General features: G+C 40.4%; 2 protein-coding genes and 1 pseudogene across 3 annotated transcripts; all 3 read right to left on the reverse strand.

Moving 5' to 3' along the window:
- Nucleotides 1-3191: 3191 nt before the first annotated feature.
- Nucleotides 3192-3905, reverse strand: LOC143271011 (periphilin-1-like). Its single transcript, XM_076562698.1, has 2 exons — nucleotides 3648-3905; nucleotides 3192-3527 (listed from the first exon to the last, which is right to left on the reverse strand). The coding sequence occupies exons 1-2, from the start codon at nucleotides 3903-3905 to the stop codon at nucleotides 3192-3194; spliced, it is 594 nt and encodes a 197-aa protein (XP_076418813.1).
- Nucleotides 3906-35426: 31521 nt separating this feature from the next.
- Nucleotides 35427-36610, reverse strand: LOC143270988 (periphilin-1 pseudogene; annotated as a pseudogene).
- Nucleotides 36611-49813: 13203 nt separating this feature from the next.
- LOC143270841 (periphilin-1-like) lies at nucleotides 49814-50893 on the reverse strand. Of its 2 annotated transcripts, none has more exons than XM_076562005.1 (2): nucleotides 50846-50893; nucleotides 49814-50623 (listed from the first exon to the last, which is right to left on the reverse strand). In XM_076562005.1, the coding sequence occupies exons 1-2, from the start codon at nucleotides 50891-50893 to the stop codon at nucleotides 49814-49816; spliced, it is 858 nt and encodes a 285-aa protein (XP_076418120.1). The 2 variants fall into 2 exon arrangements, with proteins under 2 accessions (XP_076418120.1, XP_076418121.1); XM_076562006.1 differs by lacking the exon at nucleotides 50846-50893 and having other exon boundaries at nucleotides 49814-50149; nucleotides 50270-50527.
- Nucleotides 50894-72089: the final 21196 nt, after the last annotated feature.

Here is a 72089-nt window from a genome sequence, read left to right on the forward strand (position 1 = left end):
CTGCTCCAAGTTGCTGGCTGCTTCTCATCGTGTTGGTGACTGCAGTGATGGCTGCTACCTGGGATGAAAGGTTTACTGCTGCTTGTTCAGAGAAGAATTGCCAGGACCATTGTGTTACAAGAAAGCATCAGCAAAGGTCAGTTTGGAAAAATTTGGCAAGTCAAATGGTGGGGAGAAATGGCTGTGAAGATATTGTCTTCTAGAGTAGAACATTCATGGTTCCGAGAGACAGACATTTATCAGACTGTGATTACTGCAAACCACAGAGACGGCACACACACACAAAAATTATGCAGCGAACCATGACCATACCTAAAAGCAACTTTGAAATCTTCAAAACAATGATGGCACCCCACAACAATGATTCTATATGGACTATGGTAAAGCCATTAAGCTGATTAACACCACAGAAAGATCGACTTTGGACTACAAACTGCTCAGGACAATTTTGAGATGGCTAGCTGAGATGATCCAGCCTGACAGACTACTTGAACAAGGACTTGAAACAAGCCCTGTACTTTTTCATTATGCAGTAACTGGACAAATGATACAGGACTTGACAATTAACCACAAAATTTCTTTTCAGGATTCCCTAAAGATGTCTTCACCCCCCAGAAAGCAGGAAGTAATTTTAACAAAATGATGCCCACATTCCCAAGAGATGGGATGGGAGGTTTTTGGTTGTTTAATGAGTTATGGATATTGTCATTGCTTATGATGGTTGGTTACAAGTTGTTAATTGTTAATGGTCAGGAAAAAAGCTGAACAAGGAGATTAGATTCAGAGTTTTTGTTTAAAAAAGAAGAAAAAAAAGAGAATATAGATATGCGGTAGATCATTTAATCTAGGCTGAAGAAAAAAATAAATAATAGGATAAATGGGTAGATCATTGAATCTACTCTAAAAGGAAAAAGAGAAGATATAAAAATGACAAAAGTAGATTATTGAATTTTTATGAAAATAAAAAAGATCGAATTGGGAAATGATATGGTATAAAGGGCAGTTACTGAATCTACTTTTAAAAAGGAACTACTTGTTTTAAATAGGATAAGTAATGAATTTTTTTGTCTGAATTTGTAAAATATTAATGGACTGGACATTGTTATATATTAATGGAGTTTTTCATTTGAATCTGTCAAATGTTAATGGACTAGATATCGTTAATATAATTCTTGACTGTATATATTGTATAAACTTATTGGATATAGTTTTTCTTGTATTAGTTATAAGCTTTTTTAATTTTATACAAAAAAGGGGGAAATGTGGTAGTATTGTGTTCCCTAAAATATTGTGTACCCTAATAAGCTTATCTGGAGTCAGAAAGCAGAAAAGCCACTAGATATAGAGGCCAGAAAACAATGGCACACACACCTTTACTCCTAGCATTCCAGAGGTAGAAATCCATCTGGATCTCTGTGAGTTCAAGGCCACACTGGAAACAGCCAGGCATGGTGACTCACACCTTAATCCCAGGAAGTAATGGCAGAAAGCAGCTAAGTATATAAGGCATAAAAACCAGGAACTAGAGCTGGTTAAGGTTTTAGGATTTTGAGCTGTGCAGTTCAGCTGAGGTCCATTCGGATGAGGACTCAGTGACTTCCAGTTTGAGGAAACAGGATCAGCTGAGAATTGGCAAGCTGAGGTGGCTGTGGCTTCTGTTTCTCTCATCTTTCAGCATTCACCCTAATACCTAGTCCCGGGTTTCTTTTTTATTAATGAGAACTTTTAAGATTCCTGCTACAATATGGGATATGGACATTGCCCTTGGCTGTGTCACAGAAGTTGGAGGTAAGTCTCTGTTACTGAAAATACCATATACTTCAGACACAGGACTGAAAGGATCCAAGCTTGATCTGATCTGAAAGTCTGCACCCTGAGGACTAGTTTTCATAGTCCTGGGTGCTGTGCAAGCAGCCAAGGGAAGCAAACAACAAATACACCTATCCAGCTGTGACACCAAAGTACCACAATGAAGAACTTAGCAATATACTGCTAAGCATGTATTGTGGAATAATTATTTTGTACACTGTAAAGATGTGTCTTTGCCAAGGCACCTTCTGATTGCTTTAATAAAGAGCCAAATGGCCAATAGCTAGGCAGAAAGAGGTTAGACAGGACTTCCAGGAAGAAAGAGAGCAAGAGAGATGAATCTAGGCGTGTAACAGACACCAGGGGACGTGGAGAGGAAACAGGAGGTGCAAGATGGAAGAGAGGTAAAAAGCCATGAGGCACAACATTGATTGATATAAATGGGTTAATTTAAGTTATAAGAGCTAGTGGGACAAGCATAAGCGATAGGCTGAGCCTATAATTAATAATATGTCTCCATGTCATTTTTTAATTGTAAGCTGGAGGACCAAAGGAAAAAGTGTATGCAACAGCAGCACTTACATCTTGGCTATAACCAACAGAATACTGAAGATGCTGGCACATATTTTTAATCTCAGAATAAAGGAAGCAGAGGCAGGGGGATCTCTGTGAGTTTGAGGCCAGACTACACATGGTTTTCAGTCTAGCTATGTCTAGATGGGAAAACCCTGACTCAAAAAAGAAGATAATAAAATTGGGCAGTAATAAAACCGTGATTTTTAATGTACCTATTGTTACAATTGTATTGTGGCTCAGTGCTATGCTGGGAAGGATCAAGAAGTGAGTGGGATATCCTAATTGTCTCTTCACTTATTCGCTGACTCACTTACAAGGTGAGGGGAGCTAGCTGGCCTTGCTGTCTTCTTCCACGTTTCTTTTATTATTTAAATTTTTATTTATGTTTTTTCATTTTACATATCAAACACTGTTCACCCTCCATCCCCTTGTCTTGCTTCCCCCCAAGCTCCCCTCATCCTCTCCCCTGGCAATGGGACCAGAACTTATGCCGTGTACATGAACTGGCTTTATTTTTTAATTTTTTAATTCATTTGACATACCAACCACAGATCACCCTCACATCCCTCCTCCATCTCCTCGCTCCTTCCCCCCAAGACTCCCCCCATCCCCTCCTCCGAAAGGGTTAGTACTTCCATTGGGGAACAGCAAACCCTCCCCCCATCCCCTCCTCCAAAAGGGTTAGTACTTCCATTCAGTTGAGGCAGGACCAAGCTTCACCCCCATGCATCAAGGGCAAACAAACAATCCAAGGGTAAGAAATCTAGAAGATTTTACACAATTTTTTGAACCAAGCCCTAATTCTGCTAAAAAGGGTCTCCAAAATCTGGAGTAGAATTATCATACTCCATAATGAAATGCTTGAGTTCTTCAACATGTTGCTCACCTATTTCATGCAAACTCTGCTTCATTGCAAACTGTATCGATTTCTCTAAGGAACGATCCTTTTCAACCAGCCTTTCCACCACCATCCCGAAAGTTTCACAGACTTGTCGGTAAACCTTCTCAATCTCAGTGATTTTTGATACAATCGCTTTTGAGCGAATGCTAAGCTGGCTGTCTTCACACAATTCTAGGCCCGCTGTTGTGTTTGACTCGGGTTCTTCTGTCTGGTTGATACGCAATGGTTCCTTGGATCCCATCTCAAACTTGTAAATTTCAGCCATGTTATTTACTTCTGACTTCTTGGGATTTTCATTAGCCCTCTTGCCTGCGGCAGTAGCCTGTGCCTTCTTATTCAGCAGGCTGGGGCTTTTTAACACCTTGGATGAAGAACTTGAGGGCACAGTATCTCTTGATGTTTTCAAAAACTGGATGGCTCTCTCTTTACATCTTTGTCGAGACTGATGGAATGAGCACATCCTGCTTCTACTGCTGAGACTGGATCCAAATCTGCTGTGTAGGGAGTCCTTCCCGCCCACACGTGATTCTCTCAAAAAAGGAGCGCCCTGTTTATGGGGAGAGCGTTGTCTTGAATAATGGGAAGAATAGAAACGTTTTCTTCTAAAGCCGTTTCTCATGGCCCTGTATTGAGGCTGTTGGCTTGTGGAATACTCATCTCTTGACCATCGGTAGCCATAATGGCCTCTTTTGTAGGGTGGGGCTCTTCTTGGATCCTGAGTAAAACAGCGGCCCTTGCCCCATTCTTGGTAATCAACATGACAGTAGTATCTATTGTAGCCTCCTTCCTTGCGTTTGGCTAGCAGAGAAGATCTCTTGTCTCCCAGAGGCGGTCTCTTTGGCACAACATTAATTAATCTATGGTTGCCATCACTGGGATGGTTCCAAGAAGGCGCTTTTTTTCCTGGAAGTCGCTTGTAGTCATACCATCCCTGCGCTTGTTTTCCTGGAAGTCGCTGGTAGTCACACCATCCCTCAGACCACATTTCATCTGTTTTGGAAGCCACTGGACTTCTGCGAACAGAAATGCCTACTTCCCTTCCTGTCCACTTTCAATTTCCAACCACACTCATGGCTCAGCTCAAGAATCTGTTATTGTCTAAAAATTCGTCATCGGAACTCCCCAATAGGTACGTTCCACTGATGCTGCTGAAACCGCACCAACAGCTCTCTAATTAAAATTAGGCCTACTCAACAGCACGGAAATCATGCCAGGTACTTGTAAGCTAGGAAATTAGCTGGGGCTAGTGAGGGCATGTGTGATACAGGAGAATGCAGTACTACCACTTGACTAAATCAGTACAATTTCTAAGTGAATTCCACTTCCTACAAAAAAGTGTAGCTCTCACCCCTCACCAAGAAAAGCTTCTCTTTGCAACAGAGAGAGACCATTGCAGAAAACCACAACCACTCAACGTCAGAGAACAAGTGATTGTGGGGATTTTAGCCCCAAGATACACACACAAAACTCCTGCGCCTAAGGCTCAGGGAGCATCATTAAGAGGAAGAGGAAAGATTGTAGGAACCAGAAATGAAAGTGAAGCTTCACCCATGATATTTCAACAATATGACTGCCTAAACAAGACCTGAATAAGGACAATCCAATGAATATGCTAACTTAAGGGGGAAATCTCATAGGGTTCCAACTCTAAACAAAGAACTACAGACTGCTAAAGAATTAGTCTTCCCCAGGGATCACCCTTTTAACTGGTTATCAGTATCAAGTGGTCAGCTCTGAAATCAAATACATATACAAGCAACACGAAATAGACTGGAAACATTGTATTTATATATTTGTGCATGTGTGTGTGTGTGAGTGTGTGTATGTGTTTGTGTGTGTGTGTGCATGTGATGATCAAGGAAAAGACAACATAAATTTGAGAGGCATCCAGGAGGAGAGGATATGGAAGGGAAAGAAATAGAGAAGGAAAGGATGTGATTTTTTTTCCATTTCTAAAACTTTAAAAATTAAATAAAATGTAGATAAACATTTAAAACATATAAGGCAAAAAATTGAAGCTCATAAAAAATTTATTTAACAGTGAACAAATTTAAAATGAATCAAAATTAATTTACACAATAGCAAAAAATCATAATATTCTAATAAATTTCACTAGTGAAAAATTAAATTACCTTAAACTACAAGCTTATAATATATTTATTTAACATATTGAACAAATGTAAAATTTATTAAAATTGATTTATATAACAGGAAAAATCATAATGTCATAACATTTGGTCTTTTATTTTCATTAACCCTACTATTGAAGTTACCCATACTTGAGTCATAGAACATGGCAGAATCAAGTTGGTAATGATCTAAATGTTTAATTCCTACTTGCTTCTTTTCATGTGCTGTAAGATGCTATGCAGGCTACCAAAGGAGAAAAGTCATCACCAGTCACACCTATCTATGAAACCTTTGAGCTACAACAATGATCATCATAACACTTGGCCATTGGTGTATTAGTAGCTCAAATAGTATTGGTGTAACCAACCACTTTTTGATTGGATTTAAGTTACTTTCCACAAGAGGAAACCCATACTAGCACCATTATCAGACCAAGAACATACAGCTAGCAGTCATAGGCCCTAGGGGAGAACTTATTACTGTTATGTTATACTGTAAATGCACATAGTATTAAACTGACTTATCATTACAGCCGTAGATCAATGTATCTCTTATTCCTCATCTAAGGAGCTCTGAAATGGAGTAAACGGTGGTTAACATAGTGGCCAACAACTGGCCAAGGTGCAGAGAATAAGAGACAGAAGAATGCTCAGCTTTAAAGGGAACCTCATCCTCCCTCACAGGCTTCAGAGATCATTGAAGAAGAGGACAAAGAAAGAGTATAATAATCTGAGGTGGTGGAGGAATACAAGGAACTTCTGGACACAGTAGGGCAGTAGCACATATGAACTCACTCAAAATGCAACATCATGAAAAAGAAAACAAACCTGTGCAAGCCCAAGGCAGACCAAATGCCAGCATGGAAGTGGGAGCTGGGCACACAATCCCGGTCTATGTCTAGTACCTATTGACAAGTGTTATCTGCTGGGAAAGGAAGGGCAATTTCCTTTTAAGAGTGTAGGTCTGGGAAGTTGACATTGCTCCAGCTGAAGAACAAACACCCAAGGATATCTGGCACTACACTTTGGTCTTAAAGAAACGTTTGTTGTTGTTGTTTTAAGAAGACACAAAATTAAGTGGGTAGGAATGTGGGGGAATGAGTTGAGAAATAGTTGACAGGGATAAATATGATCAAACACATAGAAAGAATCTCTCAAAAAACAACTAATGAAAAACAATTAAAGAAAAATCAATAAGACACTTTCTCCAGTGTTGTTAGATTATTTGTTTCAATGAGACCTGAGGTAATTACAGTTCAGAATGAATGGACTGCATCACTACAGGCTTTTCTTAGACCTCCAGTGCCCCCAACCCCAACAGGATGAGTGAAAGAAGCCTATGCAATACTACTTGAGCTAAGGCATCCCAAGTACATCAAGCCATGATCCATACTCTTGTATTAACATGTGGCCAATATTAATGTACGTCAAACATACTTCAAGAAACATGAAACTGGTTGAATATTTGCATGTATCAATTAGTAGGAAAGAGTAATGATCATGGGTGAAAGGCTCCATAGTAGCAGAGTAGGACTTTGGGAGTTCAAATACCACAGCAGTTTGTGAAGTGTGGAGCCTTCTCTCCTGCACTTGTTTTCTCTGAATCCCTGGGGAGAAATGCCATTACAAACCTGTGCTTTCCAGACCCCCCACCCCTTACTGGGGAGCTACTGTGGTTGATGGCTGTTTTCAAAAGACCAAGAAGCAGCTAATTAGCTAAGAATGGTGGATGCCAGAACCAGCACGAGGCATCTGCAGCTGAGATTTGTGGAAAATCAACACAACACAGACACACACAGACACAGACACACACAAAAAAAATATATAAATAAATAAATACATAAATAAAGTAATAAATAAATAAATAAAGCAATCAATTAATTAATAAACTGAGCTAACAAGAAAAACGGTGTAGTTTAAAATATTATTTCTGATGCCAGTAGGGATTGAGAGCCCAAGACGGCCAACCTTGACAAACATTAATGTAAGCCTAGGAACTGTAGCCATGTGGTTGGTCTCTTCAGAAGGGAATGTAAGGTAACTGCTTTTTCAAGAATGTATGAGAACATGTCACTCAGGCACCTTGGAGATTAAAGGGCAACCCTGACATTTGGTAGTATGGTCACTGACCTCCATTTGTTAACAGTACCATGCCAGCAGAGCTTTTTCATGTTTGCCATCCTCTTCACGCTGATGTAGCACCTACCTTTTCAGGAATGGCTTTGTACAACATTTATGGCCCCCTGAAATTCATCTAGCCCCCTTTGAAAGATACCTTAAAATTTGTGAGCTTGAAATGTAACCTTAACGAGACCGTTACTTCTGCTCCTTGTATGCTGTCTCTGTCATTCTTTGTGGTTCTTAGGTGTTCTTTTGCAGAGCTACCAGCTTAAGGCACGCTGGGATGAAGGAAAATGGGCCTTGGTGGTTCATGTTCCTGGAGTTGGGTCCATGCCAGTGGACCATGGCTGTAGACACAGATGGTGCTCACATGCTCCAAAATACAACTTGACTTCACTGCAGCTGTTGCTGCTACTACAGCGATAGCAGCCACTGCTGCTACTGTTTCTGGGATTGCTATTTCACACTTAGTTTCTACAGCTAGTAAAGTGGAGACGCTGGCAGCAAAAGTAGCTACTACAGTTAATTACTCCTTCATTCTACTGGGTATGATAAATTTAATTCAGCAGTAATATGCATTTTGATTGGCTTTAAAAGTTATAAAATTAATAAAACTTGAGTCCACTTCCTTTTTTGATACCATCTTACAAGGGCTCCAATTTGCTGTAAGGCTCGTTAAGGAAGGGAATGGCTCAGTTGCCCTAATGCACTGGCTATGGGTGGGTTAGGACTTTGGTCTTTCCTGTGTCGAACGTACAGATTGGAAGCCCAGCGCCACTTTTATATCTATGGCAGCAGTTAACCCTACAGCTCACACACAGCTGAGCTCCATTACCAATGGCTCCATTACCAATGGCTCCATTAACAAGGGGTCCATTACCAATGAAAACTAGAGAATCAGATATTGGGTCAAAACCTTATAGATCAAAGAAGTGTAGCACGAATCATAAGAGTCTTATTAATAAAATCAAACCTGAGGCCAGTTATTGGGGTGAATGCTGGTAGATCAGATGCAGAACAAGCCACAGCAATCTCACCTTGCCCATCCCTCAGCTGGTCCTGTTTCCTCAGAATGGAAGCCTCTGAGTCCTCATCCAGAATGAATCTCAGCGGAAATGTGCTGCTCCAAAGCCTGAAAGCTTCACCAGCCAAATGCTTCTACTTTCTGGTCCTCATGCCTTATATATCTTTCCTTTCTACCAACACTCCCTGGGATGAAAGGCTCATTTCTTGGGATTAAAGGTATGTGTCATCATGCCTGGCTCTTTCCAATGTGGCCTTGAACTCACAGAGATCCAGAGGGATTTCTACCTCTGGAGTGCTAGGATTAAAGGTGTGTGTGCCACCATTTTCCAGCCTTTGTATCTAGTGGCTGTTCTGTCTCTGACCCCAGATAATTTTATTAGGGTGCACAATATTTTGTTGAACACAATATTACCACAAAGAAGCACAGGAGGAGTGACCAGCTGACCTTCCCTTTCTTACCGGATAGGCAGCCAGCACACCTTCTATCCACATGTCCCAGGTCAAAGATAGTTCTTGATTAACAAGTCCCTCCCTCCTCCTTCCTGTCCAACTTCCCTATCTGTATTCCTGGCTTCTCCATGGCTAATTACATTCAGTTAGCCCCTGGTTCCAAGCCCTCATTCAATGGTACCATTATTGTTTTTTAAATTTTTTTATTTATTTACTTTTTTAAGTTACACTCATCACTCATGATATTCATTACTTACACTCATGATATTAATCACATTTGTGGTATTCATAGATTACATTTGCAGTATTCAATCAATTTTATATATATATATATAATTAATATATATATATATATATATATATTAATTTTAAATGTTAAATGTCATTTCTTGAAGGAGGTAGGAGTTTAAATACAGGCTTACAGCACAATGGGAGGACCCCAGAGGGTAGAAATGCGCTACTGATGTTTTACAATCTTGCACCTAAGCTGTTAACGCCCTTTATTTAGGATACACACACAAGGAACTTCCCTTAAGCAGTCAAGATGGTGGAATCTGGCAGGGAATTCTCACTGGGAGGATATCAAGGTCAAGGTCTGCAAGCAAGGCAACAGTTACCCAAAACGGGGGCCAGGGCCCTGCAGGTCCCCCTTTTATTAAAAAATGAGCTTCTGACTTGGGTTGGGTGGGATGTAAGCTGGTCACCTTACCCATCATGGAGACGCCTGCCCAGGCCACACAGGTGCTCTGTCTTAGGATGTTGAGTGCCCCCCAGGTATTACCCGTCTCTGAATACTCATTATCATACTGGCTCAATCATGTGTGAGCTGCATGGTTAACTGCTGCCAAAGATCTCAAAGTGGCACTGGGCTTGCAATCTGTGTGTTTGATACAGAAAAGACCAACAGAGGTCCTATCTCACCCATAGCCAGTAGGCTAAAGGCAACTGAGCCATTCCCTTCCTTAATGAGAGATACTGTACATTGAAGTCCTTGCAAGATAGTATCCCAAAAGCAACTGGAACTTTTGTTTATAAGTTTATAATTTTCAAAGCCAATTGAGATGTATATAACTAATGAATTAAATTTCTCACGCCCAATACAATGAAAGATTATCTAACTGTGGTAGCTACTTTTGCTGCCAGGGTCTCCACTGTGCTAGCTATAGTAAGCAATTATGAAATGGTAGTCCCAGAAACAGAAGCAGTGGTGTACACCATTGTTATAACAGCAACAGCGCAGCAGCAATGTCAAATTCTCTTCTGGATTGTGTGGACACCCACTGGCATGGATACAATTCCAGGAACACGAACCGCCAAGGCCCGTTTTTCTTGATCCCAGCATGACTTTAGCTGGCAGCTCTTCTGGAGAATCCAATCTCATGGCTACAGTTCCTAGGCTTACATTAATGCTTGCCAAAGCTGGCCATATTGGGCTCTCAATCTCTATTGGCATCAGAAGGGCAGATTTTTTTCATGGAGACACATTAGGTCTCTGTCATGTTGGGCTTCATCAGCAGCCACAAGGCACATTCAGTGCTCAGGAATCCAAAGAGGAACCTCATTGTACTGAGGAAAGACAGAAACCAAACTCCAGGGCCACACCAACACTAGATCGGGTCTCCTCCACGTGCTAGTAGAAAGATCCTTCCATCGCTCCAAAGGGTGATTTGCAACAGGAGCCCTCCAGTGCTTATCTGCATTGGATCCTCGAGCAGAATGCACTGATAAACTCCAGCGGAATCCACTGATAAAAAAATTTAAAATTTATAAAACAAGGGAAAGAGTGGAATGTGGAGAGGAATGATCAGTCCCTAGGTCTCCCTTTTTTGACCTTAGTAAAATATTTGTTTGTTTATTATTTCAAAATTTTTTCTTTTATTTTTTAAATTAATTAATTTTTCTATAATCAGCTTGACAGAGTATGTATTCTTATCTTAATAGTGAGATGTTTCATTGAGGTTTGCTCAGTAATTGAGTAAAACCGAAATTTATTATAGGCCACAGTCATCTTAGGGACCTCCATGCTATATATATAGCCTCCATGGTTCTGTGGGTTGTAGTGTGATTGCACTTTATTTTATATCTAGATCCCACTTATGAGTGAGTACATACCATGACTGTCTTTTTGGGTTTGGGTTACCTCACTCAGTATGATTTTTTCTAGTTCCTTCCTTTTGCCTGCCAATTTCATGCTTTCATTGTTTTTCTCTGCTGAGTAGTACTCCATTGTGTATATGTACCATTTTTTTCATCCATTCTTCAGTTGACGGGCATCTAGGTTGTTTCCAGGTTCTGGCTATGACAAATAGTGCTGCTATGAACATAGCTGAGCATGTATCTTAATGGTATGAATCAGCATTCCTTGGGTATATGCCCAAGAGTGGGATGGCTGGGTCTTGAGGTAGTTTGATTCCTAATTTTCTGAGAAACCGCCATACTGATTTCCACAGTGGTTGTACAAGCTTGCATTCCCACCAACAGTGGAGGAGTGTTCCCTTTGCTCCACATCCTCTCCAACATTGACTGTCATTGGTGTTTTTGATCTTAGCCATTGTGACAGGTGTAAGGTGGTATTTCAGAATCGTTTTGATTTGCATTTCTCTGATGATTAAGGATGTTGAGCATTTCTTTAAATGTCTTTCAGCCAAGGGTGATTCTTGATTTGTGAATTCTGTTTAGCTCATTAGCCCATTTTTTTATTGGACTGTTTAGTATTTTGATGTCTAGTTTCTTGAGTTCTTTATATACTGTGGAGATCAATCCTCTGTCAGATGTGGGGTTGGTGAAGATCATTTTCCCATTCTGTTGGCTGTCTTTTTGTCTTATTGACAGTGTTTTTCTCCCTGCAAAAGCTTCTCAATTTTGAGAGCTCCCATTCATTAATTGTTGTGCTCAGAGTCTGTGCTGTTGGTGTTATTTTTAGGAAATGGTCACCGGTGCCAATGCATTCAAGAGAACTTCCTAATTTCTTTTCTACTAATTTTAGTGTCATTGGATTTATGTTCAGGTCTTTGATCCACTTGGACTTGAGTTTTGTGCATGGTGACAGATATGGATCTATTTGTAATCTTTTACATATTGACATCCAGTTATGCCAGCACCATTTGTTGAAGATACTTTCTTTTTTCCATTGTATAGTTTTGGCTCCTTTGTAAAAGACCAGGTGTTCATATGTGCATGGATTAACGTCAGGGTCTTCAATTCGATTCCCTTGGTCCGTATGTCAGTTTTTATACCAGTACCAAACTGTTTTTAATACTATAGCTCTATAGTAGTGTTTGAGGTCAGGGATGGTGATGCCTCCAAAGGTTGCTTTATCGTATAGTATTCTTTTAGTTATCCTGGGTCTTTTGGTTTTCCATATGAAGCTGAGTATTTTTCTTTCCAAGTCTGTGAAGAATTGTGTTGGGATTTTGATGGGGATTGCATTGAATCTGTAGATTGCTTTTGGTAAGATTGCCATTTTTACTATGTTAATCCTATCTATCCAAGAGCATAGGAGATCCTTCCATTTTCTGATTTCTTCTTCAATTTCCTTCTTTAGAGATTTAAAGTTCTTATCAAAAAGGTCCTTCACTTGTTTAGTTAGTGTTATCCCAAGGTATTTTATATTATTTGTGGCCATTGTAAAGGGTGATGTTCCACTGACTTCTTTCTCAGCCCTTTTATCATTTGTGTATAGGAGGGCTACTGATTTTTTTGAGTTGATCTTGTATCCTGCCACTTTACTGAAGGAGTTTCTCAGCTGTAGGAGTTGCCTGGTAGAGTTTTTGGGGTCACTTATGTATACTATCATATCATCTGCAAATAGTGAAAGTTTGACTTCTTCCTTGTCAATTTGTATCCCTTTGATCTCCTTTTGTTGTCTTATTGCTCTAGCTAGAACTTCTAGTACTATATTGAATAAATATGGGGAGAGTGGACAGCCTTGTCTTGTTCCTGAATTTAGTGGTATCGCTTTGAGTTTCTCTCCATTTAATTTGATGTTTGCTGCTGGCTTGCTATAAATTGCCTTTATTATATTTAGGAATGTTCCTTGTATTCCTGATCTTTCCAAGACCTTTATCATGAAGGGGTGTTGGATTTTGTCAAAGGCTTTTTCAGCATCTAATGAGATGATCATGTGGTTTTTTTCTTTCAGTTTGTTTATATGATGTATTACATTGACACATTTTCATATGATGAACCATCCTTGCATCCCTGAGATGAATCCTACTTGGAAGTGATGGATCATTGTTTTGATGTATTCTTGGATTCGGTTTGTCAATATTTTGTTGAGTATTTTTCCATCAATGTTCATGAGGGAGATTGGTCTGTAGTTCTCATTCTTTGTTGCATCTTTGTGTGGTTTGGGTATCAGGGTCATTGTAGCCTCATAAAAAGAGTTTGGTAGTGTTCCTTCTGTTTCTATTGTGTGGAACACTTGGAAGAGTATTGGTATTAGTTCTTCTTTGAGTGTCTGGTAGAATTCTGCACTGAAACCATCTGGTCCTGGGCTACTTTTTTGCTTGGGAGACTTTTGATGACTGTTTCTATTTCTTTAGTGGTTATTGGTCTATTTAAATGGTTTATCTGGTCTTGATTTAATTTTGGTATGTGGTATTTATCCAGAAAATTGTCCATTTCTCCCTGGTTTTCCATTTTTGTGGAGTACAGGTTTTTGAAGTATGATCTGATGATTCTCTGGATTTCCTCCTTGTCTGTTGTTATGTCTCCTTTTTCATTTCTGATTTTGTTAATTTGGGTGCTCTCTCTTTGCCTTTTGGTTAATTTGGCTAGGGATTTGTCTATCTTGTTGATTTTTTCAAGAACCAACTCTTGTTTCATTGATTTTTTTTGTATTGTTCTCTTGTTTTCTATTTCATTGATTTCAGCCCTGAATTTGATTGTTTCCTGGTGTCTATTTCTCCTAGGTGAGTTTGTTTCTTTTTGTTCTAGAGCTTTCAGTTGTGCTGTTAATTCCTTGGTATGGGATTGCTCCATCTTCTTTAGGTGTGCATTTAGAGCTATGAATTTTCCTCTTAGCACTACTTTCATAGTGTCTCATAAGTTTGGGTATGTTGTACTTTCCTTTTCATTGAATTCTAGGGAATCTTTAATTTCTTTCTTTATTTCTTCCTTGACCCATTGATGTTTCATGTGGGCATTATTCAGTTTTCATGAGTTTGTGGGTTTTCTATAATTTTTGTTGTTGTTGAGGTCTACATTTAAGGCCTGGTGGTCTGATAAGATACAGGAGATTATTTCAATTTTTTTGTGTCTTTTGAGATTTGTTTTGTGGCCAAGCATGTGGTCAATTTTTGAGAAGGTTCCATGGGGTGCTGAGAAGAAGGTATATTCTCTTGTGTTAGGATGGAATGTTCTGTAGATACCTATTAAGTCCATTTGAGTCATAACATCTGTTGGGTCCTTTATTTCTTTGTTAAGTTTCAGTCTGGTAGATCTGTCTTTTGGTGAGAGTGGTGTGTTAAAATCTCCCACTACTAATGTGTGGGGTTTGATGTGCATTTTAAACTGTAGTAGTGTTTCTTTTATGAATGTGTGTGCTTTTGTATTTGGAGCATAACTGTTTGGAATCGAGACTTCATCTTGGTGGATTTTTCCTGTGATCAATATGTAATGTCCATCCTGATCTCTTTTGATTGATTTTAGTTTGAAATCTATTTTATTAGATATTAGGATAGCTACACCAGCTTGTTTCTTAGGTCCATTTGCTTGGAAAGCTTTTTCCCAGCCCTTTACTTGGGGTAGTGTCTGTCTTTGAAGTTAAAGTGTGTTTCTTGTATGCAGCAGATGGATGGGTCCTGTATTCTTATCCATTCTGTTAGCCTGTTTCTTTTTATAGGTGAGGTGAGACCATGGATATTGATGGATATGAATGACCAGTGATTGTTAATTCCTGTTATTTTTTTGTGGTTGTGTTGTGTTGTCCTTCTTTGGTGTATGTTGGTGTGGGATTATCTATTGCTTGGTTTTTCATGGAGATGTTTAGCTTCTTTGGGTTGGAGTTTTCCCTTCTAGTGCTTTCTGTAGGGCTGGGTTTCTGAACAGGTATTGATTAAATCTGGTTTTATCCTGAAATATTTTGTTTACTCCGCCTATGGTGATTGAGAGTTTTGCTGGGTATAATAGTCTGGGTTGGCATCTCTGGTCTTTTAGTGTCTGCATAAGATTTGTCCATGACCTTCTAGCTTTCATAGTCTCTATTGAGAAGTCTGGTGTTATTCTGATGGGTTTGCCTTTATATATTACTTGGTCTTTTTCCTTTGTGGCTCTTAATATTTTTTCTTTGTTCTGTGTGTGTTTAGTGTTTTGATCATTATGTGGCGAGGGGACTTTTTCTTTGGATCCAGTCTATTTGGTGTTCTGTAAGCTTCTTGTATCTTCATAGGTATTTCTTTCTTTAGGTTACGAAAGTTTTCTTCTATGATTTTGTTGAATATATTTTCCGTGCCTTTGACTTGGTATTCTTCTCCTTCTTCTATCCCTATTATTCTTAGTTTTGGTCTATTCACGGTGTCCTAAATTTCTTGGACGTTTTGTGTTACGACTTTTTTGTCTTTAGTGTTTTCTTTGCCTACGAATCTATTTTTTCTATTGTGTCTTCAGGGTCAGAGATTCTCTGTTCCATCTCTTGCAATCGGTTGGTTATGCTTATCTCTGTAGTTCCTGTTTGTATATTCAGGATGTCTATTTCGAGCATTCCCTCAGCATGTGTTTTCTTTATTGTATCAAATTCATTTTTCAGATCATGGAATGTTTCTTTCATCGTTTTAATTGCTTTTTCTTGGCTTTCTTTGATTTCTTCCCATTTTTTTTGTTCGTTTTTTCTTCCATGTCTTTAAGGGAGTTTTTTATTTCCTCTTTAATGGAGTTTTTCATTTCCTCTTTAAGGGAAGTTTTATTTCCTGTTCAATGGAGTTTTTTATTTCCTCTTTAAGGGAATTTTTTTATTTCTTCTTTAAGGGCCTCTATCATCTTCTTAAAGTCATTTTTAAGATTGAATTCTTCTGTTTCTTCTGTCTTGGTATGTTCAGGTCTTGCAGGTATAGAATCACTAGGTTCTGATGTTGCCATATAGGTCTGTATGTTGTTGCCTGTATTTTTGCACTGGCGTCTACTCATCTCTTCCTCTGCTCTGTGCAGGTGGTGTCTGTGTCTGAGAGTGCCTCTCTTGTTCTAATTTTTAGTCTTGGTTCACTAGGAGTTCTTGGTTAAATTGGTGCTATTGGGCTGTTTCTTCAAGAGCAGCTGATCTCAGTCAGTGAAGTATATACTTATGATTCTGGTGATCTGGTTTGGTTGCTGGGCAGCACCTTCTTCTGTGTTCCCAGGTCACATTTTGTTCATTCTTCAACTCCTCAGTTGATCTTGTTTCTTCAGACTTCAAACTGTAGGGATCGGAATCTTCTCCCGGATGGAGTTCAGCTGAGCAGAGTAGTCTCACCAACATCTCCAAGTTGTTGGGTTTTGCAGGATCAGCAGCTGGGCCCTGAGTTGGCCTCAGAAGGAATGTTCAGAATCATTCTGGTTCTGTCCCTCGGAGATAGCTTCTTCCCAGGGTGTTGGGATTAAAGGCACCCCTGTTCCAAGCTCTTGATTAAGAGCTTGTTTTCACCAGCTCTTCAGTGGGTAATAGCTCAGTTTCTGGTCTTTATTGCATCTGTGTTTCAGCTGCCGTGTTCTGGGCCTGCCTGATTGCATTGAATACATAGATTACTTTTAGTAAGATGGACATTTTCATCCTATTAATCTTACTAGACTATGAGCATGAGAGTTCTTTCCAGATTTTGGTTTTGTCTTTCATTTCTTTCTTCAGTGTGTAAAGTTTTCATTGTACAAGTCTTTATCTTCCTTGATTAGATTTATTCCAAGTTATTTTTGATCCTATTGTGAATGGATTGTTTTTATGGTTTCTTGGTATGATTTTCATCTATATACAGGAAAACTAGAGATGTTGTTTTTTTAATTTTGTATCCTATAACATTGCTGTATATATTTTTCAGCTCTATTTGTCCTGTGGAGTCTTTGGGATCTTTTATGTGCAGAATCATATCTTCACATAGGTGTATGAGACTTCTATCTTTACTATATGTATCCCCTTTATCACCTTGTTTAATTACTCCACCAAGGACTTCAAGAATTTATTGAAAAAGAGTAGAAAGAGTGGCCATTCTTGTCTTGTTCTTGATTTTAGCAGAAATGATTTCAGTTTTTCTCCATTTATCATGATGTTTCTTGTGGGCTTGTAGTGTGTGTGTGTGTGTGTGTGTGTGTGTGTGTGTGTGTATGTGTGTTGGTGGGTGTGGGTGTATGCTGCATATGTGAGTTTATTCTTACAAAGTATATTAACAAATAATTTTCCCTTAACCCAGTTGCAACATCTGTATGATTACCACCCTGCATATAATGCCAGTATAATTCTGTAGCTATCAAAGAGGAAAGGCAGAAGTTTTGTACAAAAACCATGACTTTACAAATATAAACTTAACATTCACATAATCTTTGTTTTAATTACAATTGTGACCTCAGACCAGTTGACAGGGGACTTATATATTGTCATTATTAGGTTGAAATATCAACCCTCTATCCCTAGATTCTCGAGGACTTCTGTCATGAAGAGATGTTGGATTTTCTTAAAGGCATTTTAGGCATCTAATGAGCTGCTCGTGAGGCTTCTCTTCTTGAGTCTCTGTGGTGCATTAAATCTACTGGTTTACATGTATCAAACCATCCCTGCTTCTCTGGGATGAAATCAAATTATCTTTTGGATGTGGTCTTGAATTTGGCTTGCAAATATTTTAATGGAAATTTTTGTGTTTATGTTCATCAGAGAGATTGGCCTATATACTTTTTTGTTGGGTTTTTGACTGGTTTTGGTATCAGGGAAATGCTGGCTTAGTCAAACAAATTTGGAATTGTTACTACTTTCTCTATTTTATAGAACAACTTGAGGAGTATTAGTGTTAATTCTCCTTTGAAAGTCTGGCAGAATTCTGGGTTGAATCTCTCTGGCCTGGGTGTTTTTAGTTGGGAGAGTCTTTCTAATTTTGTTTTTTACTTTTTATGATATGATGTTGTAGAAATTCTTTTAAAAATCTTTAAGTACCATGTGAGATCACAGCTGAAAACAACAGTATGACATGATTACTGACCCTAAGACATTCTATTGCCACTGCTTGGTGTTTGCCTGGAGTTTGCCAGCAGAGGGATTTTTCTGCTGAGGTCCTGGCACACAGAACATGTTTTTTTGAGCTCTTTTATTCTTTCTTTAATTTTTTCATTCATTTTTATTTTCTTTCAGATTTAATTTTTAATGTTAATATTTACTGATATTTATTAATTCTTTGGAAATTGCATGCAATGATTTTAAGTTTTGATTTTTGTAATTTAAAGATTTTTTTTCATTTGCCATCACAACCACAGTTCCTCCTCCCTCACCTCCTCTCTTTCACCCCCCACCTTCCCCCCACTCCATCCCTTATCCATTCCTCAGAGAGGGTAAGGCTTCCCATGGGGAGTTAACAAAGTCTGGCATGTTGAGTTGAGGCAGGACTAATCCCGCTCCCCCTGTATCAATGTATCCCAAGGCATAGGGAATGGACTCCAAAAAGCCAGTTCATGCACCATGGATAAATCCTTGTTCTACTGCCAGTAGTCCCACAAACTGCCCAAGCCACACATCTGTAACCCACATTAAGAGGGCCTAGTTCAGCAACCCCAGAGAAACCAGGTAACAAGGAGGACCCTAATAGAGACGTGCATAGATCATTGTGCAAAGGGGGTATAGATAAGATCTCCTGTGTAAATAGTGAGCATGGGGAAAGGTAAGGGAAGGTGGCAAGAGAACATCAGGGAACTAGGTAGTTGAGCTGGGGGTGGGGGAAAAGAGAGGGTGAGCAAGGAAAGAGATACCTTTTTCTATTTATTTAAATTTTTAATAATTTTACCTACCAACCACAGATGTCCCTCTCGTTACTTTTCCTGCTCCCCTCAGCATCTCTCCCCCTACTTCCCATCTCCTCCTCCAAAATTGTAAGGCCTCCCATGAGGAGTCAGTCAGCAAAGCCTGGTACATTCAGTAGAGGCAGATCTCAGCCCCTCACCCCTGCATCAAGAGTAAGCAAGACAGGTGATGGGTCAAGAAAGCCAGCTCATGCACCAGGGGTAGAGCCTGATGCCACTGCCAGGGGCCCCTCAAACAGACCAAACTACACAATTGCCCCCCTATGCAGAGGTCCTAGTCCAGTCCCATGCAGGTTCCACAGCTGTTGGTCCATAGTTTGTGAGTTCCTACTATCTTGGATCAGTTGTTTCTGTAGATTTTTCCCATCATGATCTTGACCCCCGCTTGCTCATATAATCCCTCTTCCTTCCCTTCTACTGGACTCCCAGAGCTCGACCTGGTGCTTGGTTGTGGATCTCTGCATCTGCTTCCATCAGTTACTGGATGAAGGATCTATGATGACAGTTAGGGTCTTCACCAATCTGATTACCAGGGTAGGCCAGTTCAGGCACCCTCTCCACTATCATTAGTAGTCTATGCTGGGGTCTTCCTTGTGGATTCCTGGGAATTTCCCTAGCACCAGGTTTCTCCCTGACCCCATAATGGCTCCCTCTATCAAGATGAACCCAGCTAAGACTCTAAAAGTCCAGTCAAAGACAGGGAGGAGGGACTATATGAGCAAAGGGGTCAAGATCATGGTGGGAAAATCTACAGAGACAGCTGACCCAAGCTAGTTGGAGCTCACTGACTCTAGATTGACAGCTGGGGAACCTGCATGGGACCGAACTAGGCAATACTGTTTTAATATCTCTTTTCAATTCTCATTATATTGGTTAGGAGATTTCAGTTATTTTGATTAGTTTAGCTTATCATTTGTCTGTTTATCTTTTCAAGGAACCAACTCTTCGTTTCATTGATTCTTTGTATATTTTGTTTCTAGTTCATTGATTTCAGCCCTGATTGATAGAGACCTTTAAAGAAGAAATGAAATTTTCCCTAACTAACTAATTAACTAACTGTTAATATTTGTTCTGACCACCATGTATACTGTGCCTCATGCACTGCACATACACACTTTGTATACACACACATACACAGTCATACACACACATAAATTTAAAAGACAAAGTAAACTTCAAAAATAATTCTGCCGTGCTGAATGTGTTACAAGAGTCCTCTTATCTTATCATTGGGTGATGATAGCAGGAGGATGTCGTGGACAAGACAGTTTGAAAAATAATAGAGGAAGAGATCCTAAATCTATTCCGGTATCAAATCACCTTGAAGTATACACAAACTTGAGAAAGAGCGATGGCTACGTACAGGAAGTTCCCAGTTCCATGCCTGGTTCACCGACTAAACCTTGATAAACCTTGTAGGGATGCAGAAACTCAATGGAGGGGTAACATCTTTTGTATTGTTTTGTGTATTTTGTCATTCATTATCATTCTAGACGATAGAGGAGGAAGCGTAAGTATACGTACATTTGAGTAAAAACACAGCAAAGAAAAGAATACCCATGGCTATATGTGAACATAATATTCATCGTGGTAAATAAGTAGGAACTATGATATCAATCTCTTCAGAAACTTTAAGTTTTAAATAATGCTGCATTGGAGGCTTATGCTTCAGAATGAGTAACAACAAATACAAGGATACAGAGGCACACCCACAAATACAGACAATGCTCTCATTTGTAAATAATTTGCATTTTTACCTGTATTTTAAATAGGACTTGCTCTTCTTAAGCATATTATGTATTATTACAGACTTTTGTATCTGAAACAATTTCTTATTAAAAATTTTAAATTTTAAGTTTCATTATTGCTTTAATATTCTAGGGAGCAAGTGGTTGTTGGCAGAGTGCTTTTCCTCACGTGTTCAAGGTCCTGGTATCCGCAATCAGTGCTGTAAAGTATTCATAACCTTGATTTCATATCTTCTCCAGTTCACAAAACTCTAGCGTCTAGACCAGTGAAAATGTGACTGGCCGGTGGTGGATGACTTTAATCCCAGCACTTGGGAGACTTAGGAAGAGGGATCTCTTAGTTGGAGGACAGCCCGGTCTACAGAGTGAGTTCTAGGGGCGGCCAGGGCTACACAAAGAAACCTAGTCTTGCTAACAACAACAACAACAACAAAAAAAAAGCCCCTGAAATTTTGTGAGAACTTGCAATGCAAACTCAGAAATGCAGCTGTTTTTAGTAATTTTTTTTCCCTCTGAAACATCCACGAAAGCAAACGTTCTTGCCCTAAGTTTGGGGAACCCGCACAGCCTTGCACAGGGCGACCACACTTTAGCGATTACTTAGCTCAAACCACCAGAACACCCGCGCCTAACTGGCTGTGCACATGCAGAGAGTGTGTGTGTGTGTGGGGGGGGTGGCTGCTTAGTGCTAAGTCCCTGAGCCCTCTCTGGCCTCCCACAGCCTCCTCTACACCAGGGACGTGATTCCGGGTCCACGAAGCCCTTCCAACAGGCTTTGCAAATGCTGCCCAGTGCACATACTCAAGGGTCCCTAAAGGCATGAAAAAGGCCATCCCACGTGGTGTCTCTTCCACCTGCCCCAGGGTCCCAGCAAGCGCCAATTCCCAAAGCTCCCAGGTTCATAGTCACACACTCAGTCAAGGGAGAGGTCCTGGCTCCACAGAGATCGCTCAAGCTACCAAGAAGGTGGGGATGATGCAAGAATCTTACATGGTCCAGGCCGGGCCGTCCTGTGGTCAGATCTCAGCCCTCTGTGGGGGCTGCAACCTCCAGCAGCATGCACTGGGCGCCTCCTACCCACTCTCCGGACTCTTAGTTGAGGGCAAGTAGGAAAGGAAGAAAGAAACTCCTGTCCCTCTGAGTGCTGGCCCCGCCCAGCGGATAACTGATCTCTCCTAGATTCGCCCCAGAGTCTCAGAGGGGCGGGAGCTGTGGACCTGGGAAAGCCTCCAAGGTTTCTTTTCTACTTCCTGAGAAAATCTTTAGCTCTATTAAGTGAGACAAAGGGTTACTGAGGGAACCATGTAACGGGAAATTAGCATTTACGGGAAAAACAAGCTTAAATAAGTTTTAATAAGGATTAAAGTGTTGTGCTCCCTCACCCCTTTGGGTGTTTTGCCTGCATGTATGTGTGTGTACCACAAGCATTCCTTGTGCCCACAGAGGACAGAAGAGGAACTGAGAGGGCACTGGAGTCCTTGGAACTGGAGTTTTAGATACAGATGGCTGTGAACTGCCACAGAAGTGCTGGGAACTGTGCCTGGGTCCTTTGGAAGAGCAGTGGTTGTTGCTCTTCAGGAGGGTCATGTCCTCAAGTTCTGGCAGGCAACCAGACCAATGGCAACAGCTTATATTATCTGAGGAAATCTCTTGGACCATCAAACCACAAAACTCAAAGGAGGTTTCACACACCTGTCACCAGATTTTTTCTCCTAATGTCTGTGCTTCTAGGGGAGGGCATTGTTCCCCAGGATGCGATATTTCCAATTAAATTACATGTACATATTTTGTATATGCATTTTTAAGAAAGCCTATGAGAAATAGATCTGCCTATGGATTCTTTCAAACACCAAAGAAGTCATTATCCATTCACTCTCCTGCTGGCTTTCCCACCCTATACATTACCCCTCCACCCCATCATTGCCCTCCCCACTTATGTTTTTTCCCATTTCACCTTCCTGTCTTCATGGCACCTGTGCTCTACTACAGAGCCAAGAAACCAAAAGAAATAATTCTTTCTTATGTGTGCTCTGTGCTTGTTAAAGGTTTTTGTTGTTGTTTGTTGTTTTATTCTTTTAGAGACAGGGTTTCTCTGTGTACCCCTGGCTGTCCTGGACCTCGCTCTGTAGAATCAGACTGTCCTCAAACCCAGAGATCTACCTGCATCTGCCTAAGTACTGGAACTAAATATGTGTGCTACCACCTCCCAGTGTTAATTTTTTTTAATTAGCAGACTAAATGTTGCCTTTCATTATTGTTGAAATGACATTTTTACAGATGTGTTTCATTTTATTTTGTTCATTCCGCCTCCCCACACTCTACCCTGTACCCCTGATTTCCTCTTTCTATCTGATTGTCCTGTACCTCCACTCAAATAGTCCTCCTCTTTGGTTGAAAGCAGCCCATTCTACTAAAAATTCCTTCCATGACTGTTCCTGATACCATTTTTCCCATGACCTCAAGTGTGAAACCACCCACTTGTCCATTGACTGATAAATGTTTAAACAAAACACTCAGACCACACCATGTTTTCATTTTGTTGTTTCTGAAACAAGGACTCAAACTGTAGCCTGAGCTGGCTGAACTACATCCCTAGCTCTTTTAAATCAAAATTTTGTTTTGAGACAAGGTCTGGCTACGTTGCCCAAGCCAGCTTTGAACTTCCTCCCCTCCAGCTTTTATCTCCAGAGTAGCCAGAGTTATAAGTTTGCACCATCAGGCCAAACAAGTGAGGAATAGTTTAATTAAAGTATCTCATCCAAGTGTGTCTGTAAGTTATTCTGTTCTTTTTCTGAAAAATATTGACAACATATTTGTATATCATTAAATATTTGCATCCTATTCTGGGTGACTGTGCTGAGAACTGAACCTCAATATTAATGTATACCCCAGTCCCTACTTCTCTACATTAGCCCCTATATCTTTACATTTCCTTATTATTTCACTATGTCAGTTAAGGAACTACATATGGCTCAGCCTTTGATTGGATCAGGATGAATACTCTTTTTGCTCCAACGATTAGTCTGCCTGAATCAAAGAAGAATATGGATAACACATCATGTTTCAGAAAGTTACTAGGAGGACCTGTGTCTGTCTATTGTCAGACTTTATTTTGTACAGCCAGTTCCCCCACCCCCCAAAATTCTAAAATAACACAGACAGCTGGCTGCCTGTATATGTTTTTGTGTTTGAGCCTCAATCAGTTTTCTGTAGGGAATCATAACCACACCTAAAAGCAAGTTTGAAGTGTCTAAAAATATGATGGGGCCCCACAATGACTATTTCACATGGGCAATAATAATACCACTAAGCTGACAAACATCACCCAAAGATCAACTTTGGACTACCAACTACTCAGGACAATACTTAAATGGCCAGCTGAGATGATCCAGCCTCACACACTACTTGAACAAAGACTTGAGATAAGCTCTGCACTTTCGCATTATGCAGAGTCTGGACAACAAATGATATAGCTACTTCTCCCAGGACTTGACAATTCAGTCAAAATTTATCTTTTCAGGATCCCCTAAAGATGCCTTTGCCCCCAAAACAGCAGGAATTAATTTTGAGAACATAATGCCCACATTCCCAAGAGGTGGGTTGGGTGGTTTTCAGTCTCTTTATGGGTTTTGGATAATTGTCATTGTTCAGGATGGTTGGTTACAAGTTGTTATTGTTAATGGTCAGAAAAAAGGCTAAACAAAGGAGATTAGATAAATTTTGTAGGTAGGTTCTTGTTTAAAAGAAAAGAAAAAAAGTAAAAAAAAATGAGAATATAGATATGAGGTAGATTATTGAATCTACTCTGAAAAAAAAAGACATAGAGATGATAGAACAAAGGGCAACTTATTGAAAAGAAAAAAAAAGAAGGGATATAGATATGATGTAGATAAATTGTCAGTTATTGAATCTACTTCCATTATTGAATCTACTTTCAGAAGGCAACTACTAGTTTTTAATATTTAATGTTGGATTGGATTTTTGTATATTGTATAAAAATTATATATAGATACAAATTTGAGAGTGATTTTGTTAGCAAATACTGTATGTAACTGGGCAGTGGTGGCTCACACCTTTAATCCCAACACTCAGGAGGCAGAGCCAGGCAGATCTCTGTGAGTTCGAGGCCAGGCTGGGTTAGCAACTGAGTTCCAGGAACGGCACAAAGGTACACAGAGAAACCCTGTCTTGAAAAACCAAAAAAAAAAAAAAAAAAAAAAAAGGAAAATACTGTATGTATATTTGTAATCTTGTTCAAGATATTGTACTTATACACTTCATTTCACAATGTAATGCAATTTGCAAGTCCTCAAAATTTTTAGTACCAACTATTAGGATATAAAGAAATGAAAGTTAGTAGTTAGTCATTACAATTGAACTTGAAGTCATATTAAGTATGTTTACAAGGTCAAACTGAAATATAATTTAAGTAGACAGATACAGATTATCTTCAAACACTTCAGATATCTATGGAATAAGACATTTAAAATGTTTAATAACATAATTTTTTCATTTTTTAATGACTATGGGACATGTCTGCTCCTGGCAGCACCAATCTACTTCAGAGAAGATGGGCATTGAAGAAACTCCATATGGAGTTTACTTTCATTGTGGCAAAAGTTAGCCACTGGGCAAGAAAGTGCCCTCACATCAACTGCTGACAGTATGCTATCCAAAATGGACAAGCAGGACACAAAACAAAGGAGTGCTGATCCTTGCCAAGACAAGGTAGGAAGGCTCTTTCGAAAATCCTGCTTCACAGAGGAGTCTGTCAGATGTGCTAAGCCTGTAGACTGAAAATGATATCCCCACATTGCACAGAAAACTCCGGTGAGTGTTCAGGCAGCTGCCTATTTCTGTCATTACTCTCATTTTTTGGAATTTGCATATTTGCACTTCCTAGGTAATCTTAATTTCTTATGGGGACTTTCTGGGTGTTGAAGATTAGATAGTTATAGTTATAGATTTCTTTGTTAAGAAATTCAGAAAATGGGGCTGGAGAGATGGCTCAGAATTTAAGAGCACTGGCTGCTCTTCTAGAGGTCCTGAGTTCAATTCCCAGCATCCACATGGTGGTTCACAAACATTAATAATGAGATCTGGTGACATCTTCTGGCCTGCAGGCTTACTGTCTACATAATAAATAAATCTTTAAAAAAAAAAAAAAAGAAATTCACTAAGAGGTGTAAAGTGTGAAAGTTTGAAAGACATCTAAAGATAGTGCTGGTAATTCAAATTCAGGTAGAAGGTAAATTGGATAGAATCCTTTGGATTCACAAAACCAGGATAGATGGTAGAATATTTTCAGTGAGTTTGTCAAATGCAAATGAAACAGACATTGTCGATGCATTTATTACTTGTATATATTGTTCATAGTTATTGTACTTAATGTATATAGTTTTTCTTATATTAGAAATAACTTTATTTTATTTTTTTTATTTTGGACAATAAAAAGTGGTAATGTGTTGGCCGGGCGGTGGTGGCGCACGCCTTTAATCCCAGCACTCGGGAGGCAGAGGCAGGCGAATCTCTGTGAGTTCGAGGCCAGCCTGGGCTACCAAGTGAGTCCCAGGAAAGGCGCAAAGCTACACGGAGAAACCCTGTCTTGAAAAACCAAAAAAAAAAAAAAAAAAAAAAAAAGTGGTAATGTGGTGATATTTAATCTGTGTACCTCAATAAAGTTTACCCGAGGATCATCGGAAAAAGCCAGCCACTATATTAAACATAGAGGTCAGGCAATGGTAGATCAAGCCTTTAATTCTATCATTTGGAAGGCAGAGATCCGTCTGGATCTCTGTGAGTTCAAGGCCACACTGCAAACAGAGCTAGGCATGGTGGGGTATACCTTTAATCCCAGCACTAACCATAAGGGTCTGCAGGTCTGTACAGACAGACAGGAAGTGACAGAGCTGGGCAGAGAAAGGAAATGACATGTCAGAACAGAAAGGCCTATAGGCATGGGTATACAGGAAGTAGTTCTCTTTGTCAGAGGATCTCCAAGTGTTAAGAACATGGCTCGCTCCTTTCAGCTTTTCTGATCTCTCAGCCTTTTATCCCAATATCCGTCTCCGGGTTTTTTTTTTTTAATTAATAAGACCATATAGCAATTGGTCCTACAGAGGTGAACATTAGGTGGCTCTTAATGGGGTAAAGACAGCCCAAGATAATCTGTCTCAGGTCTTGCATGCTTCCTATTCTTCCTAAGCACCAGAAGTTCCAACAAACTAATTAGATTCATAGAATCTTTAACATAGGTTTTTGTGTGTGTGCACGCGTGATTGTGGGGTTTGTAGCCACAAGATACACACACACAAACACACACACACACACACACACACACACACACACACACACACAGAAACCCACACCCCTCCCACAGAAACACACACACATACATAGGTTTGGTCCAAGCCTCCCAGTCCCAGATAAAGCCACTTTTGTTTGTTTGTTTGCTTGTTTGTTTGTTTTTTCACCTGAGACAGGGTCTCCTGTAGTTCATGCTTGTCTGGAACTGTCTGTGGAAACTAAGGTGACTTCAAAATCCTGATCTTCCTGCCTCCAACTTTAAACTGCTGGAATTACTGACACACATCCTGGATTAAGGTAGTCATTTTTTGGGGGGGTACAGTGAGACTGAATGTTCAGGAGATGACAATACTTTTTTAAATTTTCATTTATTTTGTTTTATTTTTTTTTAATTTTCTTTGTGTATACTGTGTTCTGCCTGCAGGTATCCCTTCAGGCCAGAAGAGGGCACCAGATCTCATTACAGATGGCTGTGAGGCACCAAGTGGTTGCTGGAAATTGAACCCAGGACCTCTGGAAGAACAGCCAGTGCTCTTAACCTCTGAGCCATCTCTCCAGCCCTAAATTTTCATTTATTTTCATTTCATGTACATTTGTGTTTTTCCTGCATGTATATCTGTGTGGGGGTGTCAGATTCCCACTAGGGTGGGCCGGGTGGGGGTTGATATGGAGAAGGCATGGGTTACAGGGTTGTAGAAAAGCCCCTTTGTTGTGATGTCTATAGGTAAGAAGGGGTTAGGATAGGTGCTCAGGTTAATGACTGGCTAATTTGAGTGGCTTCAGTGGGCAAGGCCAGACTTACCTAGTAACTGGCCCCAGGGAGATTAGGGTAGGGAAATACTCCTGAGGGGTTGGGATGGAGGGTGAGTTAGCTTCTGGTTATTTTACATGTGAAAGGCAGTAGCCCAAGCAGTTGTTTACTATCTCTAGGTCTTGGGCAGGGCATTGTTTCCAGCACCAGCAAAAGGCTAGGAAGTCACACCATCAGAATCTCCATCAGGACCTCCTGTTTGCAACAGGCTTCTCTACAATATTTCCTTAATTTGTTTTCCTTAGGGATGTCTCAATCAGGAGTATCCTTTTGAAACCAGATCCTCCGTAGAAAGTGAAAGAGTAAAGGCACTGAAATCCCAAGGCCGGAGTGGTTAAAAATGGCTTATTTTATGAGGAGCTGGGGATGGAACCCAGGTTCTCAGACATGCCAAGGCACACCAGCAGCCCCTCAACTGACATTTAAAAGCCTCCATCAGTGTGGAGTTTTCTGCCTCCATTCCCTACAATCCCAACCCCCAGTATTCTTTCCCAGCTGAGGCTCCCCTTATGACCAAGGGCCTGCTGAGGTGCCCAGCCTTGGCTCAAAGGCTCTGACTTCACAGGCTTTGTTTATCTCTCACTCACTTCCTGGCTGTTTGGGTAGAAATAGATAAATCAGAGAGGAGGGGAAGGAGAACTTTGGAGCCCATGAGGTTCTTTCTCCTGGACAAGAAGGTGTCTTTCTTTGCTTTCACGGTCAGCAAGAAATCTCACAGTATCCCCATTGCCTTCTCCTGGAGAGGGATGCTTGGGGGAGGGGCAAAGACTCAGGCTGCCATTACATCCCTTAGGAAGTGGAAGTGGAGGGAGCTTGAGACTCCTCCTGATGGTTTTTAGTGCCCTCTTACCCAGCAAGGGAAAGTCAGGAAACACGACAGAATCCACTAACAAGAGTTTTTATTAAGATGAGGAAAAAAGGATAGATGTGATCAGGCCTGCTGAAAGGACTCGTGTGTGAAGGGGGCAGAGAACACGGGGCTTGTCTTTTAAAGGCCAAGTCCCATCTGTGCACACAGGCCCATGTGGCTATTCCACACATGCTCCTAGATCACGTGGCTGTGCCACATGCTTACACAACCACAGGGTCAAGGGTCACACAGTACATATGACCCGGAAATGACTAAGTGGAAGTGCCTGAGTGTCCTGCCAGGCATGTAGGACCTTGGGGGCATGGTTGGAATTCCTATCACCTCTCAAGTGAAATTTCCCCAGAGACCCCTGGGCTTGGATAAGAGGTCTTCACTGGTCTGCAGAAGCCCTTCCTGATTTGCCTAGTTTTTCTTCTCTTTTTTTCTTAGGGAGTAATGGCCATTCACAAGTCAAAAGCCATTTACCCTGTCGATTGCCTGGACAGGCACTGACCTAAATGGCTTTGCGAGAGTCTCCAGTGGCAGAAATCCTTTGCTCTCTCCTTGCTAGAAAAGAATGCTTAGGAGAGCTAGAAAGATGGCTCAGCAATTAAGAGTAAGGACTGCTTTTCCAGAGGACCAAGGTTCAATTCCCAGCAATCACAAGGTGGTTCACAACCATTTGTAACTCCTGTCTCAGGGGCTCTGACACCCTATTTGGCCTCTGTAAGTACCAGGTACACAGTCAAATGCAGGCAAAACACCCATACACAGAAGCAGAGTATGGAGAATGCTTAGGGCTGAGAATGTAGTTCATTTGGTACAGTGCAGGAGCACAGAGCCTTGGAGTTAGATTCCCAGACCCAAGTAAACAAAGCATGGTGGCACAAGCTTATAAATCCAGCACTTAGAGGGTAGAGTCATGGAGGATCAGAGGTTTCAAATGACCCTCAGTGAGTCAGAGGCTAGCCTGGCACACACAAATGCTTGTCTAAATAATTAATTTAAAATAATGTGTGGCTGGGCAGTGGTGCCGCATGCTTTTTATCCCAGCGCTCAGGAGGCAGAGGCAGACAGACCTCTGTGTTCTAGGACAGCCTGGTCTGCAGAGTGAGTCTTGGACAGCCAGGACTACACAGAGAAACTCTGTCTAAATAAACAAAAATAAATACATAAATAATCAAAACAATAGTAATGTGGTGGATGGGGGCACTCTGGGAAGATGGCTTAGTGGTTAAGAGCTCTGGCTGCTAATCCAAAGGGTTGAGGTTCTATTTTCAGCATCAACATTGTGACTCACAGCTGTCTGTAACTCTAGTCCCTGGGGATCTGACAAGATCTTCTGGTTACTGTGGGTATCAGGCACATACACCGTGCTCTAATATACACTCAGGTAAAACAGTCATCATATGAACATATATGTGCTAATTATTTTTTAAGTTTTCTGTATGTTTAAAACTATCTGTTTTGTTTCATGAGTTTGAATGTTTTCCCCTGCAGGCACCTAATTGAAACAGAGGCATGCAGTTCACAGAGAGGCCAAAAGAGGGCATCCTATCAACTGGACTGGAGGTTTAGGCCCTTAGGAGCTGCCATTTGTGTGCTGGTAAGGGAATGCTGCTTCTCTGCAAGAGTGGCAAGGGCTATTAAGTGCTGAACCATCTCCCCAGCTGATGAACCAGGCTGCCTCCATCTTAGGCTGAAAGCCATCTTATAGTAAAGACAAAGTAGGTTCATTCCTGCTCATGATTCAATCTGTTTCTCAATGATTGGGCTATACCCCACCCTCAAATGCCAACATACCTGGCTGTTCTGCTTCATGTAGTTTTTCTATTTACCAGATTTTCAACTTATTTTATTTTTTGAGGCAGAATCTCTCACTGACCTTCACTCATTCTGTTAAGTATCCTAACTAGTGAATTCCAGAAACAATAAAAAATAAATAAAAGAAAAAAAAACCTTGTCACCCCTAAAGGAGATTTATCAAATGTTTCACTCTTATATTTCTATGTCTTTAGAAATTGTGCTGTATTTAGAAAGTCCTTGTCAAACTTTCAGATAGAACTTATAACTAAGTTTCTTTTTTTATCTTTTTTGAGACAGGGACTCTGTGTATAACCCTGGCTGTCTTGGAACTCACTTTGTAGACTAGGCACGCTTCAAACACACAGAGATCCACTTTCCTCTACCTTCTGATTACTGGGTGTTATGTAAGGCATGGATCACCGGTGCCAAGCCCCTTTCTTCTTCCTTCCTTCCTTCCTTCCTTCCTCCCTTCCTCCCTTCCTCCCTTCCTCCCTTCCTCCCTTCCTCCCTTCCTCCCTTCCTCCCTTCCTCCCTTCCTTCCTTCCTTCCTTCCTTCCTTCCTTCCTTCCTTCCTTCCTTCCTTCCTTTCTGACATGGTTTCGCCAAGCTGCTCAGGCTGTCTTAGAATTGACCATGCTTCTGCCTCAGCCTTCCAAGTGTTGTAACAACAGGTGTATGTCATCATGTTTATCCAAACTATTTTGTAATGTTGTCATGGAACTAGATTCTAAAAGGACTGGACTTCATGTTATTAATCACGCAAAACCTTAAAAGGGCATCCTAACCCTGTGCTTGTCAGCTGAGGTTCATTTTTTATCCCAGGGGACAATAGGCCATGATTGAGATATTTTTGGTGGACACAACCAGGAGCTTGGTTGTGTAGACAGAGGCTACATGATGCTTCTATACTCCCTGCAGTGTTCAATTCCCATAACCTACCTAGAGGCTCACAACACCATTCTTTAACTCCAGTTCCAGAAGATCTGACACCTCTTCTGATCTCCGTGGGCATGACATGCATGTAGTGTGAACACATATGCAGGCAAACAAATACCTTATGAGCAAGCCATGCATTTCTTTGGCATGTGTCCAAAGTTCTTGACATCCTACTCCAGATACTTGTTTAGTCTTGTTCATTGCCACTCTGTTCACATAGACTAGGAAAAGGAAATAACCTAAGTAGTTTTCAACTAATGAATGGGTAATGAGAATGCAGTACATATACATTGTGGAATACTATTCATCAGTAAAGAAAATGAAATCTAGAGGCAAAGAGATGGAGCTAGAAAATATATTAAGTGAATTAACCCAGGCACAGAAAGTCAAATGGCACATTTGTTCTCATTCTTCAGTGATTCCTACCTCCAAAACTTCAGATATGAATATGAAACCTGGTTGTGGTGGTACATTCCCATAGGATTTGCTAACGGAGGCAGAGGCAGGAGGATCTGGAGTTTGAGGCCGGCCTAGGAGGCTTACTAAGGAGAATCTTTGGCCGGGGCCCATCACAAACGGTGGCAGAGGGACCATGGAGGCAACATCTGCTACTCCGAGTTGCTGGCTGCTTCTCATCATGTTGGTAACTGCAGTGATGGCTGCTAACTGGGATGAAAGGTTTACTGCTGCTTGTTCATAGAAGAATTGCCGGTTCCGTTGTGTTACAAGAAAGCATCAACAAAGGTCAGTTTGGAAAAATTTGGCAAGTCAAATGGTGGGGAGAAAGGGCTGTGAAGATATTGTCTTCTAGGGTAGAACATTCATGGTTCCGAGAGACAGACATTTATCAGACTGTGATTACTCCAAACCACAGAGATGTCACACACACACACACAAATTCTGCAGAGAACCATGACCATACCTAAAAGCAACTTTGAAATCTTCAAAACAATGATGGCACCCCACAACAATGATTCCATATGGACTATGGTAAAGCCATTAAGCTGAATAATACCACAGAAAGATCGACTTTGGACTACAAACTGCTCAGGACAATTTTGAGATGGCTAGCTGAGATGATCCAGTCTGACAGACTACTTGAACAAGGACTTGAAACAAGCCCTGCACTTTCTTATTATGCAGTAACTGGACAAATAATACAGGACTTGACAATTAACCACAAAATTTCTTTTCAGGATTCCCTAAAGATGTCTTCACCCCCCAGAAAGCAGGAAGTAATTTTAAGAAAATGATGCCCACATTCCCAAGAGATGGGATGGGAGGTTTTTGGTTGTTTAATGAGTTATGGATATTGTCATTGCTTATGATGGTTGGTTACAAGTTGTTAATTGTTAATGGTCAGGAAAAAAGCTGAACAAGGAGAATAGAGTCAGATTTTTTGATTAAAAATAAGAAAAAAAAGACAATATAGATATGCGTTAGATCATTTAATCTACTCTGAAGAAAAAATAAATAATAGGATAAATGGGTAGATCATTGAATCTACTCTAAAAAGAAAAAGAGAAGATATAAAAATGACAAAAGTAGATTATTGAATCTATTATGAAAAGAAAAAAGATAGAATATGGAGATGATAAGGTATAAAGTTCAGTTACTGAATCTACTTTTAAAAAGGAACTACTTGTTTTATGTTTTTTTTTTTTTATTTTTTTTTTGGTTTTTCGAGACAGGGTTTCTCTGCGTAGCTTTGCGCCTTTCCTGGAGCTCACTTGGTAGCCCAGGCTGGCCTCGAACTCACAGAGATCCACCTGGCTCTGCCTCCCGAGTGCTGGGATTAAAGGCGTGCGCCACCACCGCCCGGCAGGAACTACTTGTTTTAAATAGGCTAAGTAATGAATTTTTTTTTGTCTGAATTTGTCAAATGTTAATGGACTGGACATTGTTATATATTAATGGAGTTTTTCGTTTGAATCTGTCAAATGTTAATGGATAGACATCGTTAATGTAATTCTTGACTGTATATATTGTATATACTTATTGGATATAGTTTTTCTTGTATTAGTTATAAGCTTTTTTAATTTTATACAAAAAAGGGGGGAAATGTGGTGGTATTGTGTTCCCTAAAATATTGTGTACCCTAATAAACTTATCTGGAGTCAGAAAGCAGAAAAGCCACTAGAAATGGAGGCCAGAAAACAATGGCACACACGCCTTTAATCCTAGCATTCCAGAGGTAGAAATCCATCTGGATCTCTGTGAGTTCAAGGCCACACTGGAAACAGCCAGGCATGGTGACTCACACCTTAATCCCAGGAAGTAATGGCAGAAAGCAGCTAAGTATATAAGGCATAAAAACCAGGAACTAGAGCTGGTTAAGGTTTTAGGATTTTGAGCTGTGCAGTTCAGCTGAGATCCATTCGGATGAAGACTCAGCGACTTCCAGTTTGAGGAAACAGGATCAGCTGAGAATTGGCAAGCTGAGGTGACTGTGGCTTCTGTTTCTCTGATCTTTCAGCATTCACCCTAATACCTAGTCCCGGGTTTGTTTTTATTAATAAGAACTTTTAAGATTCCTGCTACAATATGGGATATGGACATTGGCCTTGGCTGTGTCACAGAAGTTGGAGGTAAGTCTCTGTTACTGAAAATACCATATACTTCAGACACATGACTGAAAGGATCCAAGCTTGATCTGATCTGAAAGTCTGCACCCTGAGGACTAGTTTTCATAGTCCTGGGTGCTGTGCAAGCAGCCAAGGGAAGCAAACAACAAATACACCTACCCAGCTGTGACACCAAAGTACCACAATGAAGAACTTAGCAATATACTGCTAAGCATGTATTGTGGAATAATTATTTTGTACACTGTAAAGATGTGTCTTTGCCAAGGCACCTTCTGATTACTTTAATAAAGATCCAAATGGCCAATAGCTAGGCAGAAAAGGTTAGACAGGACTTCCAGGAAGAAAGAGAGCAAGAGAGATGAATCTAGGCGTGTGACAGACACCAGGGGACGTGGAGAGGAAACAGGAGGTGCAAGATGGAAGAGAGGTAAAAAGCCATGAGGCACAACATTGATTGATATAAATGGGTTAATTTAAGTTATAAGAGCTAGTGTGACAAGCATAAGCGATAGGCTGAGCCTATAATTAATAATGTCTCCATGTCATTTTTTAATTGTAAGCTGGAGGACCAAAGGAAAAAGTGTATGCAACAGCATCACTTACATCTTGGCTATAACCAACAGAATACTGAAGATGCTGGCACATATTTTTAATCTCAGAATAAAGGAAGCAGAGGCAGGGGGATCTTTGTGAGTTTGAGGCCAGACTACACATGGTTTTCAGTTCAGCTTTATCTAGACGGGAAAACCCTGACTCAAAAAAGGAGATAATGAAATTGGGCAGTAAATAAAACCGTGATTTTTAATGTACCTATTGTTACAAATTGTATTGTGGCTCAGTGCTATGCTGGGAAGGATCAAGAAGTGAGTGGGATGTCCTAAATGTCTCTTCACTTGTTCACTGACAGACTTACAAGGCCAGGGGAGCTCAGCTGGCCTTGCTGTCTTCTGCCACGTTTCTTTTATTATTTAAATTTTTATTTATGTTTTTTTCATTTTACATACCAATCACTGTTCTTCCTCCCTCCCCTTCTGCTTCCCCCCAAGCTCCCCTCATCCTCTCCACTGGCAATGGGACCAGAACTTATGCCGTGTACATGAACTGGCTTTATTTTTTAATTTTTTAATTCATTTGACATACCAACCACAGATCACCCTCACATCCCTCCTCCATCTCCTCGCTCCTTCCCCCCAAGACTCCCCCCATCCCCTCCTCCAAAAGGGTTAGTACTTCCATTGGGGAACAGCAAACCCTCCCCCCATCCCCTCCTCCAAAAGAGTTAGTACTTCCATTCAGTTGAGGCAGGACCAAGCTTCACCCCCTTGCATCAAGGGTGAGCAAACAATCCAAAGGTAAGAAATCTAGAAGCTTTTAAAATCAGTTTTTTGAACCGAGCCCTAATTCTTCTAAAACGGGTCTCCAAAATCTGGAGTAGAATTATCATACTCCATAATGAAATGCTTGAGTTCTTCAACATGTTGCTCACCTATTTCATGCAAACTCTGCTTCATTGCAAACTGTATAGATTTTTCTAACGAACGATCCTTTTCAACCAGCCTCTCCACCACCATCCTAAAAGTTTCACAGACTTGTCTGTAAACCTTCTTAATCTCTGTAATTTTTGATGCAATCGCTTCTGGTAGAATGCTAGGCTGGCTGTCTTTACACAATTCTGGGCCAGCTGTTGTGTTTGACTCGGGTTCTTCTGGCTGGTTGATACATAATGGTTCCTTGGATCCCATCTCAAACTCAGAAATTTCAGCCAAGTTATTTTCTTCTGACTTCTTGGGATTTTCATTAGCCCTCTTGCTTGCAGCATCAGCCTGTTCCTTCTCAGTCAGCCGGCTGGGGCTTTTTAACACCTTGGATGAAGAACTTGAGGGCACAGTATCTCTTGATGTTTTCAAAAACTGGATGGCTCTCTCTTTACATCTACGTCGAGACTGATGGAAGGAGCGCATCCTGCTTCTACTGCTGAGACTGGAATCAAATCTGCTGTGTAGGGAGTCCTTCCCGCCCACACGTGATTCTCTCAAAAAAGGAGCGCCCCGTTTATGGGGAGAGCTTTGTCTCGAATAATGGGAAGAATAGAAACGTTTTCTTCTAAAGCCATTTCTCATGGCCCTGTATTCATTCTGTTGGCTTGTGGAATACTCATCTCTTGACCATCGGTAGCCATAATGGCCTCTTTTGTAGGGTGGGGCTCTTCTTGGATCCTGAGTAAAACAGCGGCCCTCGTCCCATTTTTGGTAATCAACATGACAGTAGTATCTACTGTAGCCTGCTTCGTTGGGTCTGTCTAGCAGAGATGATCTCTTGTCTCCCAGAGGGGGTCTCTTTGGCACAACATTGATTAATCTTTGGTTGCCATCACTGGGATGGTTCCAAGGAGGCGCTTGTTTTCCTGGAAGTCGCTTGTAGTGATACCATCCCTGTGCTTGTTTTCCTGGAAGTCGCTTGTAGTCACACCATCCCTCAGACCACATTTCATCTGTTTTGGAAGCCACTGGACTTCTGCGAACACAAATGCCTACTTCCCTTCTTGTTCCCTTTCAATTTCCAACCACACTCATGGCTCAGCTCAAGAATCTCTTATTGTCTAAAAATTCGTCATCAGAACTCTCCAATGCGTATGTTCCACCGATGCTGCTGAAACCGCACCAACAGCTCTCTAATTAGACTTAGGCCTACTCAATTGCACAGAAATCATGCCCGGTCCTTGAAAGCTAGGAAATTAGCTGGGGCTAGTGAGGGCATGTGTCATACAGGAGAATGCAGTACCACCACTTGACTAAATCGGTACAATTCCTAAGTGAATTCCACTTACTACAAAAAAGTGTAGCTCTCACCCCTCACCAAAAAAAGCTTCTCTTTGCAACAGAGAGAGACCATTGCAGAAAATCACAACCACTCACCTTCAGAGAACAAGTGATTGTGGGGTGTCTAGCCCCAGTATACACATACACAGACACACACACGCACAACTCCTGTGCCTAAGGCTCAGGGAGCATCATTAAGAGGAGGAGGAATGATTATAGGAACCAGAAATGAAAGGGAAGCTTCACCCATGATATTTCAACAATATGACTGCCTAAACAAGACCTGAATAAGGACAATACCAATCAATATGCTAACTCGAAAGGGGGAAATCTCATAGGGTTCCACCTCTAAACAAAGAACTACAGACTGCTAAAGAATTAGTCTTCCCCAGGGATCACCCTTTTAACAGGTTACCAGTATCAAGTGGTCAGCTCTGAAATCATATACATATACATGCAACATGAAATAGACTGGGCACATTGTATTTATATATTTGTGTGTGTGTGTGTGTGTGTGTGTGTGTGTGTGTGTGTGTGTGTGTGTAATGATTAAGGAAAAGAGATCACAAATTTGAGAGGCATCCAGGAGAGTATATGGAAGGGAAGGAAACGGAAAAGGAAAGGATATGATTGCGTTTTCATTTCTAAAAATTTAAAAATTAAATAAGATATAAATAAATATTTAAAACATATAATGCAAAGAATACAAGCTAAGAATACAAGCTTATAAAATATTTAACATATTTAACCAATGTAAAATGAATTTTTAAAATTAATTTATATAATAGCAAAAATCATAACCTAATAAATTTCACTAGTGAAAAAATTAAAGTACCTTAAAATAAAATTAATAATGTGGGACAGCATTTTTATAGGCCATTATAAAATTTTATGGGAAGATAATCAACAAGATACGCATAAATGGAGACAAATATCTATGGAGAGAATTCTTGTATCAATTTATCAACTCTAACAAATCTCATATTCAGATTTAATGATTCTAATAAAAATCCCAACAGAGACTTTTAAAAAATTTGACAAGTTGAATCTGAACTTCACAGGTTACAGTGAAGATTCAAAAATAGGTAAGAAATGCCTGAAGAATGAGAAAGAGGAAAAGGGAAACAGGGCAGGGAAAAGATAAATATGAAAACTTGCTCTTTCAGATCTTAGGACTGAAAAATGCATAGACATGGAAGCTGTGTGGCTTTACTATAAAACAAAAACAATGATCAATGGAACAGAATTGAGGTACCCGTCATGTATTCATATACTTCAGAGTACAGATACCAGATATGACCCGAAATATCATTACATTATGGCCTTTTATTTTCATTGACCCCATTGTTGAAGATACCCATACTTGAGTCATAGAACATGGCAGAATCAAGTAGGTAATGACCTAAATATTTCATCCCTGCTGGCTACTTTTCATGTGCTGGAAGATGCTATGCAGTCTACCAAAGGAGAACAGTAATCATCAGTCATAATAATCTATGAAACCTTTGAACTACAACAATGATCAGCATAAAACATGGCCATTGGTGTATTAGCAGCTCAAATAGTATTGGTGTAACCAACAAATTTTTGATTGGATTTGAGTTCCTCTCCACAAGAGGAAACCCATACTAGCACCATTATCAGACCAAGAACATACAGCTAGCAGTCATAGGCCCTAGGGGAGAACTTACTACTGTTATGTTATACTGTAAATCAATATAGTATTAAACTGACTTATCATTACAGCCGTAGATCAATGTATCTCTTATTCCTCATCTAAGGAGCTTTGAAACGGAGTAAACGGTGGTTAACATAGTGGCCCACAACTGGCCAAGGTGCAGAGAATAAGAGACAGAAGAATGCTCAGCCTTAAAGGGAACCTAGGTACCTCATCCTCCCCTCACAGGGTTCAGAGATCATTGAGGAAGAGGACAAAGAAAGAGTGTAATAATCTGAGGTGGTGGAGGAATACAAGGAACTTCTGGACACAGTAGGGCAGATGCACATATGAACTCACACAAACTGCAACACCATGAAAAAGGAAACAAACCTGTGCAAGCCCAAGGCAGACCAAATCCCAGCATGGAAGTGGGAGCTGGGCACACAATCCCTCTCTATGCCTAGGAGCTATTGACAAGTGTTATCTGCTGGGAAAGGAAGGGCAATTTCCTTTTAAGAGTGTAGGTCTGGGAAGTTGACATTGCTCCAGCTGAACAACACACACCCAAGGATATCTGGCACTACACTTTGGTCTTAAAGAAAAGTTTTGTTGTTGTTGTTGTTTTAAGAAGACACAAAATTAATTGGGTAGGAATGTGGGGGAATGAGTTGAGAAATAGTTGACAGGGATAAATATGAACAAACACATATAAAGAATCTCTCAAAAAACTAATAAAAAACAATTAAAGAAAAATCAATAAGACACTTTCCCCAGTGTTGTTAGATTGCTTTTTTCAATGAGACCTGTAGGTAATTACAGTTCAGAATGAATGGACTGCATCACTACAGGCTTTTCTTAGACCTCCAGTCCCCCCACCCTGAACCCCAGGCAAGCCAGTCTGATTCTTCTTCTCATGTGAAGTATTCTGTTATCCCACTCTTGACATTTACTAGGCCTCCTCAGCTGTCACCATTAAACCCAGCACTTCTGGTGATAAGGTGCTTGGTATTTCAGAAGAAAGCCTGCTCTGTTTGTTTTTCTGTGCCTAATCTTTTTAATCTAGAAGAAGAAACATAAGCCCTCAGGCAATCAGAGTTCATGTGCATTGTCAAAATTTCCATATTCCTGTAGGTGATTTCCCAGAGTATTTTCTCCAGAAAGCTTTTCAACATGACCTCCTAGATTGCATAACTAATTACAAACACAGAAACAACTAGTCAAAGCTAGTCACTCTCCTCCAAATGCTGCATTCCAAAACTATAGAGTCACTTGGAAAGACACAAAGAGTTCAATTGTGAAAATCATATACCACAGCTTTATAGGGTGTGTCAGTAACATAATCATCAATGAATCAGTGACAAATGCTCAGGGCTGCTTTAGAAAAGTGTCAAAACAATGCATAGGGACAGAATGTCACCAATTTCATGAAAATATGTTAGAATTGGAAAGTGATCTCACAGTTAACTTAGTTCAGCTACATTAAAGAGGACAAATAGGGTCCAGGGTAGAGCTCAGTGCCAGAGCATGTGCTCAGCATAAAAAAAGGCTCTGGGTTTAATCCTCGGAACCCAAACTACCAGCCAAACAAACAAAAGACCAGTTCCACAGGAAAATTTAACCAGAGGGATGTCAAGAATAATACAAGTTAAAGAAAAACATACTAAATTCCCTGCTTGAGGACTGTTCATGCCATTTAAATGTTACAGGATGAGTGTAAGAAGCCCATGGAATACTACTTGAGCTAAGGCATCCCAAGTACATCAAGCCATGCTCCATACTCTTGTAGTAACTTGTGGCCAATATTAGTGTACGTCAAACATACTTCAAGAAACATGAAACTGGTTGAATATTTGCATGTATCAATTAGTAGGAAAGAGTAATGATCATGGGTGAAAGGCTCCATAGTAGCAGAGTAGGACTTTGGCAGTTCAAATACCACAGCAGTTTGTGAAGTGTGGAGCCTTCTCTTCTGCACTTGGTTTCTCTGAATCCCTGGGGAGAAATGCCATTACAAACATAACCACAAAACTGTTTCCTAGCATTCTTCTTCACTCCTCCTTTAAAGAAAATTTACCTTCCTAGAGCAGAGATTGCAAACAGACAAGGGTGATGGTAAGGAACATCTTTGGGAAGGGATGCTGATGGGAGTTCAAGGGTGAGCAGGCGATGTTGTGGAAACACATTATATGTTACAGTACAATTGGAAAGGCAAAGGTTTTAAATTGCCAAGAGAAAATGACACTGCTCACCTAAAGGGCATATTGACTTCAAAAGGTTGGACACACCACTAACGATAAAAACATGCACAAAGGGAAAATAACTTAGCCTTACATAAGGCTTTCTGGAGGAAATTACATTTTATTCTACAAAGAACATATGATAGCCAGCCAAGGCAAAGCAAGAATAGTTGAAAGATGTTCCAGGAAATGGTAGTAGTGAAATTTAAGGACTGTAGCATGAGAGGCCATATCATGACTAACGAACTACAGCTTGTTCTGTGTGATACAAAGATGGGGGGAGATAAAGACAGATAGGAGGGGAGAAAGTGAGATTGAACAGACATGAAGAGACTGAGAAAAGTGAGAGGCGTAGAAGCATATGCAAACAACACAGTGAAACCCTACAGAGGGGTCACATCAATTTTACTCTATACAACACAATTGGACATTTCTGTAACAGCAATAATAACACACTAAAAGATTTAAACCAGGAATTTACAGAATAAGATCTCATTGTAGAAAACATACTCAGTGGGGGAAATCCACACTTCATTGCAGGCAGAAGTTATTATGCTTAAAGTTTTCTATTAATATCTGCTATCTTAACCACTGTGATCTATTCTGATTGCTGACTGATTAATCTGCAGTGTCTAAAGAGAGCTGCTGACAATCTAAATCACTTAGGAATTAAGACACAAGAGTCAGTTCCCCCAAATGGAACAGTGATTCACGAGAGTCACATAAACTCCTGATGTCAGTTGAGTGCATAACAGGTCACAAAGAATCTTCAACTTGTTATTTCTGTAAGAAAATCACGTCCTTGTTGATACTTTATTTTTAAAACATCTTGAAGTTTGTAGTTCTCCAATTAGAGTGGGTGTTACTTTATTCAACTTTATTCAATTTGTTGTAATTCATCGCTGTCCTGGAATTAGTTATTTACCAAGAAATCGAAGCATTTCTCCTCTTACTGTAAGGCACATGTGAAAAAAAAACTCATCATTACAACTTTTTAGAAGATCTGCACACAACCACAGTGTAACAACTCTAGTGACTCTCATGGGAAATCCACCAGGATATTATTTACTACATAAGGAATTACGTCAGTGAAGGCACTCTATAATATTAGAGCCCCGTTCCAGGTAATTTCTCTGGGACCTACATTCATTCAATGCCCTAGAGTGATTTTTTTTTTGGTGCCACAAATTATCACACATTCTGTATAGAAATATAACTAGTAATTATAATGGGGAAAATGCAAATAGTTCCATATCCTCTATGTGGTAGACACAGTATGCATTATCTCACAAGTGTACAAAATTCTTTGCAATATTCTATTAGCAGACTGGAAATTTCCTCCAGGCTATCTAGCTTCCATAGTTTTGGAAGGTGTCATGCAGGCTGCTGGAGGAGAAAAGGCATTATGAACTACAATACCAAAATGCTAGACAAAATGTGCCCACTTGTACTACAGTAACATCAAAGTCATGGGGGCAAACAACTATTCTCTGACAGAGTTTCAGGTCTGCTTTACAAGAGGGAATTCACACATAGTACTGTAAAACCAGGCAAAAATACATTTGAAGAAGTCTTATGCCCAAATAGGAACTTACAACTATTTCTGTAGCTAAATTGACATGGCACTAACCTGCTTTCTAAATACCTATGTTCATATTCATACATTAACGCTGGCCCCAGCCTTCGTCAAGGAGCATCTGTTTGCATTGGAAACAGTTAAGACATAGACTCAAAGCTCATCATTGAATTCTTAGCTCTAAACAGAACATTCATATCACTCCTCTAAGACTCAGGAAACACCTAAAATGAGAGGATGGAAACAATGTGAGAGATGTAAAATGGGGAGAAAAGCTGAAATACAGTTTTCTGGGCATGATATAGGCATTGCAATCATGAACTCATAGCAGTTAAGACTGTTTGTACTAGTTGTATACCAGACTAGAGCTGCCAGTAGTAAATCATGGATATGGAAGGAGCTCACACCACACTAACATGTCCTACTCACCTTTGGGCTACTGATAGGTTCTGAGGTAGGGGTAAACATTATCTTCAGTTGTACACCTACTGGTGAGGTCACTGAGCTCCAAGGGGTAGTACCAAATCCATGGTCACACAGACAGGCTGGTGAAACTCAGTGGATCATGAAAAAAAAGATGTGAATGTGGAAAAGTGACTTCAGGTGAGGGTTAAGTGGGAAGAATGGGGCAGGAGTGCTCAAAGAAGTCAAGGCCTGAGAGTAATCAGAACACATTATCTCCAAATACAAAATTGGCAAATATAAGTTTAATATGTTATTTTAAATGGGAGGGAAAGGGGAGAGTACAATGAGAGAGGGAATACGGGAAGGTACAGCTAAAAGTAAGGGGCTATTTGAAGGTAGTATGGAACTCTGATACAGTAGAGACTTCTACAGATAGACAGAGCTCTACGTTGATGTCATAGCGATGGGAAATTATCACTAACCTGGAGAGAATTAGTGAAATTATACAAGAGGAGGATAAATGGAAGGGAGGGGAGGAGAAGAAGAGGAGGATAAGTTCAGAACACAGCACTGGGATTCATCTATGTGCTAACAGCTGGGGCCAGGGGGAAAGGACTTGTTAGGGAAATGAGCAGAGGACAAATCAACTATTTGTTTACCCACAACACTCTAAATAGTTGGCAGGGTAGTCCTGGAGGAAGCAGGAAGCTCAATTCCACTACAAATGTGGAAGTTTGTGCTGGCTCTGCTGTTGATGGAAGCTAGGTTCTTGTACATATTAGGCAAGTGCTCTATCACTGGGGTTCTCATATACTGGCTGTCATCTTCTTTCTCAGTATTTTTTTTTTGTCCTTGAGGACACTGAATAGATAAGGTATTCTTCACTGAGAATCAGTTGGTATTACAGATTTTTGGTTAAGCTGATAGTAAGCAAAGCTAAGCTCCCATGTACCAAAGACATGTTGACGTTGTTTCAGCATTAGTGTTAATTTGTTTTTTAGGTGAAAGCCCTTTGATGTCTCTAAAATATTGTATTGTGAGATAAATATAACTATGGTCTAAAAAACTGGTTCTTAAGTCAATTAAAACTGAAAAATCCTGGATGCTATATGAGAGTCAAAACAGTATGACAAAGGCTGTGCTAAATTCTCTCTCAAAAAATTAAAGATTTGAATTCATTGAACATAGAATTATTGAATTTTTACATTTTAAGTTAAATTATTTGATATCAGATTTCTCTTCCCTGGAACAGTACCATCTGGAGGAACAGAGTTGCACAAAACCCATGTATATCTATTAATCCAGACTCTTTCCTAATATGGTCAGCAAAATCCCGTGTGATTTAGAATCACTTGAGAGATTGGAGAAACACACCTCTCAGTATATCTGTGAAGGCACTTGCATATAGGACTGTCTAAGGTGGGGAGGAGCCTTAGAGAAAATATTTAGAAACACTGTAACTGAAAAAAAGTCATCCTGAGTAGAATTATAAGCAGTAACACCCAACAGTAAGAAAACCATCTCCCAACTAGCTGGATGGTAGTGGTCCATGCCTTGACTCCCAGCTCTTGGGAGACAGAGGCAGGAGGATCTCTGTGACTTTGACACCAGCCTAGTCTACAGAGTGATTTCCAGGACAGGGTCCAAAGCTACACAGAGAAACCCTGTCTCAAAAAACAATAACACGGAAAAAATATAAATATAAAAAAAATAAAGGAAAGAAAAGAAAACCAACAAATTGAGAAAGACATCGAACATACATCTCTGGCCTCCATACACACATACAAGCACACACTCACCACTCTGGCACACACATATATATGAATACACACACACACACACACACACACACACACATACACACAAATAAATGTGCATATGACATGCTGACAACTGCAATGAGGTAATGGTATCATCCATCCTGTGTCAGGAGATGCAAAAAGGCAGCTCTCCTTTGCATAAAACATTGCCACTAGTCACTTATGGAGCTGCCACAGTGTTGTGTGAAGCTAATAGTTGGAGACAAAGGATCCTGGCCATAGCCTTACTGTTTTGATGACTTCGTGATTGACATGAGTAATCTTATACATTTTCTAGGTGTGTTGTGAGAAACAATTATAGATATATTTATACACATTCTGCAAAGAGCACAGAACAACACATCAACAGCATGATCACTGTTACACCTTGGCCTTGGTAGTGATGTGCATTCAGGTGAATGCTGCCCCACATCATCTGCAGCAGGGGCTACTAAGTGACATGGACAGCCCCAACATTGCCACAACAGGCAGGCCGTTCAGGGTCCTGAGGTGGGGACAAGAACACATCAAAAGAAGAAATATTGCACCCTCCTGCCCGCTTGCATACCAAACCTTGGGGGCTGGTCCCCACCTTAACCATCTCCTAAACAGCACCAGGCAACCATTCTGACCTACCTCCAGCTCTGTCACAATCCCTCTCCTCTGCAAAGGCCTCCATCTCCCACCCCTCATCTCCTTCCTCCCCACGATACCCTATACCAACAACCAGACACCATAAATAAAAGAAAAAAAACCTTGTCACCCCTAAAGGAGATTTATCAAATGTTTCACTCTTATATTTCTATGTCTTTAGAAATTGCACTGTATTTATAAAGTCCTTGTCAAACTTTCAGATAGAACGTATAACTAAGTTTCTTTCTTTATCTTTATCTTTCTTGAGACAGGGTCTCTGTATAACCCTGGCTGTCTTGGAACTCACTCTGTAGACTAGGCATGCTTCAAACACACAGGGATCCACTTTCCTCTACCTTCTGATTACTGGGTGTTATGTAAGGCATGGATCATCAGTGCCAAGCCCCTTTCTTCTTCCTTCCTTCCTTCCTTCCTTCCTTCCTTCCTTCCTTCCTTCCTTCCTTCCTTCCTTTCTTTATTTCTTTATTTCTTTCTTCCTTCCTTCCTTTCTGACATGGATTCCCCAAGCTGCTGAGGCTGTCTTAGAAATGACCATGCTTCTGCCTCAGCCTCCCAAGTGTTGTAACAACAGGTGTATGTCATCATGTTTATCCAAACTATGTTGTAATGTTGTCATAGAACTAGATTCTAAAAGGACTGGACTTCATGTTATTAATCACGCAAAACCTTAAAAGGGCATCCTAACCCTGTCCTTGTCAGCTGAGGTTCATTTTTTATCCCAGGGGTCAATAGGCCATGATTGAGATATTCTTGGTGGACACAACCAGGAGCTTGGTTGTGTAGACAGAGGCTACATGATGCTTCTACACTCCCTGCAGTGCTCAATTCCCATAACCTACCTAGAGGCTCACAACACCATTCTTTAACTCCAGTTCCAGAAGATCTGACACCTCTTCTGATCTCCGTGGGCATGACATGCATGTAATGTGAACACACATGCAGGCAAAAACATTCCTTATGAGCAAGCCAAGCAGTTCTTTGGCATGTGTCCAAAGTTCTTGACATCCTACTCCAGATACTTGTTTAGTCTTGTTCATTGCCACTCTGTTCACATAGACTAGGAAAAGGAAATAACCTAAGTAGTTTTCAACTAATGAATGGGTAATGAGAATGCAGTACATATACACTGTGGAATACTATTCATCAGTAAAGAAAATGAAATCTAGAGGCAAAGAGATGGAGCTAGAAAATATTATATTAAGTGAATTAACCCAGACACAGAAAGTCAAATGGCACATTTGTTCTCATTCTTCTGTGATTCCTACCTCCAAATCTTCAGATTTGAATATGAAACCTGGTTGTGGTGGTACATTCCCATAGGATTTGCTAATGGAGGCAGAGGCAGGAGGATGTGGAGTTTGAGGCTGGCCTAGGAGGCTTGCTAAGGAGAAGCTTTGGCTGGGGCCCAGCCACAAACAGTGGCAGTGGGACCATGGAAGCAGCATCTGCTGCTCTGAGTTGCTGGTTGCTTCTCATCGTGTTGGTGACTGCGGTGAACTCTGCTACCTGTGATGAATGGTTTACTGCTGTTTGTTCAGAGAAGAATTGCCAGGACCATTGTGTTACAGGAAAGCATCAGCAAAGGTCAGTTTGGAAAAATTTGGCAAGTCAAATGGTGGGGAGAAATGGCTGTGAAGATATTGTCTTCTAGGGTAGAACATTCATGGTTCCGAGAGACAGACATTTATCAGACTGTGATTACTCCAAACCACAGAGATGTCACACACACACACACACAAATTCTGTACAGAACCATGACCATACCTAAAAGCAACTTTGAAATCTTCAAAACAATGATGGCACCCCACAACATTTATTCCATATGGACTATGGTAAAGACATTAAGCTGATTAACACCACAGAAAGATCGACTTTGGACTACAAACTGCTCAGGACCATTTTGAGATGGCTAGCTGAGATGATCCAGCCTGACAGACTACTTGAACAAGGACTTGAAACAAGCCCTGTACTTTCTCATTATGCAGTAACTGGACAAATGATACAGGACTTGACAATTAACCACAAAATTTCTTTTCAGGATTACCTAAAGATGTCTTCACTCCCCAGAAAGCAGGAAGTAATTTTAAGAAAATGATGCCCACATTCCCAAGATTTGGGATGGGAGTTTTTTGGTTGTTTAATGAGTTATGGATATTGTCAATGCTTATGATGGTTGGTTACAAGTTGTTAATTGTTCATGGTCAGAAAAAAAGCTGAACAAGGAGATTAGATTCAGAGTTTTTGTTTAAAAAAAGAAAAAAAAAGAGAATATAGATATGCAGTAGGTCATTGAATCTACTCTGAAGAAAAAAATAAACAATAGGATAAATGGGTAGATAATTGAATCTACTCTAAAAAGGAAAGGGGAAGATATAGAAATGACAAAAGGTAAATTATTGAATCTATTATAAAAAAAGATAGAATATGGAGATGATATGATATAAAGGTCTGTTATTTAATCTACTTTTAAAAAGGAACTACTTGTTTTAAATAGGCTAAGTAATGAATTTTTTTTGTCTGAATTTGTCAAATGTTAATGGACTGGACATTGTTATATATTAATGGAGTTTTTCGTTTGAATCTGTCAAATGTTAATGGATAGACATCATTAATGTAATTCTTGACTGTATATATTGTATATACTTATTGGATATAGTTTTTCTTGTATTAGTTATAAGCTTTTTTAATTTTATACAAAAAAGGGGGGGAATGTGGTGGTATTGTGTTCCCTAAAATATTGTATACCCTAATAAACTTATCTGGAGTCAGAAAGCAGAAAAGCCACTAGATATAGAGGCCAGAAAACAGTGGCACACACGCCTTTAATCCTAGCATTCCAGAGGTAGAAATCCATCTTGATCTCTGTGAGTTCATGGCCACACTGGAAACAGCCAGGCATGGTGACTCACACCATGGAATCCCAGGAAGTAATGGCAGAAAGCAGCTAAGTATATAAGGCATAAAAATCAGGAACTAGAGCGGGTTAAGGTTTTAGGATTTTGAGCTGTGCAGTTCAGCTGAGATCCATTCAGATGAGGACTCAGTGACTTCCAGTTTGAGGAAACAGGATCAGCTGAGAATTGGCAAGCTGAGGTGACTGTGGCTTCTGTTTCTCTGATCTTTCAGCATTCACCCTAATACCTAGTCCCGGGTTTGTTTTTATTAATAAGAACTTTTAAGATTCCTGCTACAATATGGGATATGGACATTGCCCTTGGCTGTCTCACAGAAGTTGGAGGTAAGTCTCTCTTGCTGAAAATACCATGTACTTCAGACACAGGACTGAACGGATCCAAGCTGGATCTGATCTGAATGTCTGCACCCCGAGGACTAGTTTTCATAGTCCTGGGTGCTGTGCAAGCAGCCAAGGGAAGGAAACAACAATTACACCTACCCAGCTGTGACATCAAAGTACCCCAATGAAGAGCTTAGCAATATAATGCTAAGCATGTATTGTGGAATAATTATTTTGTACACTGTAAAGATGTGTCTTTGCCAAGGCACCTTCTGATTGCTTTAATAAAAAGCCAAATGGCCAATAGCTAGGCAGAAAGAGGTTAGACAGGACTTCCAGGAAGAAAGAGAGCAAGAGAGATGAATCTAGGCGTGTGACAGACACCAGGGTACATGGAGAGGAAACAGGAGGTGCAAGATGGAAGAGAGGTAAAAAGCCATGAGGCACAACATTGATTGATATAAATGGGTTAATTTAAGGTATAAGAGCTAGTGGGACAAGCATAAGTGATAGGCTGAGCCTATAATTAATAATGTCTCCATGTCATTTTTTAATTGTAAGCTGGAGGACCAAAGGAAAAAGTGTATGCAACAGCAGCACTTACATCTTGGCTCTAACCAACAGAATACTGAAGATGCTGGCACATATTTTTAATCTCAGAATAAAGGAAGCAGAGGCAGGGGGATCTTTGTGAGTTTGAGGCCAGACTACACATGGTTTTCAGTCTAGCTAGGTCTAGATGGTAAAACCCTGACTCAAAAAAGGAGATAATGAAATTGGGCAGTAATTAAAACCATAATTTTTAATGTACCTATTGTTACAAATTGTGTATTGTGGCTCAGTGCTATGCTGGGAAGGATCAAGAAGTGAGTGGAATGTCCTAATTGTCTCTTCACTTATTTGCTGACTCACTTACAAGGTGAGGGGACCTCAGCTGGCCTTGCTGTCTTCTGCCACGTTTCTTTTATTATTTAAATTTTTATTTATGTTTTTTCATTTTACATACCAATCACTGTTCTCCCTCACTCCCCTTCTCCTGCTCCCCCCAAGCTCCCCTCATCCTCTCCCCTGGCAATGGGACCAGAACTTATCCCGTGTACATGAACTGGCTTAATTTTTTAATTTTTTAATTCATTTTACATACCAACCACAGATCGCCCTCTCATCCCTCCTCCATCTCCTCGCTCCTTCCCCGCAACCCTCCCCCCACCCCCTCCTCCAAAAGGGTTAGTACTTCCATTGGGGAACAGCAAACCCTCCCCCCATCCCCTCCTCCAAAATTGTTAGTACTTCCATTCAGTTGAGGCAGGACCAAGCTTCACCCCCTTGCATCAAGGGTGAGCAAACAATCCAAAGGTAAGAAATCTAGAAGCTTTTACACAATTTTTTGAACCGAGCCCTAATTCTTCTAAAAAGGGTCTCCAAAATCTGGAGTAGAATTATCATACTCCATAATGAAATGCTTGAGTTCTTCAACATGTTCCTCACCTATTTCATGCAAACTCTGCTTCATTGCAAACTGTATAGATTTTTCTAATGAACGATCCTTTTCAACCAGCCTTTCCACCACCATCCCGAATGTTTCACAGACTTGTCGGTAAACCTTCTCAATCTCAGTGATTTTTGATGCGATCGCTTTAGAGCGAATGCTAAGCTGGCCGTCTTCACACAATTCTGGGCCAGCTGTTGTGTTTGACTCGGGTTCTTCTGTCTGGTTGATACGTAATGGTGCCTTGGATCCCGTCTCAAACTCAGAAATTTCAGCCAAGTTATTTTCTTCTGACTTCTTGGGATTTTCATTAGCCCTCTGGCATGCAGCATCAGCCTGTGCCTTCTCAGTCAGCCGGCTGGGGCTTTTTAACACCTTGGATGAAGAACTTGAGGGCACAGTATCTCTTGATGTTTTCAAAAACTGGATGGCTCTCTCTTTACATCTTTGTCGAGACTGATGGAAGGAGCGCATCCTGCTTCTACTGCTGAGACTGGATCCAAATCTGCTGTGTAGGTAGTCCTTCCCGCCCACACGTGATTCTCTCAAAAAAGGAGTGCCCCGTTTATGGGGAGAGCGTTGTCTTGAATAATGGGAAGAATAGAAACGTTTTCTTCTAAAGCCGTTTCTCATGGCCCTGTATTGAGGCTGTTGGCTTGTGGAATACTCATCTCTTGACCATCGGTAGCCATAATGGCCTCTTTTGTAGGGTGGGGCTCTTCTTGGATCCTGAGTAAAACAGCGGCCTTCGTCCCATTCTTGGTAATCAACATGACAGTAGTATCTACTGTAGCCTCCTTCCTTGAGTTTGGCTAGCAGAGAAGATCTCTTGTCTCCCAGAGGCGGTCTCTTTGGCACAACATTAATTAATCTATGGTTGCCATCACTGGGATGGTTCCAAGAAAGCGCTTGTTTTCCTGGAAGTCGCTTGTAGTCATACCATCCCTGTGCTTGTTTTCCTGGAAGTCGCTTGTAGTCACACCATCCCTCAGACCACATTTCATCTGTTTTGGAAACCACTGGACGTCTGCGAACAGAAATTCGTACTTCCCTTCCGGTTCACGTTCAATTTCCAACCACACTCATGGCTCAGCTCAAGAATCTGTTATTGTCTAAAAATTCGTCATCAGAACTCCCCAATAGGTACGTTCCACCGATCCTGCTGAAACCGCACCAACAGCTCTCTAATTAAACTTAGGCCTACTCAACAGCACGGAAATCATGCCAGGTACTTGTAAGCTAGGAAATTAGCTGGGGCTAGTGAGGGCATGTGTCATACAGGAGAATGCAGTACCACCACTTGACTAAATCAGTACAATTCCTAAGTGAATTCCACTTCCTACAAAAAAGTGTAGCTCTCACCCCTCACCAAAAAAAGCTTCTCTTTGCAACAGAGAGAGACCATTGCAGAAAACCACAACCACTCAAAATCAGAGAACAAGTGATTGTGGGGTTTCTAGCCCCAAGATACACACACAAAACTCCTGCGCCTAAGGCTCAGGGAGCATCATTAAGAGGAAGAGGAAAGATTGTAGGAACCAGAAATGAAAGGGAAGCTTCACCCATGATATTTCAACAATATGACTGCCTAAACAAGACCTGAATAAGGACAATCCAATCAATATGCTAACTTGAAGGGGAAAATCTCATAGGGTTCCAACTCTAAACAAAGAACTTCAGACTGCTAAAGAATTAGTCTTCCCCAGGGATCACCCTTTTAACTGGTTATCAATATCAAGTGGTCAGCTCTGAAATCAAATACATATACAAGCAACACGAAATAGACTGGAAACATTGTATTTATATATTTGTGCGTGCGTGTGTGTGTGTGTGTGTGTGTGTGTGTGTTTGTGTGTGTGTGTGTGTGTGCATGTGATGATCAAGGAAAAGACAACATAAATTTGAGGGGCATCCAGGAGGAGAGGATATGGAAGGGAAAGAAATAGAGAAGGAAAGGATGTGATTTTTTTTCATTTCTAAAACTTTAAAAATTAAATAAAATATAGATAAACATTTAAAACATATAAGGCAAAAATAGAAGCACATAAAATATTTATTTAACAATGAACAAATTTAAAAGGAATCAAAATTAATTTACACAATAGCAAAAAATCATAATATTCTAATAAATTTCACTAGTGAAAAATTAAAGTACCTTAAACTACAAGCTTATAATATATTTATTTAACATATTGAACAAATGTAAAATTTATTAAAATTTATTTATATAACAGAAAAAATCATAATGTCATAACATTTGGCCTTTTATTTTCATTAACCCTAATGTTGAAGTTACCCATACTTGAGTCATAGAACATGGCAGAATCAAGTTGGTAATGATCTAAATGTTTAATCCCTACTGGCTTCTTTTCATGTGCTGGAAGATGCTATGCAGGCTACCAAAGGAGAAAAGTCATCATCAGTCAAACCTATCTATGAAACCTTTGAGCTACAACAATGATCATCATAACACATGGCCATTGGTGTATTAGCAGCTCAAATAGTATTGGTGTAACCAAGCACTTTTTAATTGGATTTAAGTTCCTCTCCACAAGAGGAAACCCATACTAGCACCATTATCAGTCCAAGAACATACAGCTAGCAGTCATAGGCCCTAGGGGAGAACTTACTACTGTTATGTTATACTGTAAATGCACATAGTATTAAACTGACTTATCATTACAGCCGTAGCTCAATGTATCTCTTATTCCTCATCTAAGGAGCTTTGAAATGGAGTAAACGGTGGTTAACATAGTGGCCCACAACTGGCCAAGGTGCAGAGAATAAGAGACAGAAGAATGCTCAGCCTTAAAGGGAACCTAGGTACCTCAACCTTCCCTCACAGGGTTTAGAGATCTTTGAGGAAGTGGACAAAGAAATATATAAATATACTATATATATATATATATACACACACACATAAATACATAAATAATGTAATAAATAAATAAAGTAATTAATTAATTAATTAACTGAGCTAACAAGAAAAATAGTGCAGTTTAAAATATTATTTCTGATGCCAGTAGGGATTGAGAGCCCAAGACCGCCAACCTTGACAAGTATTAATGTAAGCCTAGGAACTGTAGCCATGTGGTTGGACTCTTCAGAAGGGAATGTATGGTAACTGCTTTTTCAAGAATGTTTGAGAACATGTCACTCAGGCACCTTGGAGATTATAGGGCAACCCTGACATTTGGTAGTATGGTCACTGACCTCCATTTGTTAACAGTATCATGCCAAAAGAGCCTTTTCGTGTTTGGAATCCTCTTCACGCTGGTGTAGCACCTACCTTTTCAGGAATGGCTTTGTACAACATTTATGGTCCCCTGGAATTCATCTAGCCCCCTTGGAAAGATACCTTAAAATTTGTGAGCTTGAAATGTAACCGTAACGAGACCGTTACTTCTGCTGCTTGTATGCTGTCTCTGTCTTTCTTTGCGGTTCTTAGGTGTTCTTTTGCAGAGCTACCAGCTTAAGTCACGCTGGGATGAAAGAAAATGGGCCTTGGTGGTTCATGTTCCTGGAGTTGGGTCCATGCCAGTGGACCATGGCTGTAGACACAGATGGTGCTCCCATGCTCCAAAATACAACTTGACTTCACTGCAGCTGTTGCTGCTACTACAGAGATAGCAACCACTGCTGCTACTGTTTCTGAGATTGCTATTTCACACTTGATTTCTACAGCTAGTAAAGTGGAGACCCTGGCAGCAAAAGTAGCTACTACAGTTAATTACTCCTTCATTCTACTGGGTATGATAAATTTAATTCAGCAGTAATATGCATTTTGATTGGCTTTAAAAGTTATAAAATTAATAAAACTTGAGTCCACTTTCTATTGGGATACCATCTTACAAGGCTCCAATTTGCAGTAATGCTCCTTAAGGAAGGGAATGGCTCAGTTGCCCTAATGCACTGGCTATGGGCGGGTTAGGACTTTGGTCTTTCCTGTGTCGAACTTACAGATTCCAAGACCAGCCCCACTTTTTGATCTATGGCAGCAGTTAACTCTACAGCTCACACATAGCTGAGCCTGTATGACAAATGAGTATTCAATGATGGGTAATGCCTGGAGGCATGCACCACCCTAAGTCAGGGGACCTGTGGGGCCCGGGCCCCCGGTTTTGGGGAGCTGTTGCCTTGCCTGCTGACCTTGATCAGATGTCCTCCTTATGCTAATTCCCTGCCTCTTTCATTCCTCCTAAACATCTTACTTCAGGTTCCTTGTTTGTGTATCCTGCATGTTGATGTAGTGTTAGAATGTAAAACATCCTTAGCAAACTTTTGCCCTCCCAGGTTCTTCCACTGTATTGTAAGTCTGTATTTAAGGTCTCCTCCCTCCATCAATAGGGGGCATTCTACTGAGAGGAAAGACCCGCTGTCTTGTCTCTCTTTTTAATCCTCAGCCTCTCACTCGGTCATGGTGAATGGGTAGTAACGCGGGCGTTGCTGCAACCAGAAAACTTCTGAAATCTGATATTTGTCTTCATATGAGTCTATAAAAACGTTTGATAGTATGAGTTTATGATACTCCTGTTTGCTGAATAACAATGTCAGGTAATTTGATATTTAGCCAATAAATCAATACTTATTAATGTATTTGTGTCTATTGAATTATAGTCAGAGAACAGGATGAGTTAAATCAGTTAATCTCTCTTTAATGAGATCTTTCTTGATGAAAATAATTAAGGGTGGATATTTCAGAGTGAGACTTCTATCAAGATGAATCTTTTGGTGATGCAGTGTAAAACCAACAGTTCCCTTATGAATTAAAAAGGAAGAATGGGAAGATATCCAGTGATGCCTTCCCAAGTCAATATTTCAGGTCCTGACATGAGGTTTAATTGGAAGACCAAAGATAGGTAATATAGTCAATTATCCTAAAAGTTTTGTACCAACTATCACTGATCTAGCATTGCATGGGTTCTGGTCTTTCCAGACTCTAGTGTCTCCTGGCCCTAGTATCTTTTTTTAAGGTGGCCTGATAAGTTTTTAGGACTGAGTCACAGACATTTTGGTTCAATCCCTCTCAACTCTCAAAAAAATTTCGAGACAGGCCCGGCGGCGGCGGAGACAAGCAGACGCAGGTAGGCCTGTGGCGGCGGCCCGTGGAGGTAGACGGGCCCAGCAGCGGCAGCCGACAGGGATATTTAGACCCGGCATCAGCCGGAAGAGACATTCAGGCCCAGCGTCGGCCCACAGAGGTACACGGGCCCAGCGGCGGCCCGCTTAGGTAAACGGGCCCAGCAGCAGCAGCGGCCGACAGGGACATTCAGGCCCAGCGGCAGCCCACAGAGGTAGACAGGCCCGGTGGCGGAGACAAGCAGATGCAGGTAGGCCTGTGGCGGTGGCGCGCAGAGGTAGACGTGCCCAGCGGCGGCAGCCATAAAGGCTATTCAGGCCTGGCGGCAGCCGGCAGAAACATTCAGGCCCAGCAGCAGCCCACAGAGGTAGACGGGCCCAAAGGCGGCCCGCTGAGGTAAACAGGCCCAGCGGCAGCCAACAGGGACATTCAGTCCTGGCAGCAGTGGCCGACAGGGACATTGAGTCCCGGCTGCAGCTGGCAGAGACATTCAGGCCCAGTGGCGGCCCCCAGAGGCAGACAGACCCAGCGGCAGCTGACAGGGACATACAGGCCCCGCGGCGGACCACAGAGGTAGACAGGCCCAGGGACGGAGACAAGCAGACGCAGCTTGGAACAGGGACGCCCCTAACCCCAACATCTGGGGAAGAAGCTATCTCCGTGGGTCAGAACCAGAACGAATCTGAACACTCCTTCTGAGGACAACCCAGGGCCCAGCTGCTGATCCTGTAAAACCCAACAACTTGGAGGTGTTGGTGAGACTACCCTGCTCAGCTGAAACCCATCTGGGAGAGGATTCAGATGCCTACAGTTTAAAGTCTGAAGAAACAAGATCAGCTGAGGAGTTGACAAATGAACAAAACGTGAACTGGGAACACAGAAGTAGGAGCTACCCAGCCAGTAAACCAGATCACCAGAATCATAAGTATATAATTCACCGACTGAAATCAGCTGTTCCCGAAGAAATAGCCCAATAGCACCAATTTAACCAAGAACCCCTACTAAACCAAGACTAAAAATTAGAACAAGAGAGGCAGTCTCAGACACAGACACCACCTGCACCACACAGAGGAAGAGATGAGTAGACGCCAGTGCAAAAATACAGGCAACAACATAAAGACCTATATGGCAACATCAGAACCTAGTGATTCTACACCTGCAAGACCGAAACATACCATGACAGAAGAAACAGAAGAAATCAACCCTAAAAATGACTTTAAGAAGATGATAGAGGCCCTTAAAGAAGAAATAAAACATCCCCTCAATGAGGAAATAAAAACTTTTCTTAAAGAGGAAATGAAAAACTACCTTAAAGAGGAAATAAAAACTTTCCTTAAAGAGGAAATAAAAAACTCCCTTAAAGAGGAAATAAAAACTTCCCTTAAAGAGGAAATGAAAAACTCCATTAAAGAGGAAATAAAAAACTCCCTTAAAGAAATGGAAGAAAAGCCCGACTTCCCTTCTGGACCAGAGGTGAGTACCCGGGTCCAACCCGGACCCCATCCCTGGGCACCAGCCACTCCGGGAAGACTTGTCCAACTTGGCACCAGGTTCTGGCCACCGGGCAGCTCCCCTTCTAGCCCCACCGGGAGGGATCCCCTTTTCCAAGCCCCCCGGCAGCCCCTGCAATCTCCGCGCCCTGCCCCCACGCCCATCTGCCTGAGACCACAGCCACTTCCTGAGACTTAGAGACCAGCCCCCAGCTCCCAACCTGCCCCCTTCTTCTCTTCTGGTCCAGAGTTGAGTACCCGGGTCCAACCCGGACCCCATCCCTGGGCACCAGCCACTCCGGGAAGACCTGCCCAACTTGGCACCAAGTTCTGGCCACCAGGCAGCTCCCCTTCTAGACCCACCGGGAGGGAGCCCCTTTTCCAAGCCCCCCGGCAGCCCCTGCAATCTCCACGCCCTGCCCCCACGCCCATCTGCTTGAGACCACAGCCACTTCCTGAGACTTAGAGACCAGCCCCTAGCTCCCAGCCTGTCCCCGACTGCCATTCTGGACCAGAGCCTGCCCCGGACTTCCCTTCTGGACCAGAGAGTTGGACAAGAGAACTCCCTTTTGGTCAAGAGAGAGAGTCTTCCTGAATCTGTCAGCTCTTTGTGAAACAAGTACACTCATAAGACCAAGAAGGAACAATAAGGAGATGTGCAGACGTCAAGGCAGAGGTACATACAAAAAAATGAAGAGCAATACAGCATCACCAGAACCTAGCCCGCCTCCAACATCTAGACCTGAACACCAAAAATTGGAAGAAGCAGAAGAAAGTAGCCTTATGAGTAACTTGATGAAGAAGGTAGAGGCTTGTGTAGAGGAAAAGACAAGAAAATTGGAAGAACGCTGTAAACAACTAGAGGAAAGGGCAAACAAATTAGAAGAAAACAATAAAGCCCTCCAAGAAAACAATAAAGCCCTCCAAGAAAACAATAAAGTCCTCCAAGAAAACAATAAATTCCTGGAAGAAAACAATAAAGTCCTGCAAGAAAACAATAAAGCACTGAAAGAAAATCATGAAAAAGTAATGAAACAAACAAAGGAAACAGTCCAAGAACTGAAAAGGGAAATTGAAAAAATAAAGAAGACACAAACAGAGGGAATGCTGGAAATAGAAAACCTGAGTAAAAGATCGGGAACTTCAGATGCAAGTATAACCAACAGAATGCAAGAGATGGAAGAGAGGATTTCTGGCATTGAAGACACAGTAGAAGAAATAGTTTCATCAGTCGAAGGAAACACTAAAGACAACAAAGTCATGAACCAAAATGTCCAAGAAATTTGGGACACCATGAAAAGACCAAACCTACGAATTACAGGGATAGAAGAAGGTGAAGAATACCAACTCAAAGCCACAGAAAATATATTCAACAAAATTATAGAAGAAATGGAAGAAAAAACGAATAAAAAATGGGAAGAAATCAAATCAAGCCAAGAAAAAGCAATTAAACAGATGAAAGAAACATTCCAAGATCTGAAAAATGAATTTGAGACAATAAAGAAAACACATGCTGAGGGAATGCTGGAAATACAAATCCTGACTAAACGAACAGGAACTACAGAAACAAGCATAACCAACCGATTGCAAGAGATGGAACAGAGAATCTCTGACGCTGAAGACACGATAGAGAAAATAGATTCGTCAGTCAAAGAAAACACTAAAGACAAAAAAGTCCTAACACAAAACGTCCAGGAAATTTGGGACACCATGAAAAGACCAAACCTAAGAATAATAGGGATAGAAGAAGGAGAAGAATACCAAGTCAAAGGCATGGAAAATATATTCAACAAAATCATAGAAGAAAACTTTCCTAACCTAAAGAAAGAAATACCTATGAAGATACAAGAAGCTTACAGAACACCGAATAGGCTGGATCCAAAAAAAAAAGTCCCCTCACCACATAATAATCAAAACACTAAACACACAGAATAAAGAAAAAATATTAAGAGCTGCAAAGGAAAAGGGCTAAGTAACATATAAAGGCAAACCCATCAGAATAACACCAGACTACTCAATAGAGACTATGAAAGCTAGAAGATCATGGACAAACCTCATGCAGACACTAAGAGACCACGGATGCCAACCCAGACTATTATACCCAGCAAAACTCTCAATCACCATAGGCGGAGTAAACAAAATATTCCAGGATAAAACCAGATTTAATCAATACCTGTCTACAAACCCAGCCCTACAGAAAGCACTAGAAGGGAAAATTCAACCCAAAGAAGTTAAACACATCGATGAAAAATCAAGCAATAGATAATCCTACACCAACATACACCACAGAAGGACAACACAACACAACCAAAAAAATAACAGGAATTAACAATCACTGGTCATTAATATCCATCAATATCAATGGTCTCAACTCACCTATAAAAAGACACAGGCTAACAGAATGGATAAGAAAAGAGGACCCATCCATATGCTGCATACAAGAAACACACCTTAACTCCAAAGACAGACACTACCTCCGAGTAAAGGGCTGGGAAAAGTTTTCCAAGCAAATGGACCTAAGAAACAAGCTGGTGTAGCTATCCTAATATCTAATAAAATAGACTTCAAACTAAAATCAATCAAAAAAGACTAGGATGGACATTACATATTCATCACGGGAAAAATCCAGCAAGATGAAGTCTCGATTCTAAACATCTATGCTCCAAATACAAAAGTGCCCACATTCATAAAAGAAACACTACTAAAGTTTAAATCGCACATCAAACCCCACACATTAGTAGTGGGAGATTTTAACACACCACTCTCACCAGAAGACAGATCTACCAGACTGAAACTTAACAAAGAAATAAAGGACCTAACAGATGTTATGACTCAAATGGACCTAATAGATATCTACAGAATATTCCATCCTAACACAAAAGAATATACCTTCTTCTCAGCACCCCATGGAACCTTCTCAAAAATTGATCACATGCTTGGACACAAAACAAATCTCAACAGATACAAAAAAATTGGAATAACCTCCTGTATCTTATCAGACCACCATGCCTTAAAGTTAGAACTCAATAACAACAAAAATTAAAGAAAACCCACAAACTCATGGAAACTGAATAATGCCCACCTGAAACATCAATGGGTCAAGGAAGAAATAAAAACAGAAATTAAAGAGTTCCTAGAATTCAATGAAAATGAAAGTACAACATACCCAAACTTATGGGACACTATGAAAGCAGTGCTAGGAGGAAAATTCATAGCTCTAAATGCACACATAAAGAAGATGGAACAATCCCATACTAATGAATTAACAGCACAACTGAAAGCTCTAGAACAAAAAGAAACAAACTCACCCAGGAGAAATAGACGCCAGGAAATAATCAAATTGAGGGCTGAAATCAACGAAATAGAAAACAAGAGAACAATACAAAAAATCAATGAAACAAAGAGTTGGTTCTTTGAGAAAATCAACAAGATAGACAAACCACTAGCCAAATTAACCAAAAGGCAAAGAGAGAGCACCCAAATTCACAAAATCAGAAATGAAAAGGGAGACATAACAAGAGACAATGAGGAAATCCAGAGAATCATCAGATCATACTTCAAAAACCTGTACTCCACAAAAATGGACAACCAGGAAGAAATGGAAAATTTTCTGGATAAATACCATATACCAAAATTAAATCAAGACCAGATAAACCATTTAAATAGACCAATAGCCCCTAAAGAAATAGAAACGGTCATCAAAAGTCTCCCAACCAAAAAAAGCCCAGGACCAGATGGTTTCAGTGCAGAATTCTACCAGATTATCAAAGAAGAACTAATACCAATCCTCTTCAAAGTGTTCCACACAATAGAAACAGAAGGAACACTACCAAACTCTTTTTATGAGGCTACAATTACCCTGATACCCAAACCACACAAAAATGCAACAAAGAAAGAGAACTACAGACCAATCTCCCTCATGAACATAGATGCAAAAATACTCAACAAAATATTGGCAAACCGAATCCAAGAATACCTCAAAACAATCATCCATCACGACCAAGTAGGATTCATCCCAGGGATGCAAGGATGGTTCAACATACGCAAATCAGTCAATGTAATACACCATATAAACAAACTGAAAGAAAAAAACCACATGATCATCTCCTTAGATGCTGAAAAAGCCTTTGATAAAATCCAACACCCCTTCATGATAAAGGTCTTAGAAAGATTAGGAATACAAGGAACATTTCTAAACATAATAAAAGCAATTTATAGCAAGCCAACAGCAAACATCAAATTAAATGGAGAGAAACTCAAAGCGATACCACTAAACTCAGGAACAAGACAAGGCTGTCCACTCTCCCCAAACTTATTCAATATAGTACTAGAAGTTCTAGCTAGAGCAATAAGACAACAAAAGGAGATCAAAGGGATACAAATTGGCAAGGAAGAAGTCAAACTTTCACTATTTGCAGATGATATGATAGTATACATAAGTGACCCCAAAAACTCTACCAGGGAACTCCTACAGCTGAGAAACTCCTTCAGTAAAGTGGCAGGATACAAGATCAACTCAAAAAAATCAGTAGCCCTCCTATACACAAATGATAAAAGGGCTGAGAAAGAAGTCAGAGAAACATCACCCTTTACAATAGCCACAAATAATATAAAATACCTTGGGATAACACTAACTAAACAAGTGAAAGACCTTTTTGATAAGAACTTTAAATCTCTAAAGAAAGAAATTGAAGAAGATATCAGAAAATGGAAGGATCTCCCATGCTCATGGATAGGTAGGATTAACATAGTAAAAATGGCAATCTTACCAAAAGCAATCTACAGATTCAATGCAATCCCCATCAAAATCTCAACACAATTCTTCACAGACTTGGAAAGAAAAATACTCAGCTTCATATGGAAAAACAAAAGACCCAGGATAGCTAAAAGAATCCTATACGATAAAGCAACCCTTGGAGGCATCACCATCCAGGACCTCAAACTCTACTATAGAGCTATAGTAATAAAAACAGCTTGGTACTGGTATAAAAACCGACATACGGACCAATGGAATCGAATTGAAGACCCTGACATTAATCCATGCACATATGAACACCTGGTTTTTGACAAAGGAGCCAAAACTATACAATGGAACAAAGAAAGTATCTTCAACAAATGGTGCTGGCATAACTGGATGTCAATATGTAAAAGATTACAAATAGATCCATATCTGTCACCATGCACAAAACTCAAGTCCAAGTGGATCAAAGACCTAAACATAAATCCAGTTACACTAAACTTAATAGAAAAGAAAATAGGAAGCACTCTTGAACGCATTGGCACCGGAGACCATTTCCTAAATAAAACACCGACAGCACAGACCCTGAGCACAACCATTAATAAATGGGACCTCTCGAAACTGAGAAGCTTTTGCAGGGCAAAAGACACAGTCAATAAGACAAAAAGACAGCCAACAGAATGGGAAAAGATCTTCACCAACCCCACATCTGACAGAGGATTGATCTCCACAATATATAAAGAACTCAAGAAACTAGACATCAAAGCACTGAACAGTCCAATTAAAAAATGGGCTAAAGAGCTAAACAGAGAATTCACAAAACAAGAACTACAAATGGCTGAAAGACATTTAAAGAAATGTTCAACATCCCTAATCATCAGAGAAATGCAAATCAAAACGACTCTGAGATACCACCTTACACCTGTTAGAATGGCTACGTCAAAAACACCAATGACAACCAATGTTGGAGAGGATGTGGAGCAAAGGGAACACTCCTCCACTGTTGGTGGGAATGTAAACTTGTACAACCACTGTGGAAATCAGTATGGCGGTTTCTCAGAAAATTAGGAATCGAACTACCTCAAGACACAGCCATCCCACTCTTGGGCATATACCCAAGGAATGCTGATTTATACCATTAAGATACATGCTCAGCTATGTTCATAGCAGCACTATTTGTAATAGCCAGAACCTGGAAACAACCTAGATGCCCATCAACGGAAGAATGGATGAAAAAAATGTGGTACATATACACAATGGAGTACTACTCAGCAGAGAAAAACAATGAAAGCATGAAATTTGCAGGCAAATGGATGGAACTAGAAAAAATCATCCTGAGTGAGGTAACCCAAACCCAGAAAGACAGTTATGGTATGTACTCACTCATTGGTGGATTCTAGATATAAAATAAAGTACAATCAGACCACAACCCATAGAACCATAGATGCTATATATATAGCATGGAGGTTCCTAGGACGACTGTGGCATATAATAAATTTCAGTTTTACTCAATTATTGAAAAAAATAGCCAAATGAATGGAAACACATGAACTATGAACCAAAGGCTGAGGGGCTCCCAGCTGGATCAGGCCCTCTGAATAGGTGAGACAGTTGATTGGCTTGATCAGTTTGGGAGGCATCTAGGCAGTGGGACCAAGTCCTGTGCTCATTGCATGAGTTGGCTGTCTGAAACCTGGAACTTATGCAGGGACACTTGACTTAGTCTGGGAGGAAGGGAATGGACCTCCCTGGACTGAATCTACCAAGTTGATCACAGTCCTTGGGGGAGGACTTGTCCTGGAGGAGGTGGGAATGGAGGGTGGGCTGGGGGTAAGGGGAGGGGTGGGAGGGGGGAGAATAGGGGAACCCATGGCTGATATGTAGAACTGAATGATATTGTAAAATAAAAAATATATATCAAAAAAAAATTTCATGGTCACTTGTTATACATGAAAATTAATCCTGTTAAGTTTACATTTCCTTTTCATCCTTTTGCATATTCAAATTCTGTTTTGTAAAAACATTCATCTACAATGATTTTTTCATTAAAATAAAAAGCAAATTAAAATAACATGTTTGAATGTAGCCAAGATATTGTATATATTAAGAAATAATTATATCATTATTTTTGCATACATTTAATCAACTTACTAAAAGTGTTGTTTAATGCAATACTAAATACATGAGTAAATACTTTGCATTTAGTACAAAATATTATTGAATTTTTAGCCGAGCCTCATGTTTCAAACTTTTTTTTTCTAGTGCTTACATCTTTTTTTTTTAAATTTATTTTACAACACCATTCAGTTCAACATAATAGCCACAGATTCCCCTGTTCTCCCCCTCTCGCCCTCTCCCCCTCCCCCAGCCCACCCCCCATTCCCACCTCCTCCAGAATAAATCCTATAATACCTTTCACTATTTCAATAAATATTAGTAACTATAGTCAAAAAAAAAAAGAAGAAGAAGAAAGGTCTTGATAGAGAATTAGATGACCTGGATAAACCTTCAAATGCAAAACATAAAAATACTAAAAAAACCCCTTAAGTCTCTACAGATACCTGCATACTGACAAAACAATTAAAAGAATATTTAGGCTAAGCAATGAATGATGGTAAAATCTGAGAACTACAATTGACTTGCTTCCAAGAGAATTGGGTGAGATTGAGGTAACTCTCAGAATCATGAGGAAATTCAAGGTCTTAAAAGCCCAAGAGAAGATCCCACATAAGACTAGGACAGGAAAATTTACCCCAGCATAAGGCAAACTAACAAATAAACCCTCATGGACAATCCAACCCCAAGAGAGAAGACTGGAGAACTACACGTAAACTTGCTAGTATCAACCTTGTTGGTGAGTACACAGATAAATCCTCAGAATTCATAACCACAAAGAGGTACGTAAGAGTAAGTCTAATTCACACTAACTTAATTGTGCCACAAAGCCTCAAACCAAGAATTCAATTCATATAGATTCCAGACTCACAGAACAAAACTAAAATCTTTTAGAGGAATGTCCTTTCTCTTAGCCCTCAAACATTCCATTGAAATTTTTCTGAGAAATGATCATGTTATATATAAGAAAATTCTTACCTAATTAAGTAACAAGACTGAAAAGGACAACAGATAATTGAGGCTAATGGATCATTATACATTAGAATTATTGGATAGGAAACATAAAATGTAGTTAAATATAGCTTAATGAAAACAAAATGTTTAAACATATGAGTAAAGACCAGGCAAATAGGGAAAAGTATATACTTCCTGGAAAATTAAGATGATTTAAATAACCTCAACATTTTAAAGATAATAAAACACATAGTGAGTACTTATGATATTTTGTTGAATGAATAAATGATTATAAAAACTGTATTACCCTAAGCACAAAGATCTTGAAATGGACAAGAGAATATTGTGTTTTGCTAAATGGGTCCATTACCAATGAAAACTAGAGAATCAGATAATGGGTCAAAACCTTATAGATCAAAGAAATGTACCATGAATCTTAAAGAGTCTTATTAATAAAATCAAACCTGAGGCCAGTTATTGGGGTGAATCCTGGTAGATCAGATGCAGAACAAGGCACAGCTATCTCACCTTGCCAATTCCTCAGCTGGTCCTGTTTCCTCAGACTGGAAGCCTCTGAGTCCTCATCCAGAATGAATCTCAGCTGAAATGTGCTGCTCCAAAGCCTGAAAGCTTCACCAGCCAAATGCTTCTAGTTTCTGGTCCTCATGCCTTATATATCTTTCCTTTCTGCCAACACTCCCTGGGATTAAAGGCTCATTTCTTGGGATTAAAGGTATGTGTCATCATGCCTGGCTGTTTCCAATGTGGCCTTGAACTCACAGAGATCCAGAGGGATTTCTACCTCTGGAGTGCTAGGATTAAAGGTGTGTGTGCCAACATTTTCCAGCCTTTGTATCTAGTGGCTGTTCTGTCTCTGACCCCAGATAAGTTTATTAGGGTGCACAATATTTTGGGGAACACAATTTTACCACAAAGAAGCACAGGAGGAGTGACCATCTGACCTTTCCTTTCTTACAGGAGAGCCAGCCAGCACACCTTCTATCCACATGTCCCAGGTCAAAGAGAGCTCTTGATTTCCAAGTCCCTCCCTTCTCCTTCCTGTCCAACTTCCCTATCTGTATTCCTGGCTTCTCTGTGGCTAATTCCAGTCAGTTAGCTCCTGGTTCGAAGCCCTCATTCAACGGTAACATTATTGTTTTGTAAATTCATTCATTTATTTATTTATTTTTTATGTTACACTCATAACTCATGATATTCATTAATTACACTCATGATATTAATCACATTTGTGTTATTCATAGATTACATTTGCAGTATTCAATCAATTTTATATATATATAATTATTATTAATATATATATTAATTTTAAATGTTGAATGTCATTTTTTAAGGGGGTAGGAGGTTAAATACAGGCTTACAGCACAATGGGAGGACCCCAGAGGGTAGAAGTTCGCTACTGATGTTTTACAATCTTGCAACTAAGCTGTTAAAGCCCTTTATTCAGGATACACACACAAGGAACTTCCCTTAAGCATTCAGGATGGTGGAATGTGGCAGGGAATTAGCATTGGCAGGATATCAAGGTCAAGGTCTGCAAGCAAGGCAACAGTTACCCAAAACGGGGGCCAGGACCCTGCAGGTCCCCCTTTTATTAAAAAATGAGCTGACTTGGGTTGTGTGGGACATCAGCAGGTCACCTTACGCATCATGGAGTCGCCTGCCCAGGCCACACAGGTGCTCTGTCTTAGGATGTTGAGTGCCCCCCAGGTATTACCCGTCTCTGAATACTCATTATCATACTGGCTCAATCATGTGTGAGCTGCATGGTTAATTGCTGCCCAAGATCTCAAAGTGGCTTTGGGCTTACAATCTGTGTGTTTGATAGAGAAAAGACCAACAGAGGTCCTATCTCACCCATAGCCAGTAGGCTAAACGCAAGTGAGCCATTCCATTCCTTAATGAGCTATACTGTACATTGGAGTCCTTGTAAGGTAGTATCCCAAAAGCAACTGGAACTTGAGTTTATAAGTTTATAATGTTCAAAGCCAATTGAGATGTATATAACTACTGAATTAAATTTATCCTGCCCCATAGAATGAAAGATTAACTAAAAGTGGTAGCTACTTTTGTTGCCAGGGTCTCCACTGTGCTAGCTGTAGTAAGCAATTATGAAATGGTAATCCCAGAAACAGGAGCAGTGGTGTGCGCCATTGTTATAACAGCAACAGCGGCAGCCAGAATGTCAGATTCTCTTCTGGATTGTGTGGACATCCACTGGCATGGAAACAATTCCAGGCTCACAAACCGCCAAGGCCTGTTTTTCGTGATCCCAGCATGACTTTAGCTGGCAGCTCTTCTGGAGAATCCAACCTCACGGCTACAGTTCCTAGGCTTACATTAATGCTTGCCAAACCTGGCCATATTGGGTTCTCAATCTCTATTGGCTTCAGAAGGGTAGATTTTTTTCATGATGACCCATTAGGTCTCTGTTACGTTGGGCTTCATCAGCAGCCACAGGGCACATTCAGTGCTCAGGAATCCAAAGAGGAACCTCATTGTCCTGAGGAAAGACAGAAACCAAACTCCGGGGCCACACCAAAACTAGATCGGGTCTCCTCCACGTGCTATCAGAAAGATCCTTCCATCGCTCCAGAGGGTGACTTGCAACAGGAGCCCTCCAGTGCTTATTTGCATCAGATCCTCCAGCAGAATCCACCGATACACTCCAGCAGAATGCACGGATGAAAAAATTTTAAATGTATAAAACGAGGGAAAGAATGGAATGTGGAGAGGAATCATGAGTCCCTAGTTCTCCCTTTTTTTAACTTTAGTAAAATGTTTGTTTGTTTAATATTTCAAAGTTTTTTCTTTTATTTTTTAATTAATTAATTAATTTTTCTATTATTAGCTTGACAGAGTATGTATTCTTATCTTAATAGTGAGATGTTTCATTGAGGTTTGCTCAGCAATTGAGTAAAACCGAAATTTATTATAGACCACAGTCGTCCTAGGGACCTCCATGCTATATATATAGCCTCCATGGTTCTGTGGGTTGTAGTCTGATTGCTCTTTATTTTATATCTAGAACCCACTTATGAGTGAGTACATACCATGACTGTCTTTTTGGGTTTAGGTTACCTCACTCAGGATGATTTTTTGTAGTTCCATCTTTTTGCCTGTCAATTTCATGCTTTCATTGTTTTTCTCTGCTGAGTAGTACTCCATTGTGTATATGTACCACATTTTTTCATCCATTCTTCAGATGACGGGCATCTAGGTTGTTTCCAGGTTCTGGCTATTACAAATAGTGCTGCTATGAACATAGCTGAGCATGTATCTTAATGGTATGAATCAGCATTCCTTGGGTATATGCCCAAGAGTGGGATGGCTGGGTCTTGAGGTTGTTCGATTTCTATTTTTCTGAGACACCACCATACTGATTTCCACAGTGGTTGTACAAGCTTGCATTCCCACCATCCCACCAACAGTGGAGGAGTGTTCCCTTTGCTCCACATCCTCTCCAACATTGACTGTCATTGGTGTTTTGATATTAGCCATTCTGACAGTTGTAAGGTGGTATCTCAGAATCGTTTTGATTTGCATTTCTCTGATTAAGGATGTTGAGCATTTCTTTAAATGTCTTTCATCCATTGGTGATTCTTGATTTGTGAATTCTGTTTAGATCTTTAGCCCATTTTTAATTGGACTCTTTAGTATTTTGATGTCTAGTTTCTTGAGTTCTTTATTTACTGTGGAGATCAATCCTCTGTCAGATGTGGGGTTGGTGAAGATCTTTTCCCATTCTGTTGGCTGTCTTTTTGTCTTATTGACTGTGTCTTTCGCCGTGCAACACTTCTCAATTTTGAGAGGTACCATTTATTAATTGTTGTGCTCAGGGTCTGTGCTGTTGATGTTATATTTAGGAAATGGTCACCGGTGCCAATGCATTCAAAAGTACTTCCTATTTTCATTTCTACTAATTTTACAAGGACTGGATTTATGTTCAGGTCTTTGATCCACTTGGACTTGAGTTTTGTGCATGGTGACAGATATGGATCTATTTGCAATCTTTTACATATTGACATCCAGTTATGCCAGCACCATTTGTTGAAGATTCTTTCTTTTTTCCATTGTATAGTTTTGGCTCCTTTGTCAAAGACCAAGTGTTCATATGTGCATGGATTAATGTCAGGGTCTTCAATTTGATTCCCTTGGTCCGTAGGTTGGTTTTTATACCAGTACCAAGCTGTTTTTATTACCATAACTCTATAGTAGAGTTTGAGGTTAGGGATGGTGATGCCTGCAAAGGTTGCTTTATCGTATAGGATTCTTTTAGCTATCCTGGGTCTTTTGGTTTTCCATATGAAGCTGAGTATTTTTCTTTCCAAGTCTGTGAAGAATTGTGTTGGGATTTTGATGGGGATTGCATTGAATCTGTAGATTGCTTTTGGTAAGATTGCCATTTTTACTATGTTAATCCTATCTATCCAAGAGCATGGGAGATCCTTCCATTTTCTGTTTTCTTCAATTTCTTTCTTTAGAGATTTACAGTTCTTATCAAAAACGTCCTTCACTTGTTTAGTTAGTGTTATCCCAATTTATTTTATATTATTTGTGGCTATTGTAAAGGGTGATGTTTCTCTGACTTCTTTCTCAGCCCTTTTATCATTTGTGTATAGGAGGGCTACTGATTTTTTTGAGTTGATCTTGTATCCTGCCACTTTACTGAAGGAGTTTATCAGCTGTAGGAGTTCCCTGGTAGAATTTTTGGTGTCGCTTATGTATACTATCATATCATCTGCAAATAGTGAAAGTTTGACTTCTTCCTTGCAAATTTGTATCCCTTTGATATACATTTGTTGCCTTATTGCTCCAGCTAGAACTTCTAGTACTATATTGAATAAATATGGGGAGAGTGGACAGCCTTGTCTTGTTCCTGAATTTAGTGGTATCACTTTGAGTTTCTCTCCGTTTAATTTGATGTTTGCTGTTGGCTTGCTATAAATTGTCTGTATTATGTTTAGGAATGTTCCTTGTATTCCTGTTCTTTCCAAGACCTTTATCATGAAGGGGTGTTGGATTTTGTCAAAGGCTTTTTCAGCAACCAATGAGATGATCATATGGTTTTTTCTTTCAGTCTGTGTATATGGTGAATTACATTGAGAGATTTTCATATGTTGAACCATCCTTGCATCACTGAGATGAATCCTACTTGGTCATGATGGATAATTGTTTTGATGTATTCTTGGATTTGGTTTGCCAATATTTTGTGTATTTTTGCATCAATGTTCATGAGGAAGATTGGTCTGTAGTTCCCTTTCTTTGTTGCATCTTTGATTGGTATGGGTATCAGGTTCATTGTAGCCTCATAAAAAGAGTTTGGTAGTGTTCCTTCTGTTTCTATTGTGTGGAACACTTTGAAGAGTATTGGTATTAGTTCTTCTTTGAGTGTCTGGTAGAATTCTGCACTGAAACCATCTGGTCCTGGGCTTTTTTTTGCTTGGGAGACTTTTGATGACTGTTTCTATTTCTTTAGAGGTTATTGGTCTATTTAAATGGTTTATCTGGTCTTGGTTTAATTTTGGTATGTGGTATTTATCCACAAACTGACCAAGCCACACATCTGTAACCCACATTAAGAGGGCCTAGTTCAGCAACCCCAGAGAAACTAGGTAAGAAGGAGGACCCTAATAGAGATGTGCATGGATCATTGTGGGAAGGGGGTATAGATATGATCTCCTGAGTAAATAGCAAGCATAGGGAGAGGTAAGGGAAGGTGGCAAGAGAACATAAGGGAACTAGGTAGTTGAGCTGGGGGTGGGGAACAGAGAAGGAGAGCAAGGAAAGAGATACCTTTTTCTATTTATTTAAATTTTTAATAATTTTACCTACCAACCACAGATGTCCCTCTCGTTACTCTTCGTGCTCCCCTCAGCATCTCTCCCCCTACTTCCCATATCCTCCTCCAAAATTGTAAGGCCTCCCATGAGGAGTCAGTCAGCAAAGCCTGGTACATTCAGTAGAGGCAGATCTCAGCCCCTCGCCCCTGCATCAAGAATAAGCAAGACAGATGATGGGCTCAAGAAATCCAGCTCATGCACCAGGGATAGAGCCTGATGCCACTGCCAGGGGCCCCTCAAACAGACCAAACTACACAATTGCCCCCCTATGCAGAGGGCCTAGTCCAGTCCCATGCAGGTTCCACAGCTGTTGGTCCATAGTTTGTGACTTCCTACTATATTGGTTCAGTTGTTTCTGTAGATTTTTCCCATCATGATCTTGGCCCCCACTTGCTCATATAATCCCTCTTCCTTCTCTTCAGCTGGACTCCCAGAGCTCGACCTGGTGCTTGGTTGTGGATCTCTGCATCTGCTTCCACCAGTTACTGGATGAAGGCTCTATGATGACAATTAGGGTCTTCACCAATCTGATTACCAGGGTAGGACAATTCAGGTACCCTCTACACTATCGTTAGTAGTCTAAGCTGGGGTCGTCCTTGTGGATTCCTGGGAATTTCCCTAGCACCAGGTTTCTCCCTGACCCCATAATGGATCCCCCTATCAAGATGAACCCTGCTAAGACTCTAAAAGTCCAGTCAAAGACAGGGAGGAGGGAGTATATGAGCAAAGAGGTCACGATCATGGTGGAAAAACCTACAGAGACAGCTGACCCAAGCTAGTTGGAGCTCACTGACTCTAGATTGACAGCTGGGGAACCTGCATGGGACCAAACTAGGCAATACTGTTTTAATATCTCTTTTCAATTCTCATTATATTGGTAAGGAGATTTCAGTTATTTTGATTAGTTTAGCTTATCATTTGTCTGTTTACCTTTTCAAGGAACCAACTCTTCATTTCATTGATTCTTTGCATATTTTGTTTCTAGTTCATTGATTTCAGCCCTGATTGATAGAGACCTTTAAAGAGGAAATGAAATTTTCCCTTAAAGAAATGAAAGAAAAGACAAACAAAAAGTGGAAGAAATCAATAAATGCCTTAAAGAAAGCCAAGAAAGAGCAATTTAAAAGGTGAACGAAACAGTCCAAGATTTGAAAACTGAAATAGAGGCAATAAAGAAGACACAAAATGAGGGAATGCTGGAAATGGAAAATCTGAGTAAATAAACAGGAACTACAGAAGCAAGCAAGAGCAACAGAATGTAAGAGATGGAAGAACCGATCTCTGGCATTGAAGATACAATAGAGGAAATAGATTCACCAGTCAAAGAAAACACTAAAGCCAAAAGAGTTGTAACACAAAACGTCCAGGAAATTTGGGACACCATGAAAAGACCAAACCTAAGAATAACAGGGATAGAAGAAGGAGAAGAATGCCAACTCAAAGGCACAGAAAATATCTTCAACAAAATCATAGAAGAAAACTTTCCCAACTTAAAGAAGGAAATGCCTATGAAGGTACAGGAAGCTTTCAGAACACCAAATAGACTGAATCCCAAAAAAAAGTCCCCTTGCCACATAATAATCAAACCACTAAACATACAGAATAAAGAAAAATTATTAAGAGCTGTGCTGTGGGATTGTCTGTATGTCAAATGTGTTGCTATGATTGGTCAATAAATAAAACACTGATTGGCCAGTAGCCAGGCAGGAAGTGTAGGCAGGACTAACAGAGAGGAGAACTGAGAGAACAGGAAGGTGGAGGGAGACACTGCCAGCTGCCACCAAGACAAGAAACCCATGAAGCTGCCGGTAAGTCACGGGCCACGTGGCAAGGTATAGATTTATAGAAATGGATTAAAGATGTAAGAACTAGATAGCTAGAAGCCTGAGCCATTAGGCCAAAAAGTTTAAATAATATAAGTGTCTGTGTGTTTATTTTATAAGTGCACTGCCAGAGG

This window comes from Peromyscus maniculatus, chromosome X, assembly GCF_049852395.1.
Source record: "Peromyscus maniculatus bairdii isolate BWxNUB_F1_BW_parent chromosome X, HU_Pman_BW_mat_3.1, whole genome shotgun sequence".
In the NCBI taxonomy this organism is placed as follows: Eukaryota; Metazoa; Chordata; class Mammalia; order Rodentia; family Cricetidae; genus Peromyscus; species Peromyscus maniculatus.

Coding starts and splice junctions, on each gene's coding strand:
- LOC143271011 (XM_076562698.1), bottom strand. CDS start 3,905: ATGAGAAACGGCTTTAGAAGAAAACGTTTCTATTCTTCCCATTATTCA. Junction 3,528..3,647: donor CCTCAAGTTCTTCATCCAAG/GTGTTAAAAAGC, acceptor TACAAGTTTGAG/ATGGGATCCAAGGAACCATT.
- LOC143270841 (XM_076562005.1), bottom strand. CDS start 50,893: ATGTGGTCTGAGGGATGGTGTGACTACAAGCGACTTCCAGGAAAACAA. Junction 50,624..50,845: donor AGCGACTTCCAGGAAAACAA/GCACAGGGATGG, acceptor TGTTTTACTCAG/GATCCAAGAAGAGCCCCACC.